The sequence below is a fragment of the Prionailurus viverrinus genome, chromosome B1 (genome assembly GCF_022837055.1).
Source record: "Prionailurus viverrinus isolate Anna chromosome B1, UM_Priviv_1.0, whole genome shotgun sequence".
Lineage (NCBI taxonomy): Eukaryota > Metazoa > Chordata > Mammalia > Carnivora > Felidae > Prionailurus > Prionailurus viverrinus.
The window spans coordinates 137,827,988-137,900,076 of NC_062564.1; the positions used below are offsets into that span (position 1 = coordinate 137,827,988).

General features: G+C 40.3%; 2 protein-coding genes across 4 annotated transcripts in view; both read left to right on the forward strand.

Moving 5' to 3' along the window:
- Positions 1-353: 353 nt before the first annotated feature.
- Positions 354-40,417, forward strand: HPSE (heparanase). Of its 2 annotated transcripts, XM_047856901.1 has the most exons (12): positions 354-687; positions 13,748-13,893; positions 15,867-15,992; positions 21,324-21,497; positions 23,970-24,138; positions 24,466-24,513; positions 25,132-25,225; positions 26,121-26,227; positions 27,931-28,045; positions 32,086-32,204; positions 33,068-33,214; positions 38,590-40,417. In XM_047856901.1, exons 1-12 carry the CDS (start codon positions 461-463, stop codon positions 38,747-38,749), a joined length of 1,632 nt encoding a protein of 543 aa, XP_047712857.1. In that variant the 5' UTR covers positions 354-460; the 3' UTR covers positions 38,750-40,417. The 2 variants fall into 2 exon arrangements, with proteins under 2 accessions (XP_047712857.1, XP_047712858.1); XM_047856902.1 differs by lacking the exons at positions 25,132-25,225; positions 26,121-26,227.
- A 12,219-nt stretch (positions 40,418-52,636) lies between these two features.
- Positions 52,637-72,089, forward strand: part of COQ2 (coenzyme Q2, polyprenyltransferase) — a 21,985-nt gene continuing 2,532 nt past the window's right edge. The window contains exons 1-6 of one of the 2 annotated variants that reach the window (XM_047855985.1): positions 52,637-52,924; positions 57,687-57,853; positions 66,671-66,792; positions 68,055-68,140; positions 69,543-69,676; positions 71,638-71,826. In XM_047855985.1, the coding sequence (XP_047711941.1) occupies positions 52,678-52,924; positions 57,687-57,853; positions 66,671-66,792; positions 68,055-68,140; positions 69,543-69,676; positions 71,638-71,826 (945 nt within the window). In that variant the 5' untranslated portion in view covers positions 52,637-52,677. The remainder of the gene's footprint in view (positions 52,925-57,686; positions 57,854-66,670; positions 66,793-68,054; positions 68,141-69,542; positions 69,677-71,637; positions 71,827-72,089) is intronic. The other variant, XM_047855988.1, reaches the window with a different exon arrangement.

Genomic DNA, 72,089 nt, shown 5'->3' on the forward strand with positions numbered 1-72,089 from the left:
GGAGGTTTTAGCTGAGGGTCATTAGACCCGGCGCCACCCCGATGACGCCTGGAAGTGGGGCACGCGGGCCACGACCCTGCGCTCCGGGGTTCGGGATGCCCAGCGCTGGTCCGCGGGCGCTCCCCCTCCAGGCCTCCTGGACGCACGTATCCGGCCACGTCCGCACCCTCCGAGCGCGGGTGGGTGATTTCGAAAGTGGGCGTGACCGGCCCCGAGGGGAAAGCGTGCTAGGAAGTGGGAGTGAGCGGGGGAGGCGGGGCGGCGAGAAGAGGGAGCCGGGGGAGGGTTGCAGGGCAGGAGTGGGAGGGTTGCAGGGCGCGGTGGGAGGGTTGCAGGGCGCGGTGGGAGGGGTGAGGCGCGAGGGAGAAAAGGGCGCTGTGGCGCGGCGGGAGGAAGTGCGCCAGGTCCCGGCTCCCGCTGCGAGGCGCCCCCGCGGGTGGGCCGGCCAGGTGAGCCCGAGATGCCGCTGCGCTGGAAGCCGGGGTCGCCGCTGCCGCAGCTGCTGCTGCTCCTGGGGCCGCTCGGCCCCTTCTCCCCGCGCGCCCCGATGGGACTCGCGCAGGCGGACGCCGCCGCGGAGCTGGACTTCTCCACCGAGCGGCCGGTGCACCTGGTGAGTCCCGCCTTCCTGTCCTTCACCATCGACGCCAACCTGGCCACGGACCCGCGGTTCCTCACCTTCCTGGGGTAAGCGCCGGCCTCTGCCTGTCCCTGGGTCCTGTCTTCCTGACAGCCACGCCCGGGAACCTTGATCTCTCTGTCTCTGCCTCTTTCCTTCCATCCCGCCTTTCCTCCCTCCCTCTCCTGTGACAGCCGCCCCCAAACCGCTGGTTCCCGCCTGCATTCATTCAGCGAGTGCTGCCTGAGCGCCAACTGAGGGCCAGGTATGACGGGGAAATTTGGAAAAGAAACTTGCCACCTGCCCCAGAAACACTTCTGGAGGAGGGGACTCGGGCAAGTGTACCTGGAGCCTGTGAGCCCTTGAATTTGCAGCACAGTGTAGGACAGGTAAGATTGTGGACCAGGCGTCCTTCGCTTAAACTCTGTTAGGAAGGTTAAAAGGAAAAAAGAAAAAGAAAAGAAGTCAGATGTTAAAAGTCTCAAAGAAGAGTAAGTGTGTGTGCTGTGTATGTGTGTGTGTAAAATAAAATTTTATATATTTTAAAATAAACTTTCAAAGAGCAGTTTTAGGTTCACAGCAAAGTTGAGCACAAGGTACAGAGATTTCCAGGATTACACTATATTTTTTAAAAAATCTAAGTATTAGAGGCACCTGTGTGGCTCAGTTGGTTAAGCCTCCGACTCTTGGTTTGGGCTCAGGTCATGATCTCACGGTTTCATGAGTTCAAGCCCCTTATGGGGCTCTGTGCTGACTGCAGAGCCTGCTTGGGATTCTCTCTCTCCCCCACTCTCTCTGTCCCTCCCCGACTTTCACTGCCTCTGCCTCTCTCAAAATAAAGAAATAAACTTTAAAAAAAATCTAAATATTAAGTAAAGGAGACCTAGGAGACTATTGCAGTGACTTACAGAGCCTTAATAAAAAGATATTTTTCCGACACGAGACTGCAAAATCAGCTGTAATTTTTTTTCTCCCCTGAAAGAGACAAACTGGTGCATGTTCACTGGCCCCCGCCTCCTAAATGCAGGCTGATCCCAGGACAGGGAGCTTCAGGGACAGTCCCAGGTCATCTAGGCCACTCATCTAGATCATGAGAGCCTCCAGAGATGGCCACACCTCAGCCAACACACACAGCTGGGAATCTCATCATTGCCAGACACCCACACCCTGTCCTTTCTGCGCCCACTCTGTTAGCTGAACTGCCATTGCTAATTTCAGTCATTTGTTCTGCCCATAAAAGCAGGTAGCCTAATGGTTAAGAGATTGGCAGTCTGACCACACCAACTTGATTCCCATCTCTGCCAGAGTTGGGTGGGTTGCTTGTTACAGGTTGCTTGGCAACCCCAAGCCTCAATTCCTTCACCTGTAGAATAGAACTTCTAAAGCCTTTTGGTGGGATTGTTCTGAGGACTTCATGAGACAATACAGAAGTGCTTAGCACAGTGTTTGACACAGAGTGTTCAAAATTTAAGCTCATTGCTTCTTCTTGGAAAATGAGGAGTATTGCTAACCACTCACCAGTTCTCTGTGTGTTTCTTTCCATCAGAGTTAACTTCCATCTTTCCCTGTGGTAGCAGAGGGAGAATTTCCTGGTGGAGAGGAACCCCCATGTTTTGCCCTTCCCCTTGGGAATAGGAAGCTGAATACCACACAGCAGGTGGTTGGAGACAGATTACTCTGCAGAAATGCTGAACTACAGGGCCCCATGTGTGAGCACCTCAGGCTAGCTTGGGAGGTGGTGGGGGGGTGATGATAGGAAAAGAGAGGGTGTTGGGGGTGCCTTGCTAAAAACAGAGGCACTGACTAAACCACTTTCCTGAAACGGGAGAACTCAAGTCCTGTTCTGCTGCTGCAGCTAGCCTGTGCCCACCCCTCCCCAAGGAAGGGCATCTGGAGATTCTTCCTGGAGAAACACGTCCAAAGGAAAAAACCTACAGCATGACTTTTAGGGTCCAGGCCTGATGGCCCTGCAGTCAAGCTAACACATGGACTAGCTCCATCCTCATCCTCCCCACCCCCAACACACACAGAACTTCCAGTCTGCAGTTCAGCAAGGGTGATACCTTTGTCTCTTGTCTCCCATAGCACTCTTTCTTCCCTGTTGGCCCCACCTTTTGGTTGAAGGCTGGAGGATAATGAAAACCAAAAGACTATATTGTGCAGTAGATAAAACTCCGTGTATTCCTGCTCATACGGGCTCCTGACCACACCAGTCCACTCCCTTGGCAGCGGCTGTCTTCATGCCTGCTCCTCAGGGGCATCTGCAAGCCCTTCCGTACTATTCCCAGCGAGATCTGAAAAGACTGAGGCTCAGATAAGCAGGAGCTCCCTCCCTCTCGCTCTCAGCTAAGACCTAGCTTCTGCATGAGGGTCTGAGAGTCCCTCTCGCCAGGGTGGTTAGCACAGTGCCCAAAGTGACCTGGCCATCTCAGAAGGCAACACTAAGCTTAATAGCTGTGATATGGGTGTTGTTCTGGTACCGTTCCTCAAAGGGGAAGCCGCTCAGGCAAAGATGGCAATGGCTGAGCAGAGCAAAGCTCAAGTAATAAGGAGAGGGTAATTAAAATAATTGAGCCTTTGTCATATGCCAGGCCCCGTTCGTAGCATTTCCTAGGTGTTAATGCATTTATTCCTTCCTACAAAACTATGAGGTCAGTGATATTATCATCTCCATTTTATTATTTTTTTTAAGTTTTTTTTTTTTTTCAACGTCTTTTATTTATTTTTGGGACAGAGAGAGACAGAGCATGAACGGGGGAGGGGCAGAGAGAGGGAGACACAGAATCGGAAACAGGCTCCAGGCTCCGAGCCATCAGCCCAGAGCCTGACGCGGGGCTCGAACTCACAGACCGCGAGGTCGTGACCTGGCTGAAGTCGGACGCTTAACCGACTGCGCCACCCAGGTGCCCCATCATCTCCATTTTAAAAAATGAAGAGGGGTGCTGGGGTGGCTCGGTTGCATAAGCGTCCGACTTCGGCTCAGGTCACGATCTCGCGGTCTGTGAGTTCGAGCCCCGCGTCGGGCTCTGTGCTGACAGCTCAGAGCCTGGAGCCTGCTTCGGATTCTGTGTCTCCCTCTCTCTCTGCCCCTCCCCTGCTCACGCTCTGTCTCTCAGTAATAAATAAACATTGAAAATTAAAAGAAAAGAAAAGAAAAGAAAAGAAAAGAAAAGAAAAGAAAAAAGAAAAAACATTGAGGTTTAGGGAAACTCTGTAACTGGCCCCTAGTCAGCCAGCTGTTCATGAAGGAGCAGAGTCTGGACCTAGATACTAATTGCAGGGACAAGAGTATACAAAATCAAAGTAAGCAGTTTATATTTCTTAAAGCAGTAGGGTAGGGTATAGAGGAAAAAGATTGTCCAGAAACAAATTGAGGAGATTGATATAATGAAAAGAAGCACTGACCCGAGAGTAGGAGAATCAGGGCCCAAACCTCTGAGGTGCTTCAACAGAATCCTAAGCAAATTTAATCAGATGGCGTGGTTCTGGTTTCCCATCACAGCAAACAGATGTGTTTTGTTTTGTTTTTCCACATTTGCAGTTAGAGAACGTAGAGTGCGCAGAACTTAAGTGCCAATGATAGAACAATCTAGAATTGGAAAGGAACATCTTTTCAGTTTGCTTTCTTCCCAGAGGTAATCAACAACCTGATCAAAAACTTCCTAAGCCGATGTGCAGAGCTCTGAACAGGCACTGACCCTCAAAGAATGGAGTGTTGAGACCAGCACTGCTCAACAGATAGAACGTGAGCCTCATATGCAAACTACGTGTGCAATTTAAAACTTTTTGGTGGGACGCCTGGGTGGCTCAGTCGGTTAAGCATACAACTTCGGCCCAGGTCATGATCTCACAGTTTGTGAGTTTGAGCGTCAGGCTCTGTGCTGATAGCTCAGAGCCTGGAGCCTGCTTTGGATTCTGTGTCTCTCTCTCTCTCTCTGCCCCTCCCCTGCTTGCTCTCTGTCTCTGTCTCTCTCAAAACTAAACAAAAACCTTTAAAAAAATAAAAAAAAAATTTTTTTTGGTAATTCATGTTTAAAAAAGGTAAAAGAAACAGGTGAAGTTAATTTTAATAATTTATGTAACACAAAATATCCAAAGTATTATCATTTCAACATGTCATCAATATAAAAATATTAGTGAGATCTCTTACACTCCTTTTCACATCAAGTCTTCAAAATCTGGGGTCTATCTTATGCTCCTAGCACATCTCAATTCAGACTAGCCACATTTCAAATCCTAGCCACATTGGCTAGTGGTTACTGTCTTGGCAATGAAGCCCACATTGCAAACAAGATACAGACACAAGCACAGTCCTCTAACACGAGGTAAAAAAGGAGAGTGCGAGTCAGTGCTAGAGTTCGTAGGGACTCTACGAGCAGGAAAGGTGGTGCTAAATGTCGACAGCAGTAATAATGCAGTTGTGCTTGCTTTTCATAAAGGTTTGCTTATTTTTTTCCAGCAAAGTTCATTCCTTTTTGCCAGTCTGATGAATAGTTATTAATAATGACTTTCAGTAATCAGATTCCTGCATCTTCAGGGACAAAATTGCTTTTCTTATTTGGAAAGTCACTTACTATCAACGTCAGGTGCACGTTTTGAAAACTGATGTTGGAAATAACCTCAGGCCCTCTGCGTGCCTATTGCTGAGAGAATGAACCACAGCCAGAGAAACAGAACTGAGAACAGTTACAAGCCATAGACTCACATTTCCTGACCCCCAAGAAGCACTCTCTCCCTGATTAAGTGCTCATTGTTCCCTTCTCTCCCAAATCTTTCATTGTGCTCTCTGGAGCCCTTTGCATAGTAACCCTGCTTTATCCTCCTCACAGACTATTCCCACCCTAGCTAAAACTTGGCTCTTCTCTGAAGACCCTAGTGGAGAAAGAGACGTGGCTACTTCCCTGAGGTAGCCCTTTGGGGTAGAAACTATGCATTCTCCAATATTGCAGCCCTTTTCCCATTCACCAATGCACCTTCTAGGTGATTGCCCACCATTTTGAATGTAGTTCAAATCCCTACTGGATTGTTACCTCGGGCAATAGCCTCCTTTTGTTCAGATTCCTTGTCTGTAAAAAGAGGATAATAATGATACCTACCTCTCTGGTTTGTTTCGGGATCGAGTAAAATATTTTATGCCAGGTGTCCAAAACACTGAGTTTGCACAAACCTAGTGCATGCTAGAGATGACGGTCATGACTCCAGTGTGAGGTACACTCCTCTATGTCTGGCTCTCATCCTATGCTCCTTATCACTGCGCTGTGCTTTATTCTGACTATCGATGAAAGATTGGCATTGATTTCACAGTTTTCTTTCCCCTCCCACGTTCCACCATCATCCTAGATGACTTCAGGTGCACTTGGATAAACTGTCTCTCAATCCCTTCACACCCATGCTTCATAATACTCGTCACTCACTGTTATATTGGAACCAGCTTGTACTATCTTATGAAATGTGTGCAGCTCTTCCCAATTCCACATTCACTGGCATCAATGCTGCCATCTTGAATCAGCCCTGGTGGGTATTTACACCACGGAAATTGGCAAGTGCTAAGAAACAGGGCACTTGCTATTAGGGAGCCAGCTTGCTAGCACACACCGCTTCACCCCATTTCAACCACTTCATGCCACGGCCATGCCTCTTTTCATCATTAAGAACCTTTTAACATCTGAAGTCATAAATGAAAATCTCCCATTCTTGGACCACACTCTTTACCCTCTTACATTTTCACTCTGTGGATCCACCACAACTATTTGTTACTTAACCTCCACTGGACAGCCTTTTCCTGTCTCTCTTTCTTCCATATCTCATTTGGGCTTCTTGGTTTGCCACATGAATCATTCTTGTGATAACATCCCCAAACTGCTGCTCCATGGTTCTTCCTGCCAAACCCAAACCTGTAGCTCCAAACCTAGCTACAGTTTCCCTTTTCAGGGGAAGGTTACCATGAAGTCTGGGGAGGAAAAATATTGCCTGATTATGAATTATAGTGCCTATTAATAAGCCACTTTTTTGTATTTGCCTTTGCCTCCTGTCTTAATGTGCCTCCCTAAATAGCTGGGCTATTAGCTCTTGGGGCAGAGGGGAATGTCCCAGCCACATGGGTTGCCCTATAAATTCGTGGCCTCCAGACTTACTTGGCCCTAGGGCTACCCCTCAATTCTTCATTTCTCTGCCTCTCTCATTCTCCACGTCCTTACAACTCTGAACCCATTTCTACCTCATCACTTTTAACCTATGTATGACCACCTTTCTGTTTCCCAAAGAAAATGAAGTCACTGGACAAGAACTTCCTTTTCTTCTTGCCACCAAATCTGCATACATACCATGGCCACGTCTAGCTTTCTTCCTTTCTCTCTCCTCACGCCAGCGCTTCTAGCTCTGCTGTGTGCCCTGTAGCCTCCCCAAGGACTTTGCTCTATCAGTCATCTCTTCTCTTCTCCCCCTTATGTAATCTCTCCCTTTTGACTGAGTCCTTCCCCACAGCGTAGAAAAATCTCAAGTCTTTCCTGTCTCAAACACCACCCTGTATGTATGCGTCTGCAGCAACTGCCCTCTTTCTCTCTTCCCCTTTGTGGCCTTCCTTACTGCCTGCCCACTCCTTCCTTGGTCCACCTTCACGATGTCCCTATCATAGTGTCATAAAATCAATGTCTCCAGTATCACAATGGCCTTTTGTTGCAAAATCCAATAAACACCTTTCAGTCTGTATCTTATTTGGTCTCAGTCATGGGTTTAATTTCTCAGTGTCCCCCACAATTCATACATTGAAGTCTTAACCCCGTATCTCAGCATGAGACCTTATTTGGAAATAGTGCCACTGAGGATATAATTAGTTAAGAACTAGTCGTACCAGAATGGAAGGGGCCCTAATCCATTATGACTGATGTCCTTGCAAGTAGAGGAAATCTGGAGACCGATATGCACACAGAGAGAGCACTGTGTGAAGACTGGAGTAAACGCTGCCACAGGGAAATCAGAAGCTGGGAGAGAACCTGGAACGGATCCTTCCCAGGTAACTTTAGAGGATGCGTGGCCTTGCCAACACCTTGATTTCAGATTTCTAGCCTCCACATCTAAAAGAAAGTAAATTTATGGGGCGCCTGGATGGCTCAGTCGGTTAGGTGTCTGATTTCGGCTCAGATCATGATCTCACAGTGCACGAGTTTGAGCCCCTCGTCAGGCTCTGTGCTGACAGCTCAGAGTCTGGAGCCTGCTTCAGATTCTGTGTCTCCCTCTCTGTGTGCCCCTACCTGGCTTGTGCTCGGTCTTTCTCAGTCTCTCAAAAATGAATAAACGTTAAAAAAAATTTTTTTTTTTAAGAAAGTAAATTTCCCTGTGTAAGCCACTGGTTTGTGGTACTTTGTTACCGCAGCCCGAGCAAAGTAATGGAGGCTCTTGGAAGCATTTGGCAAGGTTGACGATTGAAACTCCATGTTGCCTCCATTTCTGGGGGTTTCCCGTGCCTCTTTAACACTTCGTCTCTTTCTCTAGCTTGTCTCAAATGTTGGATGTTCCTCAGGCCTCTGGCTTAGGCCTTCTTTTCACATCACGGAATCTCCTGAGTGGTCTCATCCACTTTCAGGGCTCGAATTCATGCAGTGGTATGCTGGGAAGTGTTTAGCAATTGGCTCTTGGGGACGAGGGGAAACTGATTTATGGTGTTTTGTGTTTTTGTTTTTGTTTTTCTTTTTTTCTGATTTCTGTGGTATATATACTCCCACCATGGCTGGTTTCAAACTGCCAAGAGTTTAACAACTTGTTCTCAAAATATAACAACTGGCTCTCACAGCTGGTATGAGCCAGTACAAGCTGGCTCCAGCGCATCTCTGCCTTTGTGTCAGAGACAAGCAGTTTATTTTTACACATAAGGTAAGATAAAAATACCTGTAGTCTTTTCTCTCTCTCAATAAACTGCTCCGTAAATGGAATATCTGCGGCTGCTTTTATGTGTCCTTTTGTTATTTCCATACCGCTGTGGTGGTGGTAGAGGCCCCGCCCCCTTTTCTTTTTTCTGTCTGTGATAGAAACAGTGTATCTCTGATCAATTTTGTTTTTAGGACTCGTTTTGCAGCTGTTTAAAGTCTGGTTTTTGTCAGAGAACATCAATCTTGTCTTCTCAAAATAAGGAAATGTTCCCCTGCAAAGGAGATAGTCAAAAAGGTCTTTAATACCAACACTTTGCAACACGTGACTTCCTTTACTTGGCAGGAGCTATAGCACTGAGTTTCTATTGTGCTCAGAAAACAGTCTTTGTCTGGCTCTATTTGCCCTTTCACCAGGGAGCACTCGCTTATTCATTCACTTAACAAATATTTATTAAGCGCCAGCTGTGTGCCTTGCACTTATGTAGGTGCTAAGGAGATTCTGATGAGTCAGACAGATAAGAACTTACAGGGGTGGAGGGGAGACAGGTAGTAAACCAAGCAAATAAGTAAGTTAATTTCAGAAAGTGGTGAATCCTTTGAAGAACATGCAGGGCAATGTGACCGAGAGTGACCCGAGGTGGTATAGTCACTATCTCTGGGAAGCAGGCTCTAGGACTCGGGCATCTGACACGGGCTGTGCACAGATATGTATCTTGAGGTACCATAGCTCCTTCTACATTGTGCTAGTTTTCCCTCCATTTCCCAGAGAGCACCAGTGTCTCGTATTGCTTGCGAATACCAGCTACATAACAAATCTAAATGAGCTTCCTCTATCATCCAATGCAATCAAAATGCTGAGGACTGAAATCAGTGCCTGGCCAAAGGCAGGGGAACAGAACCAGTCTCAAGAGACTCTGAGGAAGTACCTTATATCAGTTTTAGGGCTGTGTCTCTGCACCTGTGGGCTGGGGGTTACTAGTCACCGACATTTAGATCGAGGACTGTACATCTTGCACCTCGCCTAGATGTGTCCCTGAGCTCCTGTTACACATGACCAAGGGCCAGATGGAAGTATGTTCTTTTTGGTTTTCCTTTAGCATCTCAAATTCTACAAAACTGTGCCCCTTCCCCGCCCTCATGGCCATCTCCAGTCTATCACCTGTTCTTTATCTCAGCAAATATTACCATTTTCCAACATGCTTCCCAGGGGTAATCCTTGACTCTTCTGCAATATCCAATTAAACACCGAATCTAGTAGTTCTACCTCCACAGGTATCCTGAATGTATCCACCTCTCTCCATCCCCACTGCTGTTCTCTTACCTCAGCCCATCACTTTCAGTTTATATAAATGTGACCACAGTCTTGGTCCTTCTCTTCAGTTATTTACACTACAGCCTGAGATTCTTTTCTAAAATGGAAGGCTAGTGAGGCCATTCCACTGCTTTAAATCCTTCCATAGCTCCATATTGCCCTCACAGAAAATTGGATTCCAGGACATGGGGGCTCATAGTCCCTACATGGTACAGCCCTATCTGCCTCTCCAGTCTGTCCTCTCCCTGCTCTCAATCTGTAGGCTCTAACTACACCCATTAGCTCTTCAGCGGTGCCATATTCTCTTCTACCTCTGGTCTTTATGGACATTTCCCTACACCTGGAACACTTGCTTCAATCCCATCTATCTTTGATCTGGATTAGATTTATTCCTTTTGAATGTCTAACAGTGAAACTACTTCTCCTGAAAACCCCTAACCACAGCCCAGCCCAAAGTCTGGGTTAGGATCCCCTTTGTATGTTCTCATAACACTGTTTTGCAATTGCCTACTTACTTGCTTACATATATACGTATATATATATGTATATACGTATGTATGTATATGTATATATGTATACATATGTATATACGTATGTATGTATATATATATGTATATGTGTATATATGTATATATATGCAAGATTGTAAATTATATGAGAGCTATCTCTGTTTTATTTGCTATTGTATCCCCAGAAACTAGCATAATGTTAGTATATATGTATATATATATACATGTATATGTATATATATATGTATATATGTATATATATGTACATATATATGTATGTATATATGTATATGTATATGCAAGATTGTAAATTATATGAGAGCAATCTCTGTTTTATTTGCTATTGTATCCCCAGAAACTAGCATAATGCCTGGCAGAGTGGGCCTGCCATGTATATTTATTGATTAATGAATGGATAGCTATGTGTCCCTTCACTAAATTTTGGTTTCTTCACCTAGTCTTAAAAAAATAGAAACATATACACAAAACTACGTTGTATAAATTAAAATGTCATTTGCTTATTATGGAAAACTCATAAAATCAGAAAAGAGTCTACCATCCATCTCAGTACATAGTAATGACCCGTTATCTCCTTCTATATATATTATTTTCATTGCTGAAATCACACGATGCAGTTTTTTTTTAATTGTGGTAAAATATACCAAACATAAAACTTACCATTTAACCATTTTAAGTATGTAACTCAGTGCCATTAAGTACATCCACTGTTAGGGCACCTGGGTGGCTCAGTTGGTTAAGTGTCTGATTTCAGCTCAGGTCATGATCTCGTGGTTCTTGAGTTTAAGCCCCGCGTCGCGCTCTGTGGTGACAGCTCAGAGCCTGGAGCCTGCTTGGGATTCTGTGTCTCCCTCTCTCTCTGCCCCTCCCCTGCTCGCACTCTGTCTCTCTCTTTCTCAAAAATAAACATTAAAAAAGTTTTTTTTTTAAATGTATATCCACTGTTGTGCAACCATTACCATCAGCCATCTTCAAACTTTATCTTCCCAAACTAAAACTCTGTGCCCGTCAAATAACAGTGCTCTCTTCCCCTCCCTACAGCTTTTTTTATTGGGGTTTGTAGCAAAGTGGAAGCGGGTTTCTTCTGATCCTTACATAGTCCAAGTTAGCATTTCTGTTTATTTTCAAGTTGTTTGAGGATTTCATGGCAGAGGCCATCCTTCCTGGTGTTCTTTGGTGCCAACAGATGTCTCCGTCAGTGCCAAATCCCAAGCTGATAACATTTTGGAAGCCTCACTTTGTGCTGCATTTCCTCATTCTAGGACCTACGACATATTTAGGCACCCATGAAAATATTCTAAGTTTTTTTTTTAAGATTTATTTGTTTATTTTTGAGAGAGAAAGCTCGAGCAGGGGAGGGGCAGAGATGAAGAGTCGGGGAGAATACCAAGCAGGCTCTGTGCTGACAGCCCCAATGTGGGGCTCAAACTCACAAACTCGAGATCATGACCTAAGCAAAGTCTGATGCTTAACCAACTGAGCCACCTAGGAGCTCCTCTAAGTTCTTTTAAGATCCAAAGAAAATGAACTTTTAGGTCAAAGAAAATATTTTAATACAATAGCGTTTGTCTTTATAGAAATATCATCATAAAATATAATTTTCAGTATTTTTTAATGGAGGAATTGGACCATGAAGGCAAAAGTGCCTGTAGTACAGTAAAAATGGTGAGGAGGAATCACTGAAGTTTTTAATGCAGGAGACTTATATCCTTTGGTCTATTTCCATCTTTGAATTTCTCTTCCCTAGGCATAAATAAAGATATCTTTAAAAAAATTATTTCTTTTGAGAAGGAGAGACAGCGAGCAGGGGAGAGGCAGAGAGAGAGGGAGAGAGAGAATCCCAAGCAGGCTCTGTGCTCTTAGCACAGAGGCCAATATGGGGCTCAAACTCATGAACCGTGAGATCATGACCTGAGCCAAAACCAAGAGTCGGGCGCTTAACTGACTGAGCCACCCAGACATCCCTGAAGACATCTTTCAAACATTTTACATAGCAGTGTATATAGTTAAGCAATATCCGAAAATTTTAGATTTAAAAAATTTTAAATTTTAGGTAAGGTCTCTATTATGATGTTAAGAGGTATTGTCAGTTAGTCCTCCTAGAATGATTTTCCAATTTGAAAGAACCTACATGTAAGTTAATTAATTGGACCATTCCAAAGAACTACACAGCATTGGTTTTATGTGTTTTAAGAGAATTCAGAGCACAGTGTGGCCATAATCACATGTATGAGACTTCAGAAATGTATGGCAACCGTCCCTGTTATCTGGCTCTCCTATTTTCTTAATTTTGTTTAAATATTCATGACATGTTCACCTTTCTGAGAGAAAGGATTATAAATCATTTTACTTCCATTCTATAGCATTTGGTACCATCTGAGCACATACTAGGCACCTATCAGGAGCATTTTTGACTTGATGAGATATGCATTTATAATTGCTTGAATTGAAGGGGTGCCAGGGTGGCTCAGTCAGTTGAGTATCTGACTTCGGCTCAGGTCATGATCTCACGGTTGGTGGGTTCAAGCCCTGAGTCAGGCTTTGTGCTGACAGCTTGGAGCCTGGAGCCCGCTTTGGATTATGTGTCTCCCTCTATCTCTGACCCTCCCCTGCTCACACTCTGTCTGTCTCTCAATAAATAAATAAATACATAATAAATAAATAAAAATAAAAAAGAATTGCTCAAATTGGAGTTGTTGATGATAGGAATTAGAATCTTATCTATCTAATTCATTTGACTTAAATTTAGAAGTATGGTTTTCCTTGAAAGCTGGAGCTAGGGAGAAGAGGAAGAATCCTAAGTCATTTATGAACTTCTCTGGAACATAAATTTTTGAAGACAGTCTATTTTTCAAAAAACACAGAGTCATCTTTCCTATAGTTTCTAGTCTCTTAACCTCTTTTCCTCCATCAATCATAAAAGGTTACAAGTTTTTTGAAAGTACTGAATGCTAGCCTACTTGTAAGTTAAAATATAAGTTCTTGCCAGAGTCAGAGGTCCCAGTTGCCTGCAGGTGCCTAGAAGTGCGACCTTGCAATTATATTCAGACTAAAGGGTGCCTGGATGGCTTAGTCGGTTGAGCACCCAACTCTCCATATCAGCTCAGGTCATAATCTCACGGTTCATGGGTTATGGCCCTGCGTTGGGCTCTGCATTAATGGTACAGAGCCTGCTTGGGATTCTCTCTCTCTCTTTCTCTCTCTGCCTCTTCCCCATTCTCTCTCTCTAAATAAATAAACTTAAAAAAAAAAAAAGATTCAGACTGAGAAGATTTCCCGGTGATAGCCATTGGACTTCTCCCTCCCTCCCTCCTGTATAGCTAGATATTAAGAAATAGGTCCATCTAGAGAGAAGAGAGTAAACATGTTTCACTGGATTGTCTTGGAAAAAAATAACTTTAATTTCTTGCTTGTCTTCCAACAGTTCTACAAAGCTTCGTACTTTGGCCAGAGGTTTGTCTCCTGCATACCTGAGATTTGGTGGCACCAAGACAGACTTTCTCATTTTTGATCCCAAGAAAGAACCAACCTTTGAAGAGAGAAGTTACTGGCAGTCTCAAGTCAACCAGGGTGAACTTTTTAAAGATTCACGATATGTTTTGATTCACTTGAGTCAGGCTTGAGCATTCTCAGAGAAGTGTTATTGCTGATATCTAACAATTAATAAGAAATCAAGGGCTCCCAACTGGCCAGTGAAGGCACCCACACAAAAGGAGGAGGCAGTGGGCAGGTTTCCTCCTCCTGGTGTCTTCATGAATGTGAAACCTCACCAAAAAAATGTGTGCTGGGCATAACTGAGAGTTAATTGTGCTGTAAATAGGACAATGGTTGTAGCTGAAGGACACAGCTGCTTAGCAGGAGTGTGTGGGTAGAAATGTGTCAATTTGAAAAGAGTACTTCCAGCTGAAGACATAAGTGATCGACTGAAACCCATTTATTTTGAAAATAGAATGTGGATGAAGGGTGTAACAAGAGGCTGTTGAGGTACACTCTGCTTCTTAGAATGGATTTTAAGACTTCACTGATTGGGCAGTGATTGTCAAACGTTATTGACAATCCAGTCACCTGGGGTGAGTTTGAATATTTGGATTCTGTGTTCCAACCTTAGATTATGAGTTTAGAAGCTTCTCAGGTGATTCAGATAATTTGAAGTCTTTTGGTTCCCCCTGAGAAACCTGCCTTAGTGAGCGATGAGGATTTGCTCTATGTCTTTCGTAAGTGCTATGCAGGCATCAAATGGAAGTTGAGTCATTATCTTACCAATTATGAGAAATAAGGTGTCATTGAATTACAATAATGTCAGTATAATGTATATATTAGTGAATAATATGTCATTATTTCATACATTACATATTTTCCCTCTGTTTTCTTCAGTTAGGAAGTTTCCAGAACAGTTCATCAGTAATTGGGCCAAAACTAATAGAAGACTAATTAGAAAAAAATGAAAAAAAAAAAGCAGGAGAGTTCTCTTAACATAACATATGGGAATAGTTGATGTTGGGACTTGACCATTCCCATCTGTCATGTGTATCTGCAAGGTCTCTTAAGTTCAGACAGGAAACTGGCCTTTCCCCATCAATTTTCTCCATCCTGTGTGTATGTGTGGTAGAAGAGGGGAGGTGCCAGTGCCTCTGAAGCATCCTTTGTGAGCCCAGGGATGGATGAGGCACCAGCTGCCAGAAAGTCAGAATGTGCAGCTTCCCAGAAAGGAAGTTATGGGCGGGTCGCCAGTCCTGGCAGCAGGCGTGCAGCGGCTGTGCTGCCTTGTGATAAAGAAGCACAGTCAACCGACAGTTTAGTGGCTGAGTTTTCCGAGCACACGTGCTGTGGTCTCAGAAGCTTTGAGGATAACATATTTGAAGGAAAAGAAAAAGTCACCATTTCCTGTCCTACTATTGCGGCAAGAAGAAATCATCACAAAGCAGCTATAGTCCAGCGAAACAAATTTTTATGTATTTTGAAAGCGAACTGTAAGAGAATTGAATTGTTATCTTTTTTTTTAATGTTTATTTATTTTGAGACAGAGGGAGAGCGCAAGCAGGGGAGGGGCAGAGAGAGAGGGAGAGAGACAATCCCAAGCAGGCTCCTCGCTGTGAAGTGCAGAGTCCAACATGGGGCTTGAACCCACAAACTGTGAGATCATGACCTTAGCCAAAATCAAAAATCGAATGCTTACCCAACTGAGCCACCAGGCGCCCTGAACTGTTTTCTTCAGTGGGATTCTCTAGTAATTTCAAGTTTCTGAGGAATTTTCTGAATTGTTAAATAACTTGAAGTTATGTCCAGTATATCTGTGTCCGATGTATGTCCAGTGGTTCCTAGGAAACCTGCCCTTGGTTGTTTATGTGTGTGTGTGTGTGTGGTGATTGGTTAGCTGCAAATTTGACATGTAACAGAATATATCTTTTTCTGATCTCCTACCTAAAAACCAGGAACATAATTATCCTGCTTTAGTCACATAAATAGGTAACTAAATAAATGTGTGGGACTTCAACCTTATCACCGTGAAAACAGATTCTCTAAACTATTTCTTCCCTTTGCAGATATGTGTGAATCTGGATCCATCCCTTCTGACGTAGAGAAGAGATTACAGTTGGAATGGCCCTTCCAGGAGCAATTGCTTCTCAGAGAACAGTATCAGAAAAAGTTCAACAATAGCACTTACTCAAGTAAGAGATGAAAGGCACCTGCAGGTGTCCCAGCCCCCAGAATACATGGATAGTTTGAACTTGGGCTTGAATCACATAAGCCCTACTGCAGTTGTATAAAGCTGCATAATACTCAAATGTTATCAGGAGTTAATGGGAAATCTTGAATTTCTGTTTTGTTTTGTTTTTCTTTTCTTCACCTGACTTTGCCTATTAGCCATGAAGTGAAAAATCATTCATTCACGAGCTAATAGTGACCTTTCCTGCTCTGAAGAACTAGGAAGTCAAGGAAGACATGGATAGATTGCTCATGGAACAGTAAAATACAAAAGTATTAAGAATAAATAGTGGAGGTGCCTGGCTAGCTCAATCTGTAGAGCACGCAACTCTTTTTTTTTTTTAATTTTTTAATGTTTATTTATTTGAGAGAGAGAGATAGAGACAGAGAGACAGACAGAGCATGAGCAGGGGAGGGGCAGAGAGAGAGACATACACACAGAATCTGAAGCAGGCTCCAGGCTCCGAGCTGTCAGCACAGAGCCCAACGTGGGGCTCAAACCCACAAGCCATGAGATCATGACCTGAGCTGAAGTCGGACACTTAACCGACCGAGCCACCCAGGCACCCCTGTAGAGCACGCAACTCTTAATCTTAGAGTTGTGAGTTCGAGCCCCACGTTGGGTGGACAGGTTACTTAAAAATAAAATCTTTTTTTTTAAAGAGTAAATTGTGAAAACCATTCACACCTCGTCATCCATTCTCTCTCTCTCCTCCCAGAAGCAACCCGTATCATGAGTAGGTGTACCATTAGGTAGTGGAAGACTGAGTCATATCAGACAGTCTTGGCCATCAAGAAGCGCTCTCTTTTTTTATTTCCTCTGTGGCTTTGTGTAGAACTAGCTCGACTAACCAGGAATTTATTTCCATTCACTGAAACAGTTATCCAGTCTTCAAAATGGGATGATGTTGGCATGCAGAGCTTCAAAACAACTGGAACCAAGCAATCCTTACTTAACTATGAGAACTATTTTTATCTGAAAGTTGATGTTTTATACCCAACTAAGGGATGATATTGCCCCAGATCTCAGTTAAGGAAATAATCTGCTCAGATACAACTGTCTTCTTTTGATTTTTGGAAAATAAATTATCTTGAAGTTAATTTGGGTCCCTCGGCATTTCTAAGAGTATATTACTGAAAGTAGATTATTTATCGTATACTGTCTGGATTTCAATGTATCCAGTGGGTTTTAATTTTTGTATTTTGTATTTATAAGGTACGGAAAGAAATGTGACACATAAGAAATCAGAAAATGGTTTACATGTTAATAGAGTCCTCTAAATTGTTTATTACATTTTAAAGGAGGGGGACTACTCTGACATTTTAATTAAATGACCTGTGGTTGAATGGAATTTGGCATAAGGCAGGCCTGTTTCAGATCCCAAGAAAGGAGTGACAGGAGACCCATATCAGTAAGGTCTCACCTGTAATAAATCATTATGATACAGGCCTGCTAAGAGAAGATTCCATGGTATTAGATAATCTATTAATTTCTACTTTATTTTGTATCGTGTTAAACTTTATACTAGTTTATCTTCAATTTTTCTAAAAAAAAAAAAAAAGATTTCCTAGCTCACATGATCTTTCTGGAATCAAGAGAGTACATTTCTACCATCTTCCCCTGCCTCTGGGACTAGGACCTTCATAGTTCCTGTCCCAGAAGAAGTTCCTTCACTAACTATGTAACTGGGTCATTATAACTGCAGCTACCCTGTCGGCAATGCTCAAATATCTAACAAATATAGATTGTTGATTTGTATTTGGAAACATTTGCCTCCTGGTTTGAATCTTTTTTATTTTAATATACGTGTCTTAGAAACATATAGATGGGAATTGTGTTCATCTGGGCACCAACTCAATATAGTGATAAGTATCTCAGAAGCTAATAGATGTTTTCACACATTGTTCCACACTGATGACTGAGGTTGGTAATGTGTGAGTACCTTGGGCTGGCATTGTCCAATGGAGGAAATAGCAAAAGTCCACTGTGGCAAGGAGAGGTTAATTGCTTAGTCAGTGGCCTGCACCCTTAATACAGGTGTCTTAGAAGATATAGGTCAGTTTTCTAATTACAGGACCCATTAGGTGGTGGGTTTCACTTAAGTAGAAGATGACAGAAACATTTGTCACAAGACTACAAACTTTGTAAACCTGTTTAGGCAGGAAAAGGAAGCAATGTTATAGATGTAATTCTGGGTGTGGCTGACTGCATAATGAAATTTCTTATTACAATAATCATATTTAATGAGCTAATTCTTTGTTCTCCTTCTTCTCTACCTCTCTTCCTCATCGCCTGACTCCTCTACCTCTATCACTCGCTAGAACTGGACACATTTGTATAAACGGACAAGGCATAATGCCAGGGAAAGAGTCAGTGCCAGTTTTTTTGTTTTGTTTCTTCTTGTTTGTTTTTTTTTTCTTTCAGTGCCAGCTTTTAATGTGCCATTTAGATTATCTTTGTCCCAGGGGTCTTTCTACCCTCTCATAAAGTAAGAGACAAGAGACTGGGTAACAATTGGGAAGTAGAAAATTAGCTGTGAGTTTTCTTATTCTTATTTTGAGGAGGGAGTAGGCTGGATGGTGTTTTTGTTGGTTTTATTTTTAAGAGTAGAGTCTAACTCAGTAGTATACAGCCCATATTCTAGGAGATGTTACTATTCTGTTGTAGGAGGTGTACAATAGAATTTTAAGCTATGTAAATTCCAATTGCATTTGGAAAAAGGAAATAGAAAAAGAGTAAAGCATAAGTTGAATAAATACTCCAAAATGCAAACATTCCAGGCTTTGTGGAAATGCCATAGAGGGAGTATGTAATAACAGTGCCTAATGTGTATAACGGCTTTTTATGATTTACAAAGAGTTTTCACATATGTTGTCTCAACCTCAATTTTGTGAGTCGGCACACGATGGTGCTAGTTCCAGGATCGTGGATGCATAGCTGAGGCTCATGCAGGGCAAAGGGGTCACCTCGTTGTACAATCTGTAAGTGGGAGAGCAGGGCTGGAACTCAGGTGTTAGGATTCCTGATCCAGGAAACTTTCTGCCTCATGATTTTGCAATACACAGGTCTAACACGGGGCTGTGACTAAGACAGTCGAGTCACCCCTTGACAACAGGCTCTCGTAATGGCACTGCTACCAAATAGCCATGTGTATTGGGCAAAGCACTTCATTTCTTTGGTGCCAGTTTCCTCAGAGAAAAATGGGGGTGGAGGTTTGGGGAGAAGTCAATAACCCTGGAGGCTCTGTGTTGGCCCAAAGTGTGGCTCAAGATCCAGTGGAATGCTGGGCCACAGGACAGGAGAGCTTTTCAGCCCCTGTTGTCTGTAACTCCTTGATGATAGGCAGCAGTCCTGTGGAAGTGGGTGACACAGCAAACACCCTAAATAACTCAAACAACTTGCTAGAGCCGTTCTGCCCCCAGCCTTTATCGGCAGTATTAAATTTAGGTTTCATTGTTATGCTGATCCAAGGAATTCACTTAGATTTTTTTTTTAAGTTTATTTATTAGAGAGAGAGAGAGAGAGAGAGAGAGAGAGAGAGAGAGAAGGCATGAGTGGGGAGGGGCAGAGAGAGAGGGAGAAAGAGAGAATCCCAAGCAGGCTCCTCACTGTCAGCACAGAGCCCGATTTGTGGCTTGAACTCATAAACTGAGAGATCATGACCTGAGCTGGAACCAAGACCAAGAGTCAGTCGCTTAACCAACTGAGCTAGCCACGTGCCCCTCACTTAGATGTTTTTAAACTAGGAGAGTTCAAGAGTGAATTTCTATTCAGCAAATAACTCTAACTATACCTGAAAATTACAGACTTGTGCATATGATACCTGACTTAAAGATGATATTCGGACCGACATTGTTGCCACTCTGAAGAAGTGATTTTAGACAAGCTAATGGTTAGAAAAGCAGAGTTCAAAAGTTCCCAAAAGTTTATGGCACTGTAGTGACTCAGTAAGTTTTTTTCACATCTTACTTAGCCCCAAGGAAATACCTAAGTGTTTCAATTACTAAGTTGTTAGGTCCAAACAACCTAATAGTAATAGTTCTCATCGTGTCCAACACGGTTGATATTTCCCTTGTAAATTGTTTATTTATTTTTATTAAACATTTTTTTAATGTTTATTTTTGAGAGAGAGAGAGAGAGAGAGGGGAGAGAGAGAGAGAGAGGGAGACAGAACGTGAGCAGGGGAGGGACAAAGAGAGACAGAGAAACAGAATCCGAATCGGGCTCCAGGCTCTGAGCTGTCAGCACAGAGCCTGAAGCGGGGCTCGAATCCACGAACCGTGAGATCATGACCTGAGCAGGAGTCAGAGGCTTAACTGACTGAGCCACATAGGTGTCCCTCTTTATTTATTTTTAAAGTTTATTTATTTATTTTGAGAGAGAGAGTGAGTGGGGGAGGGGCAGAGAGAAGGAGAGAAGGAATCCCAAGCAGCCTTCGAACTCAGTGCAAAGCTCCTACACAGGGCTTGAACTCACAAACTGTGAGATCATGACCTGAGCTAAAATCAAGAGTCAGACACTTAACCAACTGAGCCACCCAGGAACCCTGTTTCCCTCATAAGTTTAAAGGCTCCTGTAGTGCCCCTGTGAGTAGGGTTCCTGGTTAACTTTGAATTTCAGATAAGTGAATTTTTTTATTGTATTTCTCAAATATTGCATAGACCTGCATTAAAAATTATTCATTGTTTGTCTGAAGTTCAAATTTAACCAGATGCCTGTATCTTCGTTTGCTAAATCTGACAACCATGTGGTGAATGTATTGAGGTTTGCCAGGATCCCTTGGCACATAGTTTGGAAACCACGGATCTATAGCCCTAGGCCCAACTTTTGAAGTCTAATTTTACTTATTTAAAATTAATAAGTCATATACATGAATTTTCCAAAAAATAATTTTAAATATAGCTAAATTTCCCAAAATATTTTGTGACTGAGTTTGTGAGTAGACCTGTTTAAATTATGAGGAGTGGGGCTTATGTTGACTAATGACAGTCTGGCCTGTGCCTGAAGTCACCTGAGGTCATTTGAATCAACAAGACCTGAGTGCCAGACCAAAGCTTCTGGTACTTTACATGGTTCAGCACGGAAAGTTGCTTCAAGAGCTGAAGTAATTAAGTCATATTAATTTTTTAATCTTCTAATTTGCCTGTGTGTTTTTTTGTCTCTCACTTATAACTCAGGATTGTAATTCCCTCAATTTTACAACCAAAATGGTAATTCACTGGAGAACAAATCTGGAGGCCTTCATTATTGTGGTGCTGACCTAACCATCAAATCGCCACTATTTTTCTTTTAGGGAGCTCCGTGGATATGCTGTATACTTTTGCAAATTGCTCAGGACTGGACTTGATCTTTGGTCTAAATGCCTTACTACGAACAGCAGATTTGCAGTGGAACAGTTCTAATGCTCAGTTGCTCCTGGATTATTGCTCTTCCAAGAATTATAACATTTCTTGGGAACTAGGCAATGGTAAGTGCCCCCAGGGACATTTCACTAACAAGGAGATTACCCTTTGGCATTAGTTGTTCCTATTTATGACATTCTTTTTTTTTTTTTTTTAATTTTTTTTTTCAATGTTTATCTATTTTTGGGACAGAGAGAGACAGAGCATGAACGGGGGAGGGGCAGAGAGAGAGGGAGACACAGAATCGGAAACAGGCTCCAGGCTCTGAGCCATCAGCCCAGAGCCCGACGCGGGGCTCGAACTCGCGGACCGCGAGATCGTGACCTGGCTGAAGTCGGACGCTTAACCGACTGCGCCACCCAGGCGCCCCTATGACATTCTTTTTAATATTAGCAAATATTCTTCTGGCTTGGCACACTTGTACCTGTGCTCAACAGTGCAACTTTTCTGCTTATGGCAGAAAACTCCTTTATATATCCCAGAACCTATTGTTAATCCCAGTTTTGTTTTACTTGAGCTGAAGACAACTAGTTGGACCCAGAAACTTCCACAGCTCTCAGGTTCACTTGACATTTTTAGGGTCACTTAATCCTATTACGGATGGCAGGCTGGACTCAGCAAAACTGTAAAGCAGGCACTTTGCTTTTACCCCCCTTCCATTTCTTTCTCTGTTTCTCCACCTGTCAGTTTATCTTAGCAACTCCATCCCAACCGTCATGATATGCTTAAGCTAGAAATTCCTAGTATAGAATCCTACCCAGGTCAAGCTCCTGATTGTTTCCTTCCTTCTTGACTTTTTTGCAAGGAACTTGTAAATTCTAACTAAAGTACTAATGATCAGCCACATTCATTTAAACATATTTTTGGTGCTTTTTCCACACATGAGCCAATGGAACTGAAAAAAAATGGGAAATGAGATGTAGTGATATCATGGACACATACTCCATTCCCGGAACAGCTCTGAGCATTTAATAAGTATTATTTTATCTTTATAACCACCCTGCGGTGGATACAATTATGACTTTCATTTTACACATGACCAAAGCAGGCACAAAAATTTAGATAAATAACTGTGTGATGCTGGGCTACCAAGTGGAGGACTTGGGATTTGAACCCAGGTAGTCTGGCTCCTGAGCAAGGTCCCTGCTTTCTTGGGAGATCCATCCTAGAGGAAGGGAAGCAGATCAACAAGAAGGCAAGCAAAGAAATAAGATATATGTCTATAGTGGTGTGTATTATAGTAATGTCTAGAGGCAGATTTAGAGATCAGGTTGCTGAGAGTTACTGGCAAATTGAAGCACAGAACATAGAATATAGGGGTAGAGGTAACCATATCTTACTTAGCTAGATGCTGAACGACTTTGAATAATGGCAGCCACGTGGACAATGGGTCATCTGAACCCATCCTTACACATCTCTATATATCCCTCCCTCCCTACTTTTCTACTGAACCCATTCCCCACCCGTGCTCTTCAGAGTAAGATAAAAGAGCTATGCCATCATGATTTCCTCTTCCTTGGGCTCCATTTTGCAAGGAAGAGGTCTGTTTTCCAGAGACAAGGAGAAGGGAGAGCCTGGGCAAGGTGTTTTGGGGAAGTAGATTGAACACTTCTGTGTCCCCCTCCCTTGTGTTCAGCATGGCCATTTCTAAGCTCACCTGTACATCTGATTTGTGAATGAACAGTCTTTTTTTTTTCAATTTTTTAAAATGTTGATTTATTTTTGAGAGAGAGACAGAGACAGAGAGCAGGGGAAGGGCAGAGAGAGGGAGACACAGAATCTGAAGCAGGCTCCAGGCTCTGAGCTGTCAGCACAGAGCCTGACGTGAGGCTGGAACTCACAGACCTCGAGATCATGACCTGAGCTGAAGTCGGAGGCTTAACGACTGAGCCACCTAGGTGGCTGTGAATGAACAGTCTTAATAAGACCTTTAATGGCATTGAGATATAAGTTTTTAAATGTCTTCCCCTTTTACCCAAACTTTTTGTCTTTTTAAAGTAAATTAGTTTATTAAAGACTGGATGTAGACTATTTCCAAAATACCCATTAGTTTAATATCCCCATTAATTAACTTCAAATTGTTTTAGTGCCCTCTCACACTTCAGTTTTGTCATTTAAATTTTTGTTTTACTGAAGTATCTTCTTTATAAAAAGGGAGGTTTTACTATTCTTGCCTTTGGACTCTAAATTTTTGTAATTAGGAAATGTTTTCCTGCTTTTATATGCTGCCATTTTGTTTGTGGTTTTTTTTTTCATTTTATTAAAAAAATTTTTTTTAACATTTATTTATTTTTGAGACAGAGACAGAGCATGAACAGGGGAGGGTCAGAGAGAGGGAGACACAGAATCTGAAACAGGCTCCAGGCTCTGAGCTGTCAGCACAGAGCCCGACGCGGGGCTCGAACTCACGGAGCGCGAGATCATGATCTGAGGTGAAGTCAGCCGTTTAACCGACTGAGCCACCAGGTGCCCCTTTGTTTGCTTTTAAATGCAAAATTTCTACATACATAATTATTTTGAGAATTGCTGTCTTTCAGAACCTAACAGTTTCCGGAAGAAGGCTGGTATTTTCATCGATGGATTGCAGTTAGGAGAAGATTTTGTCAAGTTGCATAAACTTCTAGAAAAATCCACTTTCAAAACTGTGAATCTGTATGGTCCTGATATTGGCCAGCCTCGAGGAAAGACTGTCAAGATGCTAACGAGGTAGGAACTAGAGGAAGCAGAACCACTTTTCTTAAAAATAATATTTCTCTCTGGTGGAGAATCCTCATGTTATTAAACCATTTGCTACCTAAGCAAATGTTTTACCAAAAGAGGAAAAGATTGACTGGCTCAGAATACCAAGAATCTGGGGGCAAATGGAACCTACAATATAATTTGTATAAGAATTAGGAAGTTTGTACTTGGCCTGATACTAAAGCAGTAACCAGCCCATTTCTAAGAAATGAAACTCCTGTGCATATATTGTGTACATATATATATTGTGCATATGAGGATTAAGTGAAGATCATAATAGATTTCTTTTTCTAGTTTCCTGAAGGCTGGGGGAGAAGTGATTGATTCAGTTACATGGCACCAGTAAGTATGTCTCCTGCTCTTAGTACTAAGAAAGTAATGCTAGTTTTACTTATTACTTAGTTTTCAAAAACGTGTTTTCATTTAACTGCTAATGCATAGTTCCAATAAGAAACAAATAATATCTCAAGCAGCACTGTACTACACACTTAATATTAATAAAACAAAAGTTTTAACTTTATTTTAAATAATGTGGTAGGTTCTATAAGATCAAGGCATACTATCATTTAAATCATGGAGCAGATAAGTAGCTAAGATCAATATGCTTGCCAAAGAACGGGTAACCCGTAAGTACCTGCACTGTGACTATGTCTTTTCAAAACAGAGTAACTGATTCCCTTCCATCTTGGTCTTTTCTTACTAGAACAACTCTTCCTCCTCCTCCTCCTCCTCCTCCTCCTCCTCCTCTTCCTTCTTCTTCTTCTTCTTCTTCTTCTTCTTCTTCTTCTTCTTTCTCTTCTTCTTTCTCTTCTTCTTCTTCTTCTTCTTCTTCTTCTTCTTCTTCTTAATAACAGAGGGGTGGGAAGAGGTAGGAAGGAGAGCAAGGGAGCCAACTAACTTAAAAGCAGAAAGTAAAGTTTGTTTATTTGTTTGTTTCTGAATATTTTCTGAATAATTTAGCTACTACTTGAATGGACGAATTGCTACCAAAGAGGATTTTCTAAACCCTGATGTGTTAGACACTTTTGCTTCATCTGTGCAAAAAATTTTCCAGGTAATAGCCTTTTTTTTTAATGTAGAGTGGTCCCCTTTATCTGTAGGGTATATGGTCCCAGACCCTCAGTAGATGCCTGGAACCACAGGCAATATCAAAACCTAAATTGCCTGGAACCACAGGCAATATCAAAACCTAAATATACTTTTTCCTATACATACATTCCTATGATAAAGTTTAATTTATAAGTTAGGCACAGTAAGAGATTAACAACAACTAATAATAAAATAGGACAATTATAATAATATACTGTACTAAAAGTTATATGAATGTGTTCTCTCAAAATATCTTCTCATACTGCACTCACTCTTCTTGTGGTGATGTGAGATGATAAAATGCCTACGTGGTGAGAGGAAGTGAGGCAAATGACATTTGTATTGTGACATAGCATTAGGCTACTATTGACCTTCTGATGATAGGTCAGAAGGAGGATCATCTGCTTCCAGACCACGGTTGACTATGGGTAACCGAAACTGCAGAATCGCAGATAAGGAGGCACGTCTGTAAAACCAGTCCTTATTGTGTAGTCTAGCTAATTCTAAATTCTATAAGTATATAAATTTACATGTTTTTCCAATTTTAGATAACAGGTACTTATTCACCATCAGTCCCCCTTACCATCAGATCTTATCCATGCATATTGATTAAAAATTAAAAATACCTCCTTATGGAATAGCCTCACGGGCCATAGGAATGGGATTATTTAAATTCCTTCCACAATTTAGTATTCCAGTAAAAGTAAATTGCCCAAGACCTCCATGACCACGAACATGTTTTGTTGTAACTATATTGGACAAATCAGTCTGGGAACACAAAGTTTTAAACGTCATTAATCTTCAACACCGTATTTGGTCAGCTTGTTTGCAAATATAATGGGGACTTTCCTGTTCCACAGGTTGTTGAGGAGACCAGACCCCACAAGAAAGTTTGGTTAGGAGAAACAAGCTCTGCATACGGGGGTGGAGCGCCATTGCTGTCCAACACCTTTGCGGCTGGCTTTATGTGAGTGAAGCAGCACCGCCTCAGGGGCCAGGCTGCAGCATTCTCCTGGCCTTTTATTAAACAGATTCTACTGAGACGGCTCATCAGCCAAAAAGCTGATCAAAGAAAGTTTCTAGGGCTGAGACCCAAAATTCATGCCGCATTTTGTAAGAAATCATTTTATTCAAGTTTGTTGGACATCTTTAATGGGTGTCCCTAATTAATCATCGTATGAATGAATTGCTTTAGAAGTGTTGTTCCTTAATTATGGCCCATAAATATGCCAAGGATTCCTTCCTCCATAAGCGAATGTAAAAGAGTGCCTCTAGAGGTTTGAGTCTGAGAAGGATTCTTAGTGTACTTTTATAGTAGCTTTATTCATAGATTCCCAAGGAGTTTAGAGTCGGAAGTGTGAGGTCTCACCAGAGGAACTACCAATGAGTTTAAAGACTTACTAAATCACCTCTTTATCCAACCACCAGAAACTTGATTGCTTTTTTTTTTTTTAATTTAAATTTAAGTTAGTTAACATACAGTATAGTATTGGTTTTGGGAGCAAAACCCAGTGATTCATCACTTACATGCAACACCCAGTGCTCATCCCAACAAGTGCCCTCCTTAATACCCATCACCCTTCAGCCCATTCCCCTACCCACCTCCCCTCCAGCAACCCTCAGTTTGTTCTACAGAGAACAAACTCTCTGTTTTTATCTTATTTCATTTTTCCTTCCCTTCCCCATGTCCTTCTGTTTTGTTTCTTAAATTCCACGTATGAGTGAAGTCATATGATATTTATCTTTCTCTGACTTATTTCGCTTAGCATAATACCCTCTAGTTCCATCCACGTTGTTGCAAATGGCAAGATTTCATTCTTTTTGATCACTGAGTAATATTCCATTGTATGTATCTACCACATTTTCTTTATCCATTCATCATCAGTCAATGGACATTTGGGTTCTTTCCATACTTTGGCTATTATTGATAGTGCTGCTATAAACATTGGGGTTCATATGCCCTTTTGAATCAGCATTTTTGTATCCTTTGGACAAGTACCTATTACAAATCTGATTGCTTTAAACAACTGGCTTACTTATATTCCATAACTCCATTAACACTCTTAATCTATAGTTCTATATCCTCACACTGAGACTTATTCTCTTTCCTCTCCTATCCTCATTCTTTTAAATCCATAATAAAAAAAATCATTTCTGCTCATGAGGGGCATGAGGAGGAGAATGAAGGATAAAGGTGTTTGTTTTGCCATCCACCAAAGATGGAGGGAGTAGAGGGGGACAGCCATAAAAGTCTAGGCGTAATTTTACTTGTTTCACATTGTACTACTGTTGACTACAAGCAACCTTCTCTTTAGCCCTTACATGGGTCTGGGAGTGGGGAAATGGGGAGGGTATCCAGCAAGATGGACAACGATTGCCTGGAGGGTGAAAATTTGTCTATTCTGCTTTGCAGAAGTTTTCTTACCCTGAAAGAAACTCATATGGCATATTAATAGTATTCTAGGATTTATTATCATGCTCAAGTGTGGGAACATGTAAAGGAAAGGATAGTCTCCATTTCATTTGAATAGCTTATTTGTAATTAATACCGCTTTTCTGGTTTCCTGTCAATTCCTCCCACATAGATGAATAAATCAGAATAGTGTGTAATTAGAATTGAGTTTTTTTGTTTTCCAAACCTGGAGAAAGCTGGTCCTCCCTCCCTTTCAGGTGGCTGGATAAATTGGGCCTGTCGGCTAGAATGGGCATAGAAGTGGTGATGAGGCAAGTGCTCTTTGGAGCTGGAAACTACCACTTAGTGGATCAAAACTTCGAACCTTTACCTGTAAGTGATTGTTATTTTCCTATTGCTATGAGTAGAATAGAGTATATTGAACACCCCTGTATCAAGCTCCTAATAAAAGTCAATCCTGTCAATAAATTTAGTATTCTTGACAAGTAGACCCTGAAATGATGAATTGGAAGAAACCTTAGAGATCATCCATTCTAATGTGTGCCACCTGGGGTGTGTTATGGGTTTGGTTTTTTCCTAATGTTTATTTATTTATTTGTTTTGAGAGTGAGAGAGTGAGCAAGCGAGGGACAGAGAGAGAGAGAGAGAGAGAGAGAGAGAAAGAGAATCCCAAGCAGGCTCCATGCTGTCAGCACAGAGCCCAATGTGGGGCTCAAACCTGTGAACTGTGTGATCATGACCTGAGCAGAAATCAAGAGTCAGATGTTTAGCCAACTGACCCACCCAGGGACTCCGGGATTTTTTTTTTTTTTTTAAGGGACCATTTGAAACTTTGTGACTCCGATTTTACAAGATAACAAACTTGGGTCAAAAACAATGTTTTGCAAATTAAATCAAAGTTAAAATTACCTACAGTATCCAAAGCTTCAAAAGTTTTTTATGCATGAAATTATAATTTATTTAACTTTGAGATAAATCAGTACTATATATTTGTTCAAAAATCTCACCCGAAGAATTGGCTATCTTGTTAATAATCTTCAAGATATTTATGAATACAGTGTCAGTTTTACCCTACCTCTGACTGCATCTGGTGCTAAATCAGGAGATGTAGACTTTTTATATAAAAAGCCACCTGGAAATATATGTCTAAAACTTGGAATAGTATAGATACAGCCCTGAGAAGTAGGACCTTGATTTTTGTAGTCTAAAATGGCAGTTGAGGATATGTATTTTCAAGGAATAATTCCTAAGGGAATTATTTGAATACTGTAGGAAAGCTAAGAAAGTTTGGCAGAAAGCACATGCCAAAATATAAGCTAGGTTTTTGTAGTTTGTAGATAGATTTCCCAACAAAGTTGCTTTTAATCTATAGTAGTCCAAACTCACAAAGCACCTGGTTCATAACTTTTAAAATTTTTTTACAAAATGACCTTGTAACAAGTGGAATATATCTTCGCCAAGTATATTATAAATCAACTATAGAGTTAAACCAAACATGATAATTTCATTAGACAAATATCCCAAATCTGCTGATGGCCCTTTCTGAAATGGACCTTGAACAAGGAAGGTACATAAATAGTTTCTACAAAATTTACTTTGCCTAGAAATTAGCCAGCTTATCTTGTCAGTCTTTGTAAATAGTACCATGTTGTCTATATCTTTTCAGTGCCCAAACATAAACCTTTGGCTTAAGATCCTTTGTGTTTTTTTGATTGCTTGTTTTTTAATTAGTTAATTAATATTTTAGTTTTAGAGAGAGAGCACAAGCAGGGAAGTGGGGCAGAGAGGGAGAGAGAGAATCCCAAGCAGGCTTCATGCTCAGTGCTGAGCCCAAAGAGAGGTTTGATCCCACGACCCTGGGATCATGACCTGAGCCGAAATCAAGAGTCAACCAACTGAGCCGCCCAGGCACCCCCTTCCTCAAGATTCACAGTCATCTAGAAAAACTTGCAAGAGTAAATGGTACCTTTAACATCTGCAGGGTCCAAGGGAATCAGTCTTAAATCCAACATACATGGCTGTTTCCTTATTTGATTTGTATAACAGTCTTGGAAGCTGGCAAAGCAGGTGTCTTAGATCAATTGTCCAGATGAGGAAGTTCAAACTGAGACAAGGTTTTGGGATAAGCTGGCTGTCACACAGTTGTCCCATGTTACTCTAGAATTCCATACAAATCCTGGCTCTGAGGCCTGAATGCTTTCTATCCTACCAGTCACCAAATCATGCTGAAGTTATGTCTCCTTTTTATTTTTTTAAATTTTATTATTTTTTTTTAATTTTTTTTTTCAATGTTTATTTATTTTTTGGGACAGAGAGAGACAGAGCATGAACGGGGGAGGGGCAGAGAGAGAGGGAGACACAGAATCGGAACCAGGCTCCAGGCTCTGAGCCATCAGCCCAGAGCCTGACGCGGGGCTTGAACTCATGGACCACGAGATCGTGACCTGGTTGAAGTCGGACGCTTAGCCAACTGCGCCACCCAGGCGCCCCCATGTCTCCTTTTTAAATGTTTAGTTGATTCTGCTCTTGTCTCCAGTGAAAAATTTGAATGTAAGCAGAGAAACAAAAGCTGTTTGCCCTGTTGAGTCTACATTTCCTCAGCTCAAGAAGGAAGAGTTGGAATATACATGAGTATATTCTTCAAAAAAATTAACAACTAGGCACCTGAGTGGCTTAGTCAGATAAGCCTTCAACTCTGAATTTCAGGTCAGGTTATGATCTCAAGGTTGTGAGATTGATCCCTGCTCTCTCTGTGCCCCTCCCTTGTGTGCACACTCATGTGTGTGCTCTCTCTCTCTCTTAAAATAAATAAATAAATAACCCCCAACAAACTTTTTATTACGGAAAATTTCAAGTAGAGAGAAAAGCATTTAATCCTCAGTTTTGTTTAATCCATAATCCTACCCACTCCTCACCTCCCACCTACTGGATTACTTTCAAGCAAATCTCACATGTATCACTATCCATCAGTAGGTCAGTATGTATCTCCTTAGACAAACATAAAATATTATCATACTTTAAAATATTAACAGTAATTCTCAATATCATCAAATGTTTAGTCAGTGGGTGTTTCACATTTTCCTTACTGTCACAAGTGTTTTTATTTATTTATTTTTCAAATGTATTTAATAGTTGGCCTAGTCACTTCAGGATACAAACAACATCTATATATTGCATTTGGTTGAAATATCTCTTAAGTCTGCTAATCTTGAAGTTTCCCTTCCCACTCCTTTTTTGTGTTATGGAATTAATTATTGAAAGAGAGCAGGCAATTTGTTCTGTGGTGTTTCCCACATTCTGAATTTTGCTACATTTCTTCCTGCACTGTCCTTTAGTATGTTCCTCTGTTTCTTGTAAACTGACAGTTAGATCTAGAGGCTTGAGCTTATTCAGATTTTTGGTTTTTGTTTTGTTTTGCAATACAAAACTTTTTTTTTTAAAGAATTTTTAAAATGTGTTTGTTTTTTTTATTTATTTATTTATTTATTTATTTATTTATTTATTTATTTTGAGAGAGAGCAGGAGAGGTGCACAGAGAGAGGGAGAGAGAGGATCCCAAGCAGGCTCCATGATGTCAGCTCAGAGCCCAACACGAGGCTCGAACTCAACAAACCGTGAGATCATGACCTGAGCTGAGATCAAGAGTCAGACACTTAACTGACTGAGCCACCCAGGCGCCCCTGCAATAATTCTTCAAAGGAGATGTGGCATGCTTCCATCAACAGGCACATGATCTCTGGTTTTCTCTCTCTCTCTCTCCTTTTTTTTTTTTTTTTTTTTAAACCTTGATAGCTAGCGATGATTGTTGCCTAACCCATTCAGGAATGGGGATTATAAGGTTCTAAAAGAAATTATTTTACGGGCACCTGGCTGACTCAGTCCGTGGAGTGTGTGACTCTCAATCTCCGGGTTGTGGGTTTGAGCCCCATATTGGGTGTAGAGATTGCTTAAAAATTAAAAAAAAAAAAAAGTAAAGAAATGAAGTATTTTAATCTCTTAAGCAGATAGAAGTTTTATTGTAAAAACCTGCCTTTTTTTTTACAAAAAAGTGTGTGTACATGTGCATACCTAAAAGTTCTGCTTTGAGCTTTGCTTTGAATTCTTGGTGATAGATAATAAAGAACATTTAAACTCTCTCAGCAATGAGTTGCATTCTTGAAGATATAACTCCTAGTGGTCATGGCTTTCAGAATTGTGGGAATACAGTCCTCCCGTGATAAAAATCAGCAAACAAGAAATTGCCCTCAGATTCATGGTGGGAACATGGATCAAAAGATGTATTCCATTTAAATACCTCTAGGATAACAGTCACAGTCTTTGTAAGGTTAACTATTTGCTCACACTGTTTTTGATACATAAAGAAATAAGTAAAGGTCTACTTTTGTCCCTCCTCTCCCCAACCACCCAACTAGGATTATTGGCTATCTCTTCTGTTCAAGAAATTGGTGGGCACCAATGTATTAAGGGCAAGCGTGAAAGGTCCAGACAGCAGGAAACTTCGAGTATACCTTCACTGTACCAACATCAACCAGTAAGTATGTAACACACCCTTTTCCAGTCAAGTTTTAATCAGTAATATGTCCTTCCTGATAGGATGATACTAAAATAATAACTATAGCTACAAAAAAAAAGCCATCTGTCATTTCTGGTGAATCAGAACTCTTTAAATAGTGAGGACCCACTAGGAAGTAGGGGAATGATCTGGATGGAAATTCTGAAAAGTGTCAATAGATTTAATTTTATTGTTTGTTTTAGTTTTTTTTTTAAATAATGATAGAAAAAGCTGCTGTTTGTATGGTTTATAATTTGAATTCATAGGAACCCACAAAATTCACTTTATTATTTAACCTTTCTGTGTCTGAACATGGGTGGGCTGACCAGCTTCCTGACAACTCAGCCTGGCTAAGCAGCAAAGATCTCAGAATGCTGTCACCCAGAAAATGGTAGTGTGAAGAAAAATATTGTTTAAATTATCTTTTCAGGGGCGCCTGGGTGGCTCAGTCGGTTGAGCGTCCGACTTCGGCTCAGGTCATGATCTCACAGTCTGTGAGTTCGAGCCCCGCATCGGGCTCTGTGCTGATGGCTAAGAGCCTGGAGCCTGCCTCGGATTCTGTGTCTCCCTCTCTCTCTGCCCCTCCCCTGCTCATGCTCTGTCTCTCTCTGTCTCAAAAATAAATAAAAACATTAAGAAAAAAATTTTTTTTTAAAAATTAAATTATCTTTTCAAATAAGACCACATGAGGTGTCCAATGTAATCATGAAAGGAAGGATAAAAAGAGGGCCCACCATCATTATAGATACTAATACTTAGTCTCCATGATTATGTTTGTAATTGAGTTTTTAATTGCTTAAGTTAGATAACTATTTTTATTGAGTTAATCTATTTGCTTTTAGCCCAAGGTATAAAGAAGGAGATTTAACCCTGTATGCCTTAAACCTCCACAATGTCACCAAACGCTTGCAGTTGCCGTATCATTTATTTGACAAACAAGTGGACAAATACCTCGTAAAACCTTTAGGGCCTGATGGATTGCTTTCTAAGTGAGTAATTTTCCTTTCTTCATTTCAAACTTTCACAAAATTCATTGGTATTTATCAGAATAGAGAGTGTTGATAGGGAGCAAAAAAAAAAAAGTCAACGATTTCAAGTTCTAACAATTCTTAATATTCGTGAAGTTTATAGATGAATACTTACCCATACAGGTATAACTCACTCAGAGTCCAATGCAAAAGGATATGAAAACATTTAGCAGTTAACTTAGGGAATATTTTGCATTTCAAAACAACTTGATACTTCAAAATCCCCTCAAGACATTGAGATTATTTGCTCAAAAAAGAGTTATAATTCTTGGTAACAGAGTCAGTAAAGCAAAACATACCTAAGTATGATTGTACTAAGGGCACAATATTACACCATGTAAGCTGTCACTCTCTTACCATGTTAAAGTAGTTTTATATTGGCTAGAGTAAGAAAATAAAATGTCCAGAAGTATAGCTTTGAGGTGAATTATTTGAAGTTGGTCATAATCATTATGGTTTTAAAAGCCAGTCATTGGATATGTCTTATAAGAGACCGTATTGAACAGAATACCCTAAATAACTATGACCCTTGAAGAGTCAGGCCCAAAACCATTGTAAGATTCTGTCCAATGTGTGTTGGAAGGAGCTCTTTTTATCATGACTCTTCTCACATTGGAGAATAAAAAATTATAAGAGTTTACAACATTCTCATCATCTCCTCCTGTCTTTGCAAATGAGTGATGTTTTCAGTGATAATTAGCATCAGAACCTGACAAAGGACAGTAAGCATGCTTTCTCCAAAGACCTATCTTCCATAGGCAAACATCATTAACATTGGGTACCATTGTTTATTTTCCCCCTATGCTTTATTTTACCACAACTGTAATCACACAATGCCTAATGGGAAAAGAAAAAGGGAGGGCACCCACAAGTTTTCCAAAATGTCTTTCCATACATAGCCTTTGTAGACATTTTTAATGGGCTACATGTTTTATGAAATATCATGGTTTACTTACCCATTTTCTTGCTGTTTAAACCTTCTCTTTTTTGTAAAGTAAATAATACATATTTGGGTAACCCATACTTTTTTTTTTATTTGGGTTCTAAGTTTTGGAAATGGGTATTTTTAGCATATTTGTGTCTGATGCTGACAAGGGAAAAGCTTTTCTGAAGTAACTGAATAAGAGTTGTAGAGTTGGAAGTGTGTTAAGAGATATTTTAGTCCAACCTTAGATGGGTAGTTTAAGCCATTCAGCTGTTTGATGGCTCATCTGTTGGATCTCGAAGCCTCTCCAGGCAGCTGTCCTCTCAAGGGTAATGTGAGCCTCTTTCTGCTTTTCATCTCCTGTTTTGAGTTCTGTCCTGGAGAGCAGAGGTCGGAAACTGCACCTCATGCGTATGGACAAGTGGGTTTAGAGAGCTTTTTTTCCCTCTTTTTCTCGTGGTAGGGGAGGTTGGCATGCACTCCGTATTCTTATTTTTACTAAGTTATGAACATTTTAAAATTGACAACTATGAAAATATCTGGATTTCTATCTTTTCTTTAAAAGATAGATACTCTAGCAACTCTGGGCTTATTTCCTCAAGTAGATGGAGTTGAATTGGGGGTGTTTACTTGAAACAGGTTCTTCACAGTCCCTCCGTGATCCTGTTACCTCTATGACCCTGTCCTACTGCACTTGCACATATAAATTCCTTGGCTCTTGTGGGCCCTTGACTTTGCTACCCTTAATCTGGAACAATACCAAATACCTCATTTCCTCCAGAATAACTCCAATATCTGAAGGACAATTGGATTGTCGTCTCTCCAGGCTAAATATGCCATTTCTTCAATGATTCTTCTCTTTGTTTATCAGACCCTGTTGCATTCTGATCACACATTTCATGCTTATCAATTATTAATGGAAAATTCGTGAAATTATGGATTATGTTTTTTTACCCTAAATTATCTGTGATGAGTGTATATTACTTATACTTTTATCTCTTTAAAATGTTGCAAAAAATAAAATAAAATGTTGTGAAAGTACCCCAGATAAGTTTGATGAGTGTACAGTCTGGACACGTTCATTCTAATGACCTCAGAGGGTTAAACGATGATAATCTTTAAAAAAAATCATTTTTTAATGTTTATTTATTTTTGAGAGAAAGAGAGAGAGAGGCAGAGTGTGAGCAGGGTCGGGCTGAGAGAGAGGGAGACACAGAATCCAAAGCAGGCTCCAGGCTCTGAGCTGTCAGCAGAGTCCAACGTGGGGCTCGAACTCACCAACCGTGAGATCATGACCTGAGCTCAAGTCGGACACTTAATCAACTGAGCCACCCAGGCGCCCCCCAGAAAATCATTTTTAGTTGAACAACTTGTATAATTCCGACAGAAGGTCCTCCATAGTAAGTGTTTAGTATAATACCGACAGAAGGTCCTCCATAGTAAGCTTTGAGTGAGTATATTTTTAATATAAAAGCAGTATTCTATATTTATCTCAGATCAATTTTGTCCAGAATCCCTAATTCAAATTACTTTTGCTTGCTAATTCTGTTCAGCTCTGTTTCATATGAAACTTGACAAGCATGCCTTCTATTTCTTGTCATCATGTTACTGACTTCAAAATATGAAACAAGATACTAATCTTGAATAAAATCCTACCCTGATTTACCCAGCCTGATGCAGAAATAATCAGCATGCTTTAAGCTTATACTCAATATATTGATAGCATACTTTAGCAATTTTTACAGCCGATTAAACAACATAGCCAGATGGTATAGGGTATTATCTTGCCCATGTTTTATCATCTTAACCCACAGCAGTATTAATTTATAATGATGAGGTTTACCTTTAAGCTCGCTGGCCTCTCCTAAAGCATTTCTGAAACTTTTTTATGTACCCTTGAAAATGGTTCTCAATTGCGTGCAGAACAGCTCTTACTACTGACATATAGAGATGTTTTCAAGGCCTATTTTTGTTTGTGGTTTCCTGATGATGGTCATGGCATTTCCTCCCCAATCTCCTCTAAAAATTGATGTGATATAGGTACTAAAACAAAACTCACGCGCATGTGGACTGAGTGTAAATGCAGTGCAGGGTTGATGGCCTCTAGCACAATCATGGTTATCTTTTATTTAAGACTTTAGGTACAGCCCCCAGAGCGGGGCACCTAACAAAGGTTAAATGGAAACTAATTTTTCTGCTGACTGATACTTAGGATAGAGTTTCAGGGATCTTTGTTTTTTGGTTTTTGGTTTTTGGTGGTTTTTTTTAGTGTTTATTTTGAGAGAGACAGAGAACGAGCAGGAGAGGGGCAGAGAGAGAGGGAGAGACAGAATCTGAAGAGGCTCTAGGCTCTGAGCTATCCGCACAGAGCCCAACACAGGGCTGAAACCCACAAACTGTGAGATCACATCCTAAGCTGAAGTTGGATGCTTAATCGACTGAGCCACCCAGGTGCCCCGAGTTTGAGGGATCTTTGATAATTCTAAATTGTAAACAACCAAACACTCGACAACTAATAAGCTAATATGCTCACACAGTGAAATCCTGTACAGCTGTTAAAATGATGTGGTGGATGAATGTTAATGGTGTGAGCAAATGTTAACATGTGCTAAGGGAAAAAGAATCAAGTTTTAAGAGACTGGGGCACCTGGGTGGTTTGGTTGGTCAAGTGTCCCGACTTTGCCCCAGGTCATGATCTCAGGGTTTGTGATTTTGAGTCCCACATCGGGGTCTATGCTGTTAGCACAGAGCCGACTCTGAATCCTCTGTCCTCCTCTCTTTGCCACACCCCCCTCAAAAATAAACATAAAAAAAAAAAAAAGAGGGAGAGACTACGTATTATATCTTCATTTTTGTTTAAATGAAAATATGGGTGTACGTACATAAAAGAGATGAAGGATATATTAAAAATGATTATGATGAGCAGCACCTGGGTGGCTTAGTCAGTTAAGCGTCCAACTCCTGATTTCAGCCCAAATCATAATCTCGAGATTTGTGGGATTGTGCCTCACATTGGACTCAGTGCTGCAGCATGGTGCCTGCTTCGGATTCTTTCTCTCCCTCTCTCTCTCTCTGGTCTTCCCTGCTCTTTCTCTCTCAAAATAAAAACTTAAAAAAAGAAAAAGAAAAAAATGGTTATGATGAATTAACCAGTTACATTTATCAGAATAATGGTGATCATAGATATTTTTGTAGTGCTTACTATATGCAAGGCAATCTTATAAGTGTTCTACATATATTACATGTATTACATACATGTAACTCTGACATTAGCCAATTTTCAACAATAAAATTTGGCGGGGGGGGTGCTCCTGGGTGGCTCAGTCGGCTGAGTGTCTGACTTTGGCTCAGGTCATGATCTCATGGATTGTAAGTTCGAGCCCTGCATCAGGCTCTCTGCTGTCAGTGTAGAGCCCACTTTGGATCTTCTGTCCTCCTCTCTTTCTGCATCTCCCCTGCTTGCTCTCTCAAAATATTTTAAAAAATAAAATAATATAAAATAAAAATTATTTTTGTATTGTAAAAACTTCATAGTGTTAAAATCACTTGAGAACAAGATCATAGAAATGTAAGCCATGTTTAGAATTATGGAATTAACTATCAGTGGAACTAAAAGCAGACTGAAGGTTTTCTTTTTAAGTCCCTGTTTATATTGGATCTGTTGCTGTGAGCATGTATTAATTTGATTTAAACAATAGTAAATGTGCATAAAAGATAACATTTGTCCTTAAGATATTTTTTACATTTCTTGACTTCATTTTGAATTTGAATTCCAACAGTGGAATGCAAAGAAAACGTCGATTTTTTGGAAGCTTTTGGTTTAGTGAACCCTAAACCTAACCCTAACCTACAAAATAATTTTGTTGCACTCCAGCGATATATATTCTACCAGAATGTCTTAACAACATAAGAAATGCAAAATGAATGCATATCGCCTGGTGGAAAGGGAGTGAGAAGGTTTATGGGCACGGTGACAAGTGGGAAATTTTATGTCATTTTGCATGTTAAATTTGTGATATTTACATTCCCTTCTACCTATTTGCTTTATCTAAAAATGTTTTCAATTACCATCAAATAAAATTGCCACAAATCCAGAAGTTATGTCATGTTTATCCTTTTTATACCACCATAGTAGAGCCTACTATATAGATTATGTGTGTTCCATTTTCTATAAAGGGCCAGATAGTAAGTATTTCAGGCTTTGCAGGCCATATGGTCTCTGTCAGAATGACTCAGCTCTCCCAGTGTAGCTTAAAGATCATCTGGGTCAAATACCCAATATAGAATTGAAACAAGTTATATAATACAGGCTGTCACCATTTTTTTGGCCTTAAAAAGATGTCACAACTTTTGCAGAGAAGGTGGAGCATACACCACTTGGCTAACCTGGGTTTATCTTTCCCCTTTGCAGATCTGTCCAACTCAATGGTCAAACTCTGAAGATGGTAGATGATCATACCCTCCCGGCTTTGACAGAAAAACCTCTCCGCCCAGGAAGTACACTGGGCTTGCCAGCTTTCTCATATGGATTTTTTGTGATAAGAAATGCCAAAGTTACCGCCTGCCTCTGAAAATGAAAGGCATACACCATCCCTGAGATTGAATTTTTCAAGTGTATTGATAAGAGGAAAGCAAAACCCAAGCTATAGGAAGGCAAGCAGATATATTACAGATCAACTAGGGAAGCTATAGGGACACTGGGACACTCACAGTGCTAGATTTAGCACAGTCTTTTGTTCTAAGTAGACCACTGCTAATAATAATACCTGGTGCCAAACACTACGCTCAGTGCTTTGCATGTTCTATTTTTACTTAAAGTTATTAAAAAGGTATATGGATGCTCCCAATATAGCCAGGAGGCAAGTAAGTGAGGGATACAGCACTATTTTTAAGAAAGTGCTTCGTTTTTATTTTAAAAAACAGTTATTAAAAGACTGCAGGATTCTTTATATGCTGTTTCTGTGGGCTCCCGTCAGAAAAAGTGTACTGCCACAATCTTCAAATTGTCTATAAATGAGAGAGTCTCTTTTCACCTTAACAGAGAGCTAGATTTATCTGCTGCTTCTCTTCTCGTTGTTCTTTGTCAACAATACTGCATGAGAGGACAGATGGTTAGAAGTGATAGTATAAAAAAAGAATTAACGACAATTCAGAGGGACTGGATTATGTAAACTTCAAATGAAATTTTAAAGCGACTGTAAATGAAATTGACCTACTTACCAAGAGGAGAAAATGTAATTCGATACATTATAACTACCTGTTGATGTTTACTTTTTTTTTTATAATTTTTTTTAACGTTTTATTTATTTTTGAGACAGAGAGAGACAGAGCATGAACAGGGGAGGGGCAGAGAGAGAGGGAGACACAGAATCGGAAGCAGGCTCCAGGCTCTGAGCCATCAGCCCAGAGCCTGACGCGGGGCTCGAACTCCTGGACCGCAAGATCCTGACCTGAGCTGAAGTCCGATGCTTAACCGACTGAGCCACCCAGGTGCCCCTGTTGATGTTTACTTTTAATCCACCTTTAGTTCTTGTTTTAGTTGGGAAATTTTCGGATGCAAGTGGCAGAAAACCCTGATTCAAATGGCTTAGACCATGAGGACATTTATAATCCTACATAACAAGAAGTTCAAGTAGGGCGGGCTCAGAATGTCATCCGGGAATCAGGTCCTTTCGACTCTGGTCTGTCACCTTTAGTGTTGGCTTCATTCTCCAGCTGGTGACGTGATGGCTGGAGCCGTGCCATAGACCCATTCGGACCCAGCAGCAGCCAGAGAAAGAAGATGAGCAACTTTTTCTGCATCTCCTTCATAGACTTGAAGAACCCTTTCTCAGAGGTTCTCTCAGCGAACCTCGTTTCATGTCTCCTCATGTCTTATTGGTCAGGAATGGGTCACGTGGCCATTCTCCCCAGTTACTGCAACATCAGTGAGATCCCTGTAATTGTCTCCTAGTGGTCTTTTGGAATGGAGAGCGTGTTGGGAAGTCCATGGCACTGACCACTATGTTTCTGTGCTTTTATCAGTGACAGAAGGTATTGTTTTCTCCTATATCTTAATTTCTAGAGATAGAATTCTCTTTATATTTATGTCTGCTATGAATAGTCTCTATTAAATTTAAGTACATTTATAAAGAGGTAAAGACAACCCAGAGTCTGAATGCTTCAATACCCCTAAATTTTATATATAAGTAGTTTTTTATATTTTCACATTTGAAATAAAGTAATTTTTATAACCTCAATATTGCATGATTATTCTTTTAATAAAACTTAAGCCTGGGGGAAAAAAAAAGCCTGCAGATCCCTCCATTTGCAAGCCTTATTTTCCTTCAGCACTTTGTTTATACCTCCTACTTTTCTGTCCCTTCAGCTTCCCCCACATCAGAAGAGCTGACCTTGAAGAAAAGAGCTCATCAGGCACAAACACCATTTTCTCCCTGATCATGTCAACTCAATCATGAGCAAAGTCATGTCCAATTTTTCTTTTTGCTGTCCCCTCTGCCACTTAATAAATTTAAAGCCTAATCTCTCACTTGTATTATTTTTTTGGTAACATTTATTTATTTTTAAGAGACAGAGACAGAGCAGGAGCAGGGGAGGGGCAGAAGGAGAGGGAGACACAGAATCTGGAACAGGCTCCGGGCTCTGAGCTGTCAGCACAGACCCCAATGCGGGGCTCAAACCCACAAACCGTGAGATCATGACCTGAGCCGAAGTCAGATGCTTAACCGACTGAGCCACCCAGGCACCCCGCTCTCACTTGTATTATTATAATAATCTCTTAATTGTTCTCCTTGACTTTGCTTAAAATTCTTAAATGGTTCCCCACTTCATATAGTCACAATAAGGTTCTTCATAACCTGGCACCTGCCTCTTTCTTCAGCCTCAACTCTTGTTACTCTGACCATGGATTCTGTTCCCCCGCCAACGCATTGGTTGGGGGTCTGAACCTTTGGTGCTGCTCCTTCTGTTCTTCACCCAGACCAGTCTCCTAACTCTCCTCTCTGTGTGGCAAACTTTCATGTTTTTTGTTTTGTTTAGTCACTAAATTTATTCATTTATTTATTTTAATCTAGTAATTTACTTATTTTTTTTATAATTTACATCCAAGTTAGTTACCACATGGTGCGACAATGATCTCAGGAGTAGATTCCTTAAGCCCCTTACCCATTTAGCCCATCCCCCACCCCAAACCCCTCCAGCAACCCTTTGTTCTCTATATTTAAGAGTCCAATGTCTTGTCACCCTCCCTGTTTTAATATTATTTTTGCTTCCCTTGTGTTCATCTGCTTTGTATCTTAATGTCCTTATATGAGTGAAGTCATATGATATTTGTCTTCTCTGACTAATTTCACTTAGCATAATACCCTCTAGTTCCATCCATGTAGTTGCAAATGGCAAGATTTCATTCTTTTTGATTGCTGAGTAATATTCCATCATATATATATATATACCACATCTTCTTTATCCATTCATCCATTGATGGACATTTGGGCTCTTTCCATACTTAGGCTATTGTTGATAGTGGTGCTATAAACATTGGGGTGCATGTATCCCTCCTAAACAGCATACTTGTATCCCTTGGATAAATACCTAGTAGTGCAGTTGCTGGGTTGTAGGGTTGTTCCATTTTTAATTTTTTCAGGAGCCTCCATACTGTTTTCCAGAGTGGCTGCACCAGCTTACATTCCCATAAGTAGTGCAAAAGAGATCCTCTTTCTCCACATTCTCACCAACATCTGTTGTTGCCTGGGTTGTTAATGTTAGCCATTCTGACAGGTGTGAGGTGGTTGGTATCCAATATGGTTTTGATTTGTATTTCCTGGATGATGAGTGATGTTGAGCATTTTTTCATGTGTCCATTGGCCATCTGGATGTCTTCTTTGGAGAAGGGTCTATTCATGTCTTGGGCCCATTTCTTCACTGGATTATTTGTTTTTTGGGTGTTGAGTTTGATAAGTTCTCTGTAGATTTTGGACACTAACCCTTTATCTGGTATGTCATTTGCAAGTATCTTCTCCCATTCCGTCAGTTGCCTTTTAGTTTTGCCGATTATTTCCTTTGCTGTGCAGATTTTTATTTTAATGAGGTCCCAATAGTTCATTTTTGCTTTTGTTTCCCTTGCCTCTGGAGACATGTTGAGTAAGAAGTTGCTGCAGCCAAGATCAAAGAGGTTTTTGCCTGATTTCTCCTCTAGGATTTTGATGGCTTCCTGTCTTATGTTTAGGTATTTCATCCATTTTGAGTTTATTTTTATGTATGGTGTAAGAAAGTGGTCCAGGTTCATTTTTCTGCATGTTGCTGTCCAGTTTTCCCAGCACCATTTGCTGAAGAGACTGTCTTTATTCCATTGGGTATTCTTTCCTGCTCTGTCAAAGATTAATTGGCCATACGTTTGTGGGCCCATTTCTGGATTCTCTATTCTGTTCCATTGATCTGAGTTTCTGTTTTTGTGCCAATATCATACTGTCTTGATGATTACAGCTTTGTAATACATCTTGAAGTCCAGATTGTGATGCCTCCAGCTTTGGTTTTCTTTTTCAAGATTGCTTTGGCTATTCAGGGTCTTTTCTGGTTCCATACAAATTTTAAGATTGTTTATTCTAACTCTGTGAAGAATGTCAGTATTATTTTGATAGGTATTGCATTGAATATGTAGATTGCTTTTTAACAATATTTGTTCTTCCTTTTCAGGAGCATGGGATATTTTTCCTTTTGTGTGTGTGTGTGTGTGTGTGTGTGTGTGTGTGTCTTCTTCAATTTCTTTCATAAGCTTTCTATAGTTTTCAGTGTATAGATTCTTCATATCTTTGGTTAGATTTATTCCTGGGTATTTTGTGGCTTTTGGTACAATTGTAAATGGGATTGATTCCTTGATTTCTCTTTCTGTTGCTTCATTATTGGTGTATAGGAATGCAACCAATTTCTGTGCATTGATTTTATATCCTATAACTGCTGAATTCATGAATCAGTTCTAGCAGTTTTTGGTGGAATCTTTTGGGTTTTCCATATAGAGTATCATGTCATCTGTGAAGAGTGAAAGTTTAACCTTCCTGGCTGATTTGGATGCCTTTTATTTCTTTGTGTTGTCTGATGGCTGAAGCTAAGACTTCCAATACTATGTTGAATAACAGTGGTGAGAGTGAACATCCCTGTCTTGTTCCTGACCTTTAGGGGAAAGCTCTCTGTTTGTCCCCATTGAGGATGATATTAGCAGTGGGTTTTTCAGATATGGCTTTTATGATCTTGAGGTATGATCCTTCTATCCCTACTCTCTGGAGAGTTTTTTATCAAGAAAGGATGCTGTATTTTGTCAAATGCTTTCTCTGCATCTATTGAGAGGATTATCTGGTTCTTGTCCTTTCTTTTATTGATGTGATGCATCACATTGATTGTTTTGCAGATATTGAACCAACCCTGAATCCGAGGTATAAATTCCACTTGGTCATGGTGAGCAATTGTTTTAATGTATTGTTGGATCTGGTTGGCTAGTATCTTGTTGAGGATTTTTGAGTCCTTGTTCATCAGGGAAATTGGTCTGTAGTTCTCCTTTTTAGTGGAGACTTTGTCTGGTTTTGGAATCAAGGTAATGCTGGCTTCATAGAAAGAGTTTGGAAGTTTTCCTTCCATTTCTGTTTTTTGGAACAGCTTCAAGAAAATAGGTGTTAACTCTTCTTTAAATCAAACTTTCATGTTTATTAAGACCTTCTCTGGGGCACCTCGTGGCTCAGTCAGTTAGGCCTCTGACTTTTGATTTTGGCTCAAGGCATGATCTCATGGTTTGTGGGATCAAGCCCCTCATTGGGCTCTGCACTGACAGCATAGAGCCTCCTTGGGATTCTCTCCCTCCCTCTCTCTCTGCCCCTCCCCTGCTCATGTACACACATGGACTAAATAAATAAATAAGTAAATAAGACCTTCTCAAACACCAGTTTCTATAACTCTCCTGTCCTTTAAGAAGCTTTAGTCCCATTTCTCTGTTCCTTTGGCAGTTGAACATTTACTATGTCACTTATGATGCATTTTATTGGATCCATATATCTTTCCAACTTGACTCTAAGCTTATAAGTAAGAGGTACAATATCTAAATCATCTTTGCATTCCCTGTAATTATCATATTATCTGGCACACAGTAGCCACTCAGATGTTTCCTTAATGACAGAAAAGAACAAATTTGAAACTAGCCTAGGTATTTTAATTTTTAATATGCAAATAAAGTTAACGATACTTCAATCTGAGAAGGTATTGTCTATTAACATTTAAGAGTCTTTTAAAGGGGCACCTGGGTGGCTCAGGTGGTTAAGCATCTGACTTCAGTTCAGGTCATGATCTCATGGTCGTGAGTTTGAGTTCCATGTTGGGCTCTGTGCTGACAGCTCAGAGCCTGTAGCCTCCTTTGGAATCTGTGACTCCCTCCCTCTCTGCCCCTCCCCCGCTCACACTCTGCCTTACAAAAGATAAATACATGTTTTTTAAAAATCTGAAAGAAAGAGAGTCTTTTAAAAATGATTACTGGTGAGCTCTTACTAATGGCAGATGGTTATGGGGACATGGTTATGTGAGGAAAGGAATGCTCTTAAATATTGGTGAATATTAAATGTATTAACATTAAGGTTTTCTTAAGCTTCCTTAGAGGAAACTCTTGCTTATAGTGTCAGTGAGACATTTTAAGCCCACGCCCTTTCACTGGTATTTAATTAATCAAATACATTTATTTCCTACATCTTCTTATATTGGTTCAAACATGTTTTTGTCCTTTATCACTTCATCTCCCTGATATTGGTACGTTCTAAGTCCTGTTGTGAAACTTGTGTGCTCAGCACTTGTCCATTCAGTAATGGTACTCATTTTCCTTTTCTCTTTTAAAAACTCTGATGTATCTCATCAATCTGTTGAATCACCTCATGGTTGGTCAATCTTTTAATTGTCCTTCTGGCCTTAATTTGATTACCAACAAAACTAACACAAACACCCATTTGTCTAATCTGACAGTGCAATACAAAATCAAAGCAGGAGTGTTTAAAATTAAATATCAGCATGAATAACTCCTTTCAACTGCAGATATCTTTAGTGATCTTTTAGAAAATGTTACTGATGAGGAGCAGACCAACTCACACTCCATGTTTGGGTTAGAGACTTAGGGTTCTTTCAAGGATAAAATACTCTGGTCTTGTCCTTTTCCAATTTTATAACATTCTCAATTTTACAGACTTATGGCTTGGAAAACCCTGGAGAAATGTAGATACTTAAAAATTTAGCATTATTTAAAAAACCTTTTCTATTATTGTCATTATTATCATAATATTAAATGCTATAGGTTTTTATGACACTCCTGATTTAAATCAGATTTGTTCTTTATTTTCATACATTTGATGATAGCCAGCTAGGTTTTTTTTTTTTTTTTTTTTTAATTGGTTTTAGGTTCCTTTTTTTTTCGGGGATAGGTTACTTTGTTAAATCCAACTTACCTATCTATTTCAATTCCCATAGACCTTTCAAAGGACAATAACAAGGCTAATTTATCCCATTCTACAGCACTCCAAACTTAGCAAGGCAAACTCGCATATTTAACATATTATTTCTAAAATTCTTACATATCTAATAAATCACACACAAAGCTAGTAGATTTAAGTGTCCTAAGCATTTATTTTGTTTAAGCTCCCTAAACATGTAAACATCTTTAAAAACCAAATGATAAGAGACTCTTAAAAACTGAGAACAAACTGAGGGTTGATGGGGGGTGGGTGATGGGTATTGAAGAGGGCATCTTTTGGGATGAGCACTGGGTGTAGTATGGAAACCAATTTGACAATAAATTTCATATATTAAAAAAAAAACCAAATGAGAGTAAAATCTATATAACTACATCTTGGAAAAAAATATCATTTCTCTATCGCAAAGTTATAAACTTACTCCGACGGCCAGAATTAACAGAATTACCAGTTCAGGTCCACTGCTCCGAGTAAGGCAACAATCAGCTTTTTAGAGAGTCTAGAAACAGGATATAGAACCGCTAGTATGTTGGGTTCAGCCCTTTCTCATGCTTAGCTGTTGGGTGCTGGGATTGTCCAAAGAAAGCCTGAGATGAGGACTTAGGGTAGGTAATTTTAAGGAGGAGATTTCAGGAAGCAGGGGTGAGAGATCAGGGAGAGTGGAGGGGAAAAGATGGAAATTAGGGTTTGTTGCTGAGTTTACTACATTATGCAATGAGAGCACAAGTCTGCCAGTACTGGTGAGAAGCACACGGGGTGCATCCCAGGGTTTTTCTTTTATTGTTCTCATAAGCCTCAGCAGCTATCATTTTATAGTCACTTAATTGCCAGTTACAATTTCTGTAAAGAACATCGACTTCAAGTAATATTGTTTTAAGGCCTGAAGCAATTACAGATAATGATTCTACTTATTTAAGCTCAAAAGTCACTTTCATAACTTTCCTGTCCCATTTAGGGAGTCAAATGATATCTTTTTTAAAATCTAAAACATCTCTAGGACTCACCCCAAAATCAGATGAAATGTAGTAGAGAAGTAAAAATTGGTCTAAGGATCAAATATTATGATGAACATAGAAGTACTTAAAATAGGTAAATCTGTAAAAATAAAGGATACATATATAGTAGTCTTCTCTTATACACAGGGGATAGTTTTCTAAGACCCCCAGTGAATGCCTAAAACCATGGATAGTACCAAACCCTAAATACACTGTTTTTTTTTTTCTATGCACATATGCCTATGATAAAGTTTAATTTAGAATTTGTAGAGTTAACATTAAAAATGAATAATAAAATAGAAGTTATAACAATATACTATAATAAAAATTATGTGAATGTAGTCTCCCTCTCTCTCCCAAAATATCTTATTGTACTGCACTGACTCTTCTTCTTGTAGGGCACCCTTCTCTTGGGAAATGATAAAATGCCTGCATGATGAGATGAAATGGAGTAAATTATGTAGGCACTGTGATGTAGCCTGAGGCTACAACAGAGGCTGACCTTCTGATGATTTGTCAGGAGGAAAATCATCTGCTTCTGGATGACAATTGACCTCAGGTAAGTGAAACCACTGGAAAGTGAAAGCATGGAGAACAGAGGGGTTGGAGGGGGAGCAGATTACCATAAAATGAAGTGTTCTGGTTAACTCATCATTTAAACAAATATTTGTGGAGTGAATGAATTATTCACTGTCTACTAGGTATTATGCTCCTGTTTTAAGTATCTAGAAAAATAAAACCAGATTATATATGTGTATATACATGATATACATATATATAGGATTTATTCTAAGAAATTGGCTCACATGAGTATGGAGGCTGGCAAGTCCCACATCTGCAGAGTAGGGCAGCAAGCTAGAGACCCAGGAAAGAGCCCCAGGAGACAGGAGAGAGGCGAGAGGCTGGAGACTAAGATCAATCACTGATGATCAATGATTTAATCAATAGTGCCTTTATAGTGAAGAATTGATTTAAAAAACTCTGGAACAGCAAGATTCAGAGTACTTCCTGGTTGTTGGACATGTTGATATGGCGGGGGAGTGGTTCAATCTGACTCCATAGGGACATTTCTGTGTTTTGGACCCTTCTGAACTTTGTCCTATGTATGCCTCTTTATCTGGCTGTTCATTTATATCTTTTAGAATAAAATATAACCATAAATGTGATGCTTCCTTGAATTCTGGATTTCAAACCTGAGGGAGGACCACAGGAATGCTCAAATATGTAATCCATAAGGCAAAAGTAGAGTTATCCTGAAGACCCATTTGTTGCTGGCATCTGAAGTAGGGGTAGTCTTGGGGGACTGACTTAAATAATGGGGTCTGCACTAACTCTGTCTAGTGAATTACAGAAATGAGTTGAATTTAGGACACACAGTTGGTTTCAGAGAATAGGAGAATTGGGAATTACTGGGGAAACAACACAGAGCTTAACCTAGGAGCCTAGTTTGGGTTTAACCATGTGTCCATTTCAGGGAGATAAGAAATTTTATTATCCTTCTGGATCAGAGCAATTCACTAGACAAAGGGCTATAGATTGGATCTTCATGGTACATAAAAAGTAAAATATTTCTAGGGGGGATGAAGGTGAACATTCTCTATCATTATACTATACACATCTCTCTAGCCCAGAAGGCCAGTTCTTTTCATAGGAGCCCTGAGAAATTCAGGAGGATCTATCTCCCTACTCCTCAGAACTTTGTATGTGCTCTTATTTTATTTATTTTTAAAAATTGTTTATTTATTTTCAAGAGAGAGACAGAGTGCAAGTGAGGGAGGGGAAGAAAGAGAGGGAGACACAGAATCTGACGCAGGCTCCAGGCTCTGAGCTGTCAGCACAGAGCCCAATGTGGGGCTCGAACCCATGAACTGTGAGAACACGACCTGAGCCAAAGTTGGACACTTAACCGACGGAGCCCCCCAGGGGCCCCTGTATGTGCTCTTAGACTAGCACGTCCTGCCTCCATCTCCTCTCCTCCTCCTATCCATCTTGGCTTAGTTAATTTGGACCTGAACCTCAGATCTCAGACCACACATCACTTCCGGAAGACTTTCTTGACCTCACCACTCCCAAGCTCAACAGGATATTCCTCCTGAGCGCGCCTACAGTGCCCTGGGCCTATATAACACAGCACTGCCACCTAGTATCAAATGCTGTCTGTTGTCCCCTCTAGTCTGTTCTCCTTGACAATAGTGCTTTCCCCCTTGACATACCCTGTGCTATGCACAGTGCTTTCATAAAACAAGAATTCAATAAACACCTTGTTAAATTTTGTTAAATACCTAACTTTAAGGGGTTTACAATCAAAATGAGAACATAAAATTAGTATAATACAAAGGAAAATTACTTAAATTCTGTAAAACAGAATAAGCAAAGTTCTCCCGGTGTTTAAGGAGGGAACAATTGCATATAACTGAAGGACTAGGTCTATAACTCTGAAAGCCAGAGTGATAGTAATGGAAAGTCACTGCTCTCTCACATGAGTTTCAGTGGTAGAGAGTGTGGTCAAACAAAATAGAAAACTCAGAAACTCAACTTTCCCCTTCATCTCTTCCCCCTGACCCCAATCCAGTTCTAGGGCTGTTTCTCCAACAAACACAAAACCTGCTCTGCTCACAAGTCTAATGATTGCTCTAGAGCAATGAGCCCACCAAGCAAGCTGGAAGCCTAGCTCCAGATGAGGGCACTCACTGATGATGACAATTGTGGGACCACATCTGCAGTGAGCACTTTTTTGCATTGAGCTGCAGGAAAAAGGCTGTCTGGAGGCTTCAGTTTTCTTTGTATCTCCCCTGGGTTCTTTTCATCAAAGACAGGATAATGTGTATCATTTTCACTCCAAATTTAAATCTCCTAAAAATGATGAAAAGGAAAGGAAAAGGTGGGATTTTCTCCCCCAAATCTACATATATACTGAGAGGCTTCTAAGACGTATAACTAAGGATCACATTATATTGGTATATTCCGCTTCAGAGACAATCTAAGTCCTCGATATGCCTACAGAAACCCATCTTTCCAAAGGCCAAAGCAATGTCTTTGTTGGGCTTGAGTTTAAGAATTCAGATGAAAAATGCACTGAAACTGTTAAAGGAGAAACTGCGACACATTAAAATATTTAAGAGTTTATTTGAGCCTTTACTGTTTTGAATTGGGCAGCTCCAAATGCAAGTGGTTAGGAAAGCTCCCTGGACAGGAGCCAGGGCAAAGTCTTACACTACAGGGAAAAGTGTAGAAGCAAAGAAATTATTCGATTGGCTATAGCTTAAAGCCTAATTGGCTATCTGTGATTGGTTGTTCTTAGTATTTTGATTTCATAATCCTATGGCATTTTATAGGCTTAAATTTTGGCTGTCACAGCATTGGAGCTACATCCATTTAATGGCTTCCTTGCTTAATTAATTTAGCAAGACGTGTATAAGAATGGCTGAATGGCCAGGAGTTCCCCTCCAGTAATGCTGGCCCTGTCTTCCAACTACCCGAGACATCCCACAACGATGCAGATCCCCCAAAAGCACCCTTATCCCAGGACTAATGCAGCCTCAGAAGTTTTTCACTGTCCTCCAATAACCTCCAAGACCTTCTTTCCTTCTGTAGCAAATCTGATCCAGCAAAATATTGTAACTTTCATAACTGGGTGAGAATAGGTAGGAAAAGTCCATGCCACATGGCTGGATCAGCAAGGGCTGTCACTTTAGAGCTTTCCTCATCCCCAGAGGCAGGTTTACAAATTATTAATTGAAGTGCTTTATCTGTTTTATCTAATTGAGTGCTTAATCTATTTATTTTGGCTTCAAAAGACTGGCAGTCTCTGGGTTACTGTGCGTCAATATGCTCCAGTTACCTGTTCTTAAAAGTGAGCTTATCTGTTTCTAACTTCTGAGAGCAAGCTGCAAAGCCAGCAGGTACAAGTTAGGCTTCAAAATGCCACTGTGCTCTCTCTAAATAAATATTTATAGATTATATTTAATATTATATATATATATACATATATATGTATATATGTGTGTATGTATATATATATGTGTGTGTATATATATATATGTGTATATATATATACACATATATATATATATATAACTATGGTATAATAAATATACTTGGTCTTTCTCTCTAGTTCCTGGCACAAAGTTCCTAAACTCTTAGAACTTCCTCAGTGATAGGAGTGTCTTTTGTCATTCATAAGGAGCCCAAAACCTGGCTTATGAAGCCCAAAACCTGAGGTTTTGTTAACAAGGGGACTTTTGGAAAGTCCTGAAGGTTGGGAGCTGGTTGCCAGAGGAACCAACCCACGTGTTATTAAAGGATTGGGACTTTTAGCCCAACATCCAACATCCAGGGAAGGAAAAGGGGCTAGAGATTGAGTTCAGTCATCAATGGCCAAGGATGTCATCAATCATGCCTATGTAATGAAGTGTCCACAGTAAAACCCAAAACCACAAGGTTCAGAGAGCTTTAGGGTTGGCGAACACATGAAGAGAGTTTAGGGAGAGTAGGAAATGGAAGCTCTGGGCCCTTTCCCACATATGTTGCCCTAAGCATCTCTTCTATCTGGTTGTTCCTGAGTTACACACTTTTATAATAAACCAGTAATACAGTAAGTAATATATTTTCCTATGTTCTGTGAACCACGCTAGCAAATTAATCAAACAGAAGAAGGGGTCTTCAGAACCTCCAATCCACAGCCAATAGGTCAGAAGCACAGGTCATAACCTGGACTTGCATTTAGCATCTGAAGTGGGGCAAGGAACTGTCTTGTGGGGCCAAACCCTTAACCTGTGGGATCTGATGGTATCTTTAGATAGCAGGTGCCAGAATTGAGTTAAATGATAGGACTCCACATTTTGTCACAGAAGTACTTGATATGTGGAAAACCCACACATCTGGTTTCAGAAGTGATGTAGTGTTGTAGCCGAGTACTGAGAGTAGAGGTAACACATACAGGAGGAAGTGTGTTTATTCCTTTACAATTACATAGTAAAACTTCCTGATGCCTTGATCCCTCTGTCGGCAGTGAACAAGTTGTGAGCTAGTTTTGTAGAATTATCAAGGACTGTCCCCTCCTACCACCACTGGAACCTCACGATATCACAGAATCACTGTTCTGGTTTTAAGGAAAGGGGTTTAAAGACTAAAGCAATTGAGGGTGCCTGGGTGGCTCAGTCGGTTGAGCGTCTGACTTCAGCTCTGGTCATGATTTCATGGTCTGTGAGTTAGAGCTCCTGATCGGGCTCCGTACTGACAGCTGAGCTTGGAGCCTGCTTCGGATTCTGTGTCTCCCTCTCTCTGCCCCTCCCCTGGTTGTGCTCTCTCTCCCTCAAAAACAAATAAACATTAAAGAAAAAAAAAAAAAAAAGACTAACGCAATTCTCTAGAATACTACAATGCAGATGAGTGACTTACCCATGGTCACTAAGTGGTTAAATGGGATAATCCGTGCATAGTGCCCGTAACAGTGCCTGGCAGACAGCGCTATCCACGAATTGGCTGTAATTAAGAGCATGACCAGATGTTCTAGCTGCAGCCTCTTACCATCCCACAAGGCTCACTGCCTCTTGATTGCAGAAAAGTCCTCTAAATTGACTGTCACATTTAAGATTTTCACTGTGTAATGAATGTCCCTTAACTCTGAGTGCGGTTTTAATTTACATTCTTACATTTGGCGTTTGGCGCCCTTTTAGCTTTAAAAAGAAAACACCTGCCCGCAATCAATGTTTTGGTAGGTTTTCCGAGGCTTTCTTTTTTTTCCTGGTACAACTGTTCCCAATAAATGAACACCATCCTTGTTCATTTAGTGAGAAAGCGGATAATGGGAATTCCCCTTAACTAAGACACCGCCCCGGGTTAAAGCGACCACGACAATCCCTACCTCACCATAACTAGAAAGGCTCCGACCGCAACCCCACCCAGTCCGACAGGCGTGGACCGTCGTCCACTGACGTCACTCCGCAAGCCTGCCGCGACCTGACGCCAGAGAACGACCTCAGTCCTGTATGGAGCCACGCCCTCCCGAGCGCCATGCTGGGTGTTCGCGGCGCGGGGCTCGCGCGGAGCCTGCGGGTAATGACGCAGGCGTGGCTGCGGGATTCCGGCGCGCTGGCCTTCGCGCGCGCGGCCGGCACGCCCCGCGCCAGGCACTGGCAGCCTTCTGCCGGGCCGGGACCGCGCAGGCGTCGGCTCAGCCTGTCGGCCGCCGCGGTCGTGAACTCGGCGCCCCGCCCCTTGCAGCCCTACTTGCGCCTCATGCGTTTGGACAAGCCTATTGGTGAGTGCGAGCGGACGCACCGCGGGGATGCGGGAATAGCGGAGAAGCGGGAGTAGCGGAGAAGCTGCCAGGCGGCCGATAGTCTCGGAACGCCCGGAGGGGAGGTCCCTGAAGTGGCTCGCGGGCCTTCACATCCCCTGAATCCTGAGTGCTCGGGACGGGCAAAAAGTTGGCCCTTGTGTAAACAGTGAATCGAGTGGAAGTTCCGTTCTTGTGTCCCTTTTTGTGCACAGATTTACAATATCGAAACACGTCCACATTCATTATGTTTGATCCTTCTTGTAATTCTTTAAGGCTCCCAAAGCAAAAACCTGGAACTGTCATTACAACTGAGGGAAGCAGAACCAGACCAGGTGAACCGAGTTTTGATGCTGAGTCCTAGCTTTGCCCTCCACCACTCGTAACACGAAAGATTTAATTCAGGTGAATGCAGCAGGTACAGCACTTATGGACCGCCTATCAGCTAACTGTCGCCTCCGAAGATTTCCGTGACCTTCCTATTTAAAATAACATCTGCCACCTCATTCTTTACATCTGTACCCTCCATTTTCCTTCACAATACTCACCACTAACTAACCTGATGCATTTATTGGTTGATTGAGTCTCCAATACAGTCTAAGCGCCACAAAAATGGGACATTTCTGTCTAGTGCCTCCTACATAGCTTGGCAATAGTATCAAACCAATTCCGGCCGTATCACCTAGCCTCAGGGACGGAAAGAGCTATACACACTCACCGCTTTCAAGGAACTCCTAGTCTTGGTGGAAAAAGACAAATTATTGGGTGAGCTGGGAAAGGAGATCAAACGTTAGTGGTACAGGTGGCCAAGTGCTGTAGGAAAAGGAGTAAGTAGTGTGGATCTCCATTGTTAGAAAGCGTCAAGAGCAAATTGTATCTCAGAGGACAGGTAGATTTTGCAGAGGAGATATATTCATGGTTGGGGGAAATGTTTTTGCAAAGACTCAAGGGTGGAGAGTTGGAACATCAAGAATATGAGTTGATCTAGATTGGCAGTTGGGTGTAGAAAATACTGGGAGGCGAGGCTGGATAAGAGCTGAACCAAAGAAGGATGGACAGTGGTGAGGGAGGGGCAGAGCTTAAACTCCAGGTCATCTAAGATGATAGCATTTGCCATTGCAATGCAGGGAAATACATTCAGATGCCTGGATGCATTCACTCCACCTTGGCCTAGCCAAGACCCAAATGTAGGTCTTGCTTGTGGTATTCTAGGTTTATGCACTACTTATTTGGGATCAGAGCACTAAGAGTTGTAACGATTAGCTATTAAAGTATAAAAGCAAATTAAATAATAGGGACAGTCCTGCCATCATGACCCCTTGCATTTTGGGTCCAGATACAAGTTGATAGGCATAAATTTCCAAGCCTAGGTCTAATCTAAAGCATAACTATAATTCTGTTTTGGTGTCTGACGGAGCTGCAGTGTAGGCTTACAGACATCCAGGACAGATCAACAGCTGCCATTATTCCCATAGCCATAAACCTCTGGCTTTTTGCATTAGTGGCTGACCATCCCACCACATAAGAGGCTAGCTACATAGTTGTTCCAAGTAAAACGCTGGAATCAGACCTCTTCTTTTCTCATCTATAAAATGAAGATACTGATGATACGGACTTTATAAGGTTGTCATGAAAATTATTTTATATATATGTGTGTTGAGTCCTTAGACCAATGACTGACATAATAAGTGCTCAAGAAAATGTTTGGCATTAATACCTGAGAAGAGGGAATTGGAGAAGGCTGGGGTAATAGTTATGTATGTTAAGAAGATACCAGCTTGCACGCTCTAGTTCTAAATAAAGTGATAATTGTAGGGTTTTTTAAGACAATTTACTAATAGTACTGTGTTGCAATTCATTCAACAAACATTTTTTGAGCCCTACTGTATGCCAGGAACAATAAATTGACAGAATTTATAAGTTTGGTATTTCTTCATTTAAATTCTTCTTTTGTGGGGTAAGTTGTATGTTCATTGTTTTACTTTGCTATAGTTGATTTGTTTTTATAAACCAAAGTGGGTTTCATTGTTTTTCAGAATGGATTGCAGCTTCTTTCAGATGTCACAAACTATAGTATTCCAGAAAGTTTCAGCAGGTGGCACTCTTTACACTAAATTGATGGTGTAATTTTTGTTTTACTGCCTTTATGGGTAATTACGTTGTCTTGAAGATAATATGTAATTTAGTAAAGTTCTTGGAGTCAGTTTACACAGGCTTTTTGGTCTGCCCATTCTGCCCACACCTCTCAGAACTTGCTCATTTTATTTCATCTCCCAGAGAATTTTTCCTTTTCCTACAATAGGCCTTTCTTTCTGTTTGCGTCCTCGTCACCTCTGCATCCTTCTTCATGGAAGAGAGAATAAGGACAGTGTAATAGGGAAGAAAGAAAAGAGCTGTTGCTGAGAATCAGGAGCACAAAGGAGCAATAGGAACTCAAGTGTTTGTAGAGATTTAGGTATACTGAGTTATCACTCAGCATTGACCTTGGACAGACTAGAACCAGACCAAAGTCTACAAACCTAACTTTACATGTCAACTCTGCCACTTTTTGCCTTTGTGACCTAGGACGAATTACTTTTTCTGTGCTTCAACTTTTGTATTTGGTAAGTGGGTATATTGAAAATAGTGCCTATCTCATAGGTTTGTCGTGAGAATCAAGTGTTCCATGACAGCACATAGTAACAGCTGTGTATTTGCTATTACTATTTTTATATTCATCATCACTAGTATTGTTTCCTCCTAACAACTCTGAGAAGTAGATATTCTTTCCCCTCATTTGTACTCAAGGAAGACTGAACCTTAAAGTTTAGTATACTTTAGTGTCCAGCATCACTCCACTTATTAGTGGCAGACATCAAACCGAATGTCTGACCTTCCCCTTGATTATAGAAACCCCCCTCATCCACAGGGATGCCCTACCGGTTCCTATAGGTAAGTGCCTATAGTACCTATAATATAGACTGATGGCAAAGGAAGTCTTGTTCCTGACACGAAATGCTATAGGTGATTACACATCTTTTCTCTCCAGAATTCTTTTTTAAATAGACTCATTCTAATTGCACCAGGAAAATAATGCCTTTCAAGTGGTATTCTTTTGTTTCAGAGTAACCCTGCCCCTCTGAGCGGTCCTGGTAGGTCCAGGAAAAAGGAAGTAGTTCAACCCGTTGTTTCACTTGTTTCACGTAACCTCTCTGTGCATTTGTTTCCTCATCTGTAAAATAGAAACAGTAATAGAGTTTACTCTGTAAGGGTGTGGTTGAGGATTAAATGAGTTTGCATGAATAAAGCATTTAAAACAGTGGCTAACATTTCCTGAACCTGCAGTAAATGTGAGCGGTCGTTGCTGTTGTTTTATAAGGGACACACCCAATATGAGTCAGTCTCAGACACCCTGAACCCGAATTTGAGTCTGGACTCAAATTTCTTGTTTTCAGCCTCTCCTTATCTTTTCTTCTGTGTCCTCCCTGATCCCTCCCCCAGTGACTTGGGTGGCACTGTTTTCTGCCTTTATAGGATCCTGTATTTGCCCTGTTTTTGAATTGATCTATTTTGTTGTTGTTATTTGTTTAGTTGTATTTCTTTCTTTTCATTTATAAGCTGGGTGAAGGCAGGAAGGCTCTCTCTTTTAGTCACTGTTGTATTCTTAGTTCCCATATGTGCTTTATAAATTCCTGTAAATGAATAAAGGTTAAACTTATGAAGCATAAATATGATTATAGGCACTTTGTCATTTGGCCATTTTTGTATAGGATCTCACCTTTATTTAGCCACATCCCCTTTTCCTCTTACGTGGCTGAATTGGGAAGGAAAGCTCAGAATTTATCTTAATAGGCACCATAGCCAAACATTTGTTGAAAGACTTTCTTTTGAAAGTAGAATATCAGAGTTCACATGTGAAGTCTCCCATCTGTATGGTCTATTTGGTTTTAGCTTAATTTCATCTAGCTTTTGGGCTGTGTGCCAAGAACGAATCCCATTTGTGCATGTAGCTGCAAAATATTTAAAAAACAGTAGGTTAATGATCTCCCTCCCTCCAGCCTATTTTATTTTATTGTGCTAACAACAGTAAAGAAAGTTTTACTAACTTTTTTTAGAGGTAATGCATGCATATGACACAAAATTCAGAAAGTGCAAAGACGTAGAATGAAAACTAAGTCTTCCTCCCCTGTTTCCCAGCCACCCAGTTCCCCTCCCCAGAGACCAATATTATTATCAGTTTCTAATGTATCCTCCCTGACACGGTCTATGAACATACTGACATTCAAATACATGTATTTGGTGAGTGGGGGTGAGCGCACACAGGGTAAAAATTTTTTGGTTGTCCTCCATATGGGTTGGACCACTTGGTGACCTCATGAGAAATGCGTATCAGACACTTCGGGGTGTGTGGTCAGACTTTGGGTTTTGCCCATCTGACACGTGAAAAATGTTATCTCAATGTAATTTTGATGTGTATTTCTCAAAGGTGATCTTTCACATAAAGAAGAATCATTTGTAGTTCTTTGTCTGTGAACTTTATCTTTTTTGTCTGTTTTTCCATTGGACTAGTGATCTCTTTCCAGTTTCTAGGAACCCTACATCTTGGGCCGAAGATTCCTTTGTGATATGAGTTGTACATTTATTTTCACGGTTTTGTCATGTGTTTTTGACTTTGTGTTCTTTACTTCTCTGGGATGTAGTGTTTAAACTAAAGACAGATAACTAACTTGAATATGCATCTTTTTTGTCTTTTATCTTTGCTTAGGAACCTGGCTGTTGTACCTGCCATGTACTTGGAGCATTGGTTTAGCAGCTGAACCAGGTTGTTTTCCAGATTGGTACATGTTGTCCCTCTTTGGCACTGGAGCTGTTCTGATGCGTGGAGCAGGCTGTACTATTAATGACATGTGGGACCGGGACTATGATAAAAAGGTAGTTTCTTGGGGCGCCTGGGTGGCTCAGTCGGTTGAGCAGCCGACTTCGGCTCAGGTCATGATCTCACCGTCCGTGAGTTTGAGCCCCGCGTCGGGCTCTGTGCTGACAGCTCAGAGCCTGGAGCCTGTTTCGGATTCTGTGTCTCCCTCTCTCTGACCCTCCCCCGTTCATGCTCTGTCTCTCTCTGTATCAAAAATAAATAAACGTTAAAAAAAAAAAAAAAAAAAGGTAGTTTCTTCCTGGAAAGGAATAGGGAGGCTCCTCTCAATTCTGCAGAGTAACATGGTGGCATCACTTTCCACAAAAAACAAAGGTTTTTTTAGTGTACTTTAGTGTACCAGCATAATAAGTGCCGTTTTTCAGTTGAATGGTGGGTGTCGCAAAGTGCAATGTACTTCCTTTCTCGACAGGAGCAGCCATGTAGGCAGGGTGTGTACTTCATTTTTACAAAATGAGTTAGAATTTAGACGGCCAAGGTATGGATGTGAGGAGCGAAGGAAAAGTTCATCCTGAACCTTCGGGGATCCAAAACAACCATCATTCTTTCCTGTAAGATATATATTAGAGTCATGGGCACCTGGGTAGCTCAGTAGGTTAAGCTTCCGACTTCGGCTCAGGTCGTGAGCTCACAGTTCGTGAGTTCGAGCCCCATTTCGGGCTCTGCACTGACAGCTCAGAGCCTGGAGCCTGCTTGCGATTCTCTCTCTCCCTCTCTCTCTGCCCCTCCTTCACTCATTCTCTCTCTCTCTCTCTCTCAAAATAAATAAACATTAAAAAACAAAGTTACTTGGGGCACCTGGGTGGCTCAGTCAGTTAAGTGTCGGACTCTTTGATTTTGGCTCAGGTCATGATCTCACGATAGTGAGATCAAGCCCCACTTCAGGCTGTGTACTGACAGCGTGGAGCCTGCTTGGGATTTTCTCTCTCCCTCTCTCTCTGCCCCTCCCCTGCATTTTCTCTCTCTCACTCAAAATAAATAAACTTAAAAAAAATTATTATTCAAGAATGGCAAAATCAAAAGTAAACCACAGAAGAAATATGTGGGATACAAGAGGCAGTGGTAATTAACTACACAGGTGCCTGAATCACTCAGTTGGTTAAGCCACCGACTTCGGCTCAGGTCATGATCTTACCACCTGAGTTTGAGCCTCATATTTGGCTCTGTGCTGACAGCTCTGAGCCTGGAGCCTGCTTCAGAGTCTGTGTCTCCCTCTCTCTGCCCCTTCCCCTGCTCACGCTCTCTCTCTCTCTCTCTCTCTCTCTCAAAAATAAATAAACATTTAAAAATATTTTTTAAGATATATATTAGAGTTGTAACTATTCTTCTGTAAATCAAATATTTATTTACTTAAAAATTTTTTTAATGTAATTTATTGTCAAGTTAGCTAACATACAGTGTGTACAGTGTGCTCTTGGTTTTGTGAATAGATTCCTGTGATTTATTGCTTACATGCAACACCCAGTGCCCTCCTCAATGCCCATCACCCATTTTCTCCTCTTCTTCACCCACACCCCATCAACTCTCACTTTGTTCTCTGTATTTAAGAGCCCTTATGGTTTGCCTCCGTCTCTGTTTGAAACTATGTTTTCCCCTTCCTTTCCCCTGTGGTCTTCTGTTAAATTTCTCAAGTTCCACATATGAGTGAAGTGATATGATTTTTGTCTTTCTCTGACTGACATATTTCACTTAGCATAATACCTTCCAGTTCTACCCATGTTGTTGCAAATGGCAGGATCAAATCTTAATTTAAACAAGCCAAGGAAGCCCCCATTAGCATTTGCTATGATTATTTCTTTTAAAAAATGCAATTTTATTATTTTTTCTCCTTAGAAAAATAGTACTTGTTTGTTTAATCTGAAAAATCCGGACAGTACCAAAATAGAAAGTATAGAAAGTATAAGTGTTCCTTATTTCCTTTCCCAAACGCCCAGAGAAACTTCATGTAACCATTTGATGCACTGTATTTCTCTCGATTATTTTCTATGCATACTCTAATGCATGTGTATAATTATTTCTTTCTTCCTCAACAGACTGTTATTTTCTCAAGGGAATCATCCATCTCGTTTGCCTTTTATCTTAGCAATTGTGCATAACAAGTACAAGATCATTCATTAAATCTTTGAATAAATAATCAAGTAAACTTTCGATTTATTTATTTATTTTTTAAAAAGCACTTTATTTATTTATTTATTTTTTGAAATGTATTGTCAAACTGGTTTCCATACAACACCCAGTGCTCATCCCAAAAGGTGCCCTCCTCAGTAAACTTTGATTTAGAAGAAAGCCATGGTGGGGGCCCCTGGGTCATTGAATCAGTTAAGCATCCTAGTCTTGATTTCAGCTCAGGTCACGATCTCTCAATTCATGAGATCAAGCCCTGCCTCCGGCTCTGCGCTGACAACACAGAGCCTGCTTGGGATTCTCTCTCCCTCTCTCTCTCTCTGCCCTTTCCATGCACGTGCGTATACTCTCTTGAATAAATAAACATTAAAAAAAATAATAAAGCCATAGTGAATATATAAAGTGAATACTCTTCTATACATTTAGGTAAAGTGAATAATCGTCCCTAGTTTGCCTTTCATACTGGTCTGATTTTCCTTCAGCAGGGCACACCTGTAACGATTTTTAGTTCATAAGAACGGTATCATAATGTATTTTTTAATTGAAAAAAATGTTTATTGAATACTTGCTGTGTGTGAGACGCAGTGACAGGTTTTAGGATTGCATGGATGAGAGACAGTATTTCTGACCTCACAATTTCATGGTTACACTACAGCAGCACTATCGTGAAAGTGGTGTCCGCAAGGGAACTTACGGAAGACCACCTACCTCAGCCTAAGAAGCAGAGAGAACTTCTTTCCAGGGGCGTGAACTTTGAACTGTGTCAGAACAAGATGGCAAAAAAGGGTGGGCTGTAGGGCGAAGGTCACTCTGTGCAGAAGGAACAGTAGATACGGAGGCTTGGCTGTGAGATGAAGTATAAAGCTTAACAACTGGAGCATTGTGGTTGGTGTGTGGCTGGAAGATAGGATAGTGGCAAGTGGCAGGAACTGCCTGATAAACACATTTCTGTCCCGCTGTCCCCATTGGGATAGGTTAGTCCATGCCAGGAGAAGCATGCTTGGTTGATTTGGGGTTCCTACATCTGGTTAGTTTTTCCTTCTGCATAACCATAGGATTGCAGCTTCTGGGATGTATCGCTTCAAAATACTTCTTGAACGTGTTTAGAGCAGCTGATGTCAAAGTCCTGGCTGTAGTATTTTACTGTAAAGTTTTGCAAATGTGAGTTACTCTTGGGGGAAACTGGATAAAGGGCATATGCAATCTCTATATTTTTAAAAACTAGAGATTTGGGGGGGGGGGTTCTTTTGTTTGTTATTTAGATAGAGAGAGAGAAAGAGCAGGGGAGGGATAGAAAGAGAGGGAGAGAGAGACTCTCAAGCAGACTCCATGCCCAGTGCAGAGCCCGATGTGGGGCTGGATCTCATGACCACGAGATCCTGACCTGAGCCGAAATCAAGAGTCAGATGCTTAACCAACTGAGTCACCTAGGCACCCCAAAATGCAGAGATGTTTTTAAAAACTGAATATAAATCTACAGTTATCTCAAAAGAAAAAGGTTAATTAAAAAAATATTCAAACCAACCAGCTTTTAATGAACAAAATAGAACGATTTTAGTTTCCCTTTAAGTGATTTTTTTTCTCCTTAGGTAAAGGGTTATTGATTAGGTATATCTCCCCCATGACATTTTTCTCTGATTAGAAGATTCCAGTTTCTATTTAGTTTTTTAAAAATTTTAATGTTTATTTTTGAGAGACAGAGACAGAGTGTGAGCAGGGGAGAGGCAGAGAGAGAGGGAGACATAGAATCCGAAACAGGCTCCAGGCTCCCTGCTGTCGGCACAGAACCTGACCCGGGGCTTGAACTCAGGAACCGTGACATCAGGACCTGAACCGAAACTGGATATTAACCAACTGAGCCACCTAGGCGCCTTGAGTCCAGATTCTATATAGACATATAACAAAGCTCTTAAATGAGTATTTTATAACTATTAAAGAGATTTTGCTAACATGACTTAAAATGTTATTGGGGGGTGCCTGGGTGGCTCAGTCCGCTCAGGTCACGATCTCAGAGTTTGTGGGTTCGAGCCCCGCATCGGGCTGTGTGCTGACAGCTTAGAGCCTGGAGCCTGCTTCGGATTCTGTGTCTCCCTCTCTCTCTGCTCCTCCCCCGCTCATGCTCTCTCTCTCTCCTTCAAAAATAAGTTAAAAAAAAAAGACATTAAAATGTTATCTGCGTCTCTCTTTTGTAATCCAAGTTCTTTTCTAAAAAATTGTTGTTCAATTTATTTAAACTGGAGGAAAAAAAATCAGTTCACCCATTTCTCCCATTCCACTAGCCCTTCGGCCTCTGGCAACCACCAACCTGTTCTCTTTTTCTATGAGCTTGAGTTTTTGTTTTGTTTGTTTTAGATTCCACATGTAAGGGAGATCATACGGTATTTGTCTTTCTGTAGGACTTATTTCACTGAGCATAAAGACCTTGAGATGCAAAATGGTAAGATTTTTTTAATGGCTGAATTGTATTCCATTTTGTGTATATGTGTGTGTGTACCACATTTCTTTTTATCCGTTCATCCATTAACAGACACTTAGATTGTTTCCATATTTTCACCATTGTAAATAATGCTTCAGTGAACATGGGAGTGTATGTATCTTTTTGAATTAATGTATTTGTTTTCCCTGGATAAATACCCAGAGGTGGAATTCTGGATTAGAGGGTAGTTCTATTTTTAATCTTTTGAGGAGCCTCCATATTGTTTTCCACAGGGGCTGTGTCAATTTACACTCTTGCCAACAGTGCACAGGAGTTCTCTTTTCTCCACATCCTCGTCGATAGGTGTTATTTCTTGTCTCTTTGTCTCTTAGCCACTCTAACAGGTGTGAGGTGATACCTCATTGTGGTTTTATTTGCATTTCTCTGGTGATTAATGATGTTGAGCATCTTTTCGTGTGCCTGTTGGCCATCTATATGTCTTCTTTGGAAAAATGTCTATCCAGATCTTCTGCCCATTTTTTATTTGGATTTTTTTTAGGTTTTTTTTTTTTTTACTATTGAGTTATATATGAGTTCTCTATATATTTTGATATTAACCCCTTATCAGGTACATGATTTGCGAACATTTTCCCCCATTCAGTAGGTTGATTTTCATTTTGTTGTGGTTTCCTTTGCTGTGAAGAAGCTTTTTTGTTTGATGTAGTCCCACTTGTTTATTTTTGCTTTTGTCGCTTTTGCTTTTGGTCTCAGATCCACAAAATCATTGCCAAGACCTATGTCAGGGGGCTTATTGCTGTGTTTTCTTCTAGGAGTTTTATGGTTTCAGGTCTTACATGCAAGTCTTTAAACCATTTTGAGTTAATTTTGTGTATGCTATAGGGTAGGAGTCCAGATTTATTCTTTTTGCATGTAGCTGTCCAGTTTTCCCAGCACCATTTATTGAAGAGACTGTTCTTTCCCCATTTTATAGGGAATATACTACAGTCTTGGCTACTTGATCATAAATCAACTGACCATATATGTGTGGATTTATTTCTAGGCTCTCTGTTGTATTTCATTGATCTGTTTTTATGCCAAAATCATACTGTTTTAATTATTGTAGCTTTGTAGTCTAGTTTGAAATCAGGAAGTGTGATGCCTCCAGCTTTGTTCTTCTTTCTCAAAATTTCTTTGGCTATTTGGGGTCTTTCATGGTTCCTTACAAATTTTAGGATTGTTCTATTTCTGTGGAAAATGCCATTAGAATTTTGATAGAGATTGCATTGAATCTGTAGATTGTTTTGGGTAGTATGGACATTTTAACAATATGAATTCTTCCAGTGCATGAGCATGGGACATCTTTCCATTTATTTGTGTTTTCTTTAATTTTTCTCATTAATGTTTAGTAGTTTTCAATATACAGGTCTTGCACCCCCTTGGTTAAATCTGTCTCTAGGTATTTTATTCTTCACTGCAATTGTAAATGAGATTGTTTTCTTAATTTCTGTTTCAGATAGTTCATTATTAGCCTAAAGGAACACAACAGATTTTTGCATTTTTTTAAAATTTACATCCAAATTAGTTAGCATACAGTGCAACAATGATTTCAGGAGTAGATTCCTTAATGCCCCTTACCCATTTAGCCCATCCCTCCTCCCACAACCCCTCCTGTAACCTTCTGTTTGTTCTCCATATTTAGGAGTCTCTTATGCTTTGTCCCCCTCCCTGTTTTTATATTCTTTTTGTTTCCCTTCCCTTAGTTCATCCGTTTTGTCTCTTAAAGTCCTCATATGAGTGAAGTCATATGATATTTGTCTTTCTCTGACTAATTTCCCTCCAGTTCCATCCACGTAGTTGCAAGTGGCAAGATTTCATTCTTTTTGATTGCCGAGTAATACTCCACTGTATATATATACCACATCTTCTTTATCCATTCATCCATCGATGGGCATTTGGGCTCTTTCCATACTTAGGCTGTTGTTGATAGTGCTGCTATAAACATTGAGATGCATGTGTCCCTTCGAAACAGAACACCTGTATCCCTTGGGTAAATACCTAGTAGTGCAGTTGCTGGGTCATAGGGTAGTTCTATTTTTACTTTTTGAGGAACCTCCATACTGTTTATCAGAGTGGCTGCACCAGCTTGCATTCCCACGGATTTTTGCATGTTGATGAGTTAAAAAGCTTGGCCATGTTGTCATGCTTATCTCATAGTTTCTTAAAAACTCTGTATCAATAAAGATATGTTTGTGGCTTGGGTTTTGTTTAGTACATTAGATAATAAGTAAATTGCTCATATATTAAATGATAAGTTGAATTACTATTCAGATATATGGGTTAATGTGTTTTTTTGACATATATAATCTGCCAACCATGCAATGAACGTTAGGTCCATAAACATTAAAATAATCTCAAGGCACAGGTATTAATGATTTAATTTTATAAGCTGTGAGCAATCTGGTTTCATAAAAACCACATGGAATATGTTTTGATCATCATATTACATCATTTTTAGTCTTTTGATGGAGTGCTTGTTTATTTTCAGCTTTCGAATTTAGCTAGGTTAATTATTTCAAATTTAGGTAGGTTAATTAATTATCACCACTGAAGCAACAGTATAATCTGTGGTTAGTAGTGTGGTCAGTGGGACTAGACAGACTGTTCTACTAACCATCTGTGACCTTGGAAAGTTACCAAGCTTCTTCTGCCTCAGTTTTCTAAAACAAATGGCAGGAACTTGTGAGTGGCTAGAAGTCAGGGTTGTTGTAAGGATTCAGTGGTGTGATGCATACATAGTTGTCAGAATAGTGTCACATTGTGAGCACTCACGTACTAGCCAGAATAATTGTAACATCCTACAACAAATATAAGACATAAATATATTTCCAACTAAGACTCTAGGGACAAAATCAGAGATAAAGATCCGATTCTGGCACTGTAACCAAGGTGAGTCATTGTAGCTTTTGACAAACTGTTGTATTGCACAGTGAGGCATGCTTATAAATTGCGTCAGCAAATTTTTTCTGTAAAGGACCAGATAGTAAATATTTTAGGCTTTGTGGGCCATACCATCTTTGTTGCAACTGTTTGATTCTGTTGGAGCACAAAAGCAGCCATATGCAATATGTTAACAATATGTTCGTTTCAATAGAATTTTATTTATGGATGCTGAAATTTGAATTTCGTATTATTTTCACATATCATAATACATTACTCTTTTTTTTTTTTTTTAACTTACTTTCAACTGTCTAAAAAAGTAAAATCCATTCTTTTTACTCATGGGCCAAACAAAAATAGGCAGTAGGCTGGATTTGGCCCACAGGCCATAGTTTGCTAACCCTTGATATAAATCAGAATCAAAACAAAAATATGTTATATTAATAGTAGCTAACATTTATTACATACTCACATGCTTTAGACACTGCATTTACTGTATGAGGTAGGCGTTCTTAGTACCCCTTTGTCCTCTTCTTCTCCTTCTCTCTTTCTGTTTTTCTTTTAACAGGAAAGTAACCTAAGCCCAAGAGAGGTTAAGTAATTTGCCAAAATTCATACAGCCGTAGGTGATGGAACACTGGGCTCTTGGATCCCAGATCCTGAGTTCTTCTAACAATGATGACAATTTTGGTTATGTTTTTTTTTTTTAATGGTTCAGTGTATAATAATCACATTTCATGATCTCTACACAGGAAAAGAATAATGTATATTATTTGTCCAAATAATAGCTCTGTCTGTTCATATTCTTACATTGGGTCTGCTCTTTACATTTGGGTACAATTAATATTAGATTATAGACGCATTCTTAAATAGCCTGGCAAAAGCACTCCCAGTTTCAAACCCAGATAATCTGTCTTCTTTCTGTATTTACATTTGATTTCTAATTGCAGTGCTTCCTGTAATCAAAACATTCACTGCAATTTCCCTTTTCCTGAGAATTATCATTATTATTGTCTCTCCTTGCTCTCTGAAAATTAGGCATATACTTGCTAATAAGCTGGGTAGCTAAATAGCCAGATAAGGAAGTTGCTTTGTTTTGTCTGTTTGGAGATGGAGATGGGAGAAGGAAAGGAAGTGGAATGAGTGGTGGGAATTTTTGGTACTTTTCAAAGCTGTTTTAAACATGAAGTTTTCATTTTTGGCAGTGTTTCCAATGTTGACTTCACTTTTTATTCCTATTTTTGCTTTAGTGCTTTCCATGGCCATTCTCTTGATTGCATGTTTAAATCCATGATGGAACCATTACATGAGGCTAAGGTATCTGGTTTTATGTATTAAGGTTGTAAGAACAGCAAATCGTCCAATAGCTGCTGGAGACATCTCAATTTTTCAATCCTTTATTTTCCTCGGGGGACAGCTGACCTTGGCACTGGGTGTTCTTCTGTGTCTGAATTACTACAGGTATAGTGAATGTCTCTTTCAGAATCGTGTATAAAAATCTCTCTTTTGGAAGTGGAGAAAGTAGAAATAAGTAAAATAGAAGTATCTTTGTCACAGAATTGTTTATTGGTTACCTATTGAGCATCTGTAAGTTAGCAAGTATAAATAAGTCGCCGCATGTTGTAAAATCAGGAATGTTTTCAGCCAAAGGAATTGGAAGAGCAGCATTTAATTTATCCTGAGCCACCATTATACTTTCATTGCATGTTCCCTGGGGAACACATGGCACCTTCATAGCTTTTCCAGATACATACATGGATGTGTGTATATACCCTTATGTGTAATTTTATTTATCCTGACAGTATCTCTAAAGTAGATAGAAGTAATTATACTCATTTTGCAAAAAGATTAACTGGGTGTTTCCGAGAGTCATGTTTATTATCAATGACAAAGGAAAAAAAATGGAAGAATTCATTCCTATGTCTCTTAAGTAGAGACAGAATTAAACTTTTGTGCGTCAGATGGCTGCTTAGAAAGTACTTAAATGAGAAAAAAAAAAGGACAAAAAATAAGTGTCACTTTATAGAAACTAGACTTAACTGCGTACTTTGCCCTGATAGCATCACGTGAAAATGCTTTTGGAAGGTCTGTCCTGGGAGGGCGGTGTTAGATGAGCTGGTGCCTAAGAACATCTTATGCTGTCATCCTTTTATAGGTGCTTTGTGACCTTGTCCTCTTCTGAGGAGTAGCACCCGTAGTGCACATAGGGAGGAGTGTGTTGACTCTGATTCTGTTTGGACATTTCCAGTAATCTAAAACAACATTTAGAGAGGCACTAGCATAGAGTGGGTGTTAAGTTGGACTTTGGAGCCATCCTGCCTTAGGTTTGAATCCTGGCCCTGCTACTGACTGGCTCTGTGACAGTCGAGAAAGTACTTAATCTCTTTGTGCTTTAGTTTCCTCATCTGCAAAAGCAAGTAGAATAAAACTGCCTCTTAGGTTTGTCGTGAAGATTATAATGAGTTAGCATATGTAAAGCAGTTAGAACAGCACCTAATGTATGAAAGCTCTATATGCATTATTATTTTGTTTGGTTGTTTTATAATACTTAAAATACCTTCTAATCATCTTTTATCCTAATCAAGGTCCAGGAAAATAATTTTACGTAACAAAATATATAGTTTAAGATCAATCATTTTCCAATTAGTATTATTACTGTTGTCTTATTTAGCAATTTCTAAGAGACGGTGACATTAATCTTTAATGTTTTTTCTTGATTTCAGTATAGCTCTGGGAGCAGCATCCCTACTTCTTGTCATCACCTACCCGCTAATGAAAAGAATTACATACTGGCCTCAATTAGCCTTGGGTGAGCTTGAAATAACTACAAGTATTTCCTTGGATACCCTCAAACTTCTTTGTGTGTGTGTGTGTGTGTGTGTGTGTGTGTGTGTGTGTGTGTAATGTGGCAGTGATAAAATGTCCAGTCAGTCATAAAGTTTTCTAAACCAAGAATAGAATTTCATATTTTAAGGGAGGGTAATTAGCCATTTTTATTGGCTAAGAAACCTGATATATTTATTAAGATCATCATCATTATTATTTCCTGAAATGCTTTTTTAAAAATCTGGTATGTCATGAAGAAGAAAATTAACAGATTTGACCATACCCTTCTCTTTAGGTGACTGACCTGGATGCCCTGAGCACTTGGAGGGTTGGGGTGAAAAGCACACTCAGGCAGGAAGGGTTAGTATGTGACAGCTTAGACAGCCCCTGTCTGTGAAGTCTTCCTTAGCCCTCCCAGAGAAAGTTAGCCAGTCTCGCCTCTGGCTCCCACAACACTCCGGAGTGGCACTTCCTCATTTCACCAGCAGTAACTAAACAAGAAGATGCTGGGAGCTTCCTCTGTCTCCCCAGTTATAAATAATAAATGCCTAACAGATAAAGCTTTCTTTGCATGTGGATGGCCCACCACCTACCATAGCACCTGGCACATCACAGGTATTCAATAAATATTTTTTGGTAGAGCAAACAAAAGACGGGTAGGTAAATCAAAATCTATTGCAAAAATACCTTCTACTAGAATAAGCTAGAATATTCCTAAAGGTATTCTAGATGCTTGAACCATTTTTTTCAGTGAATAAAAGAAGAAAGGGGGTTTCTGAGAAAAGACCTGTGAGACCCACTGAGTATGAGGTACCTGAGGGACTTGCAGGTAGAGATGTCGAGCAGACAGTTCCAGGTCCAGTCTGAAGTGTAGAGCCGATCAGAGTGCACATAGAGATTTGAGAGTCGTCCGCATGTCGATGTTCGTTTTCAGTCCTCAGGATGGGCTTACAGAACGAATAAGTGTTCCTGTCTGTACTCATGTTTCTGTCACTTATGGGGGAAGGAGAGTGATTAAAGGACAGACCACAAGGTTTTGGCTCAGCTAGGTCTAAGTTGAAACCCCAGCTTCTACCATTCATTGGCTGCCAGGCACCGTGCTAGGTAGGGGGAATGTTCTCGTGAAACCTCGTATTAGGGTGATAGTATTTTTTCTATTACCTGTGTTATTTGAATTGTCAATTAACCTCTCTGAACCCGTTTCCTTTTTTGTGCAGAGTAGCTCGTCATCACCACAGAGAGCTGAGAGAATTTCAGGAATCGACCTAGTAGCAAACAGTGCACAGAGCCTGATGTGCAGAAGCACTTGGTACATGCCAGTGCCCCCTCCCCCCTTTGGGAGTCTAAAGTGTCTTTGCCCTCTCCCTCTGTCTCACCAATTGTAGGGTTGACTTTTAATTGGGGAGCCTTACTTGGATGGTCTGCTATCAAGGGCTCCTGCGACCCATCTGTTTGTCTGCCTCTTTATTTTTCTGGAATTATGTGGACGCTAATTTATGATACTATCTACGCTCACCAGGTAAAAAATGTCTTTTTTCTTAACTCTGGTTTAGTTATTATCGCCGTTTAAGAACTTTATGAACCACATCAAAGGGAAAGTATGTTTTCTGAAAAGAAAATCATTCACACTTCTTTGGCACCAACAAGATATTTTTGTTTCCTGTATATGTATGTTTACCAAAGAGATCAACTCTTTAATTTACAAGCATTTAAATTGTATATACTGTATTGCCAGGCACAGTTTAAAAAAAAAACCTTACAAATACTAATTTAATCCTCATAACAACCTGGGAGGGAAGGTGCTTTTATTATCCTCATTTTATAGATGAGGAAACATGTGGAGAAGAACCATATCTGTGTCACACAGTTAGTGGATGGCAGAGCTGAGATTCAGACCCAGACAGTCTCTACAGTCTGGACTTTTAACTGCCACGTTCTCCTCCCTTCTGTGGAGGCCTCTACCAGGCAGATCTTTTTCCTAGTCGTGTGGGTAGTAAGCACTTTGCCATATTGTTTGTCATTACCACTCTAAGACTGCAGAATAATAATCCATTGATTTAATATGCCATAAATCTTTTTTTTTTTGCCATAAATCTTTTCAATAATTTGTCCATTTGAGCCATTTAAGTTCTGAGAGTTTTTGCAATTATAAATAATGTTGTTCTAATCACCAATATCTTTATGTGTTTGGGGATAAATTTTTAGGAGTGTATTACTTAGTTAAGGAATATAAACATTTTTATAGCTTTTGATACTGCCTTTTTCATATGGCTAATAAAAAAACCCCACTTTTGCTTTTCTTGATTTATGTTCTTAATTTTCCTTTTACATTACGAACTTTGAAACAGTTTCTTCTCAGTATTTTTCTGAAATGTAACTGTCTTCTCAATTATTTACTTGAAGAATATGTGTTGGTTCGATGGAATGTTTTCTGATATTCCAGTCTGGAATTCATCGTGCTTTCTTTCATTTACCCCTCTCCCCCACTGAGTTTGTATTGTCATGAAGAAGATTGCTAGGTCTCTAATCAGCCTGATTTCCTGAGGTGAAACTTGACTGACCGTTCAGAAGAGATGCCTATACTTTTCACAGTAATGTCTGGAACCAATGATGAGGATATCTGTACTCCAGTTAGATTCACTTCTTCAGTAAAACACCACGCACTCATTCACACTTTGGTACTGCATGTAATGAAAGACAGTTTGCACCTGAAGGTGCTTACAGTATGAAGGGAAAAACATACATTAATCCTGCATTTGTTGTTACTTGGATTTGGAAGCCCAAAAGATAGCCTATCAGACAGCTGTCTGGGTGCAGAGTTGGGCATTACAGCCTCTGACATCATGTGGCTGTAATCACAACAGTATGTGAAAGTTCTTAGAAATAAAATTGCTGGAAGAGATCGGGCAGGTAGATGGGAGTGTATCACCAGAATCGACCTTTACTTAGAGGATTTGATGGGAGAGGTGAGGAATAAACCACACTAGTAGTGAAATGTGAATAGATGTGGTCAGGTGCCAGTGGAGCGTTTTTCTGCATCTGCGGCTTCAAGATTGAAACTAAAATGTACAAGAAGTTGTTGAGACTTGAGAACTCAGAGGGAAGAAGGAGCTATGTGAACAGTTAGACTTGAGTTTGACTCTAATGTGGTCCGTGTAGAGTTAAAAGTCATTCATAGGGTGGTAAGCAATACAGTGACATGTAGCAATGTATAGAGCTGGAAGATAGTTTTAGCAGGGACATTTAACCTGGATTTGGCCTGCACATTCGTTACTGATCAGCCTGTGTTTCCAAGTTACTGTCAGCTTTCACAGCGTATGTCCTTTGAAAGACCGTTTCTTCTGGGGGGGGGGTGGGGGGAGGAAGATAAAGACCCTTTCTTCTGGAATTAGATAATGGTGATAGTTATACAACCAGAATGGTGAATTTTGTGGTATGCCGATAAAAACCACACAGTTTATTATTACTTTCTGATGTTAGGACAAAAGAGACGATGCTCTGATTGGTCTTAAGTCCACGGCGCTGCGGTTCCATGAAAACACCAAGCGGTGGCTTAGTGGCTTCGGTGTGGCGATGCTGGGGGCGCTGAGCCTGGTGGGAGTGAACAGTGCTCAGACCGTGCCCTACTACACTGCTCTGGCTGCTGTAGGAGCCCATCTGGCACACCAGGTTTGACCGTTTTCTTACGCTTTCCCTCATTTTTCCTTGGGTTATAAATTGTAAAAACTATTTAAACAGAAACAACCTCTTTGTTTACCAAGCAACGTGCTTCTTTAAAACAAACAACTACTTGGCTTATACTATCTTGAACCACCCCCCCCCCCCCGCCTCAACATATCATCTAAAAAAGCTCACTGTATTAGTTTAGAGAAATAATCTAAAACTAAACCTAGATTTTTTTTTTCCCCTCTGATTTTTCTGGAATTACTTCT

Excerpts from the sequence above, each read along its gene's own strand:
- HPSE (XM_047856901.1), top strand. The coding sequence starts at position 461 with ATGCCGCTGCGCTGGAAGCCGGGGTCGCCGCTGCCGCAGCTGCTGCTG. Across the intron at positions 24,514-25,131 it reads GATTCAGTTACATGGCACCA|CTACTACTTGAATGGACGAA; the intron begins GTAAGTATGTCT and ends TGAATAATTTAG. Across the intron at positions 33,215-38,589 it reads CCTGATGGATTGCTTTCTAA|ATCTGTCCAACTCAATGGTC; the intron begins GTGAGTAATTTT and ends TCCCCTTTGCAG.